We start from the raw sequence: 57362 nt of genomic DNA, 5'->3' as shown, positions 1-57362 counted from the left end.
GACATTTCTAAAGGAAAAAAAGTCATTTAAAATTACTCGCGGCTATAATGAATTGTCGTGTCCTGGCAATACAGATAAAAGTCATTGAAAAATAAAAAATAAATGCGTGGGGTTCCCCACCTAAAACCCATACCAGACCCTTGAGGTTTGGTATGGATTTTAAGGGTAACTCCGTGCCAAAATAAAAAAAAAATAGCTTGGGGTTCCCCCCAAAAATCCATACCAGACCCTTATCTGAGCACTCAACCTGGCAGGCTTCAGGAAAAGAGAGGTGGACTAGAGAGTGCCCCCCTTCTTAACCGTATCAGGCCACATGCCCTCAACATGGGGAGGATATCCCCATGTTGATGGGGACAAGGGCCTCATCCCCACAACCCTTGTCAGGTGGTTGTGGGGGTCTGCGGGCGGGGGGCTTATCGGAATTTGGAAGCCCCCTTTAACAAAGGGGACCCCAGATCCTACCCCACCTATGTGAATTGGTAGGGGGTACATTGTACCCCTACCATTTCACAAAAAAAAAGTGTCAAAATGTTAAAAACTACAGGAGACGGCTTGGAAGTCCTTTATTAAAAATAAGAATAAAAAAAAGGTTCCAGCGATGTAATCCACTCTCGATCTCCAGTAATGTAATCCATTCTCGGTATCCAGCGATGATCTCCAGCGAGGATACGACGCATGCAATCCTGCCTCCACCGGAGGGTCACAGCCTAATGATGTGCCGACAGCCTGACAGATCTTTAATAGCTGAGGGCGGGACCAAAGACGCAAGAGGTATCGCCAGGTTACCCAGTGGCGTGTACGGGTGACCCCGCCCCCCTCTGATGCAATAGGAAACCTGTGTTGCATCAGAGGGGCCAGGATCTGGGGGTCCTCTTTGTTAAAGGGAGCTTCCAGATTCCAATAAACCCCCCCGCCCGCAAACCCCACAACCATGGCCAATAATAAACAGGTACAACGTATGTATTATTATTTTACAGGATTAATATAGCGCCAGTTAACAGTTTGCACATTGCTTTACAACATGAGGGCAGACAGTTACAATACAATTCAATACAGGAGGAATCAGAGGGCCCTATTCATTCGTGCTAACAATCTAAGAGGGAGGATCAAGTGATACAAAAGGTAATACCTACTGGGAGCACTCACAGGATAATAGCGATGTGTCAGTAGTAGAATGTGTCAGGTGTGCCGACCACGTCTGTCTTGAGAAACAAAATGCAGCCTGGCCGGTCTGTACCCAAGTGGGGAGGCTTCCAAGAAGGATGGTTTGTCCCTGTACTTTCCCTACTCCTCTAGAATCTCTCCAAGACACTAAGCGCTGTCCCTGACAGACGAGTGACCTGTCCCTACTCTAGCCACACGCCAAGCCCAGGGGAGAAAAGGTGTTAATTCGACTGTGTCTGACCTTAGATGACTGCCAGGGTCACGTGGGTTGCCAGCATCCAATCGGATAGCTGCTCCCTGAGACTCAGGAAACCAAAAAGGATCTAGGTTCCACTTTACTTCCTCTCCCTTTGCAATGCCGCTGTGGTTAAGCGCTACCTGCAGTGAAGAAAGTAGACCTGTTTACGTGCTTGAACAGGAATAATACATTAAGGCCCCTTTAACACTGGGCGTAGGAGGTGTGCTGGCGGCACAGCGGCGCGATTTTTATTTGTTTACAAACTTTTATTATTGGGGATAAATGGTGGTACAAATCCATACAATTAAAGTGGAGGTTCACCCAAAAACGTAATTTTTAACATTAGATTGAGGCTCATTTTGTCAAGGGGAATCGGGTGTTTTTTTTTTAATCGAAGCAGTACTTACCGTTTTAGAGAGCGATCTTCTCCGCCGCTTCCAGGTATGGTCTGCGGGACTGGGCGTTCCTATTTGATTGACAGGCTTCCGACAGGCTTCCGATGGTCGCATACATCGCGTCACGATTTTCCGAAAGTAGCCGAACGTCGGTGTGCAGGCGCCGTATAGAGCCGCACCGACGTTCGGCTTCTTTCGGCTACTCGTGACGCGATGTATGCGATCGTCGGAAGCCTGTCGGAAGCCTGTCAATCAAATAGGAACGCCCAGTCCCGAAGACCATACCCGGAAGCGGCGGAGAAGATCTATCTCTAAAACGGTAAGTACTGCTTTGATTTAAAAAAAAAAACACCCGATTCCCCTTGACAAAATGAGCACCAATCTAATGTTAAAAATTGTTTTTCGAGTGAACTTCCGCTTTAAGACATACACAAAAAAAAGGATAAAACATGAGAAGACTGTCTGTGAACATACAATAGTACAGCGTTGAAAATTCACAATCATTAAATCATATTAACAGAAAAACTGAAGACTGGGCTGATATTGATTTAAGCAGAAATCACACAAAATCAACTAGCATATGATTCGCAAGCGGCGCGATTTTTAGCGCCGCTATACCGATATTCGGCCGCTAGCGGTGCGGTTTTAACCCCCGCTAGCGGCCGAAAAAGGGTTAATACCGCCGGCAATGTGTCTCTGCATAGGCGCATTTCCGGCGGTATTACCGCGGTTTCCCATTGATTTCAATGGGAAGGAGCGGTGTAGGAGCGGTAAACACACCGCTCTTTCGCCGCTCCAAAGATGCGGCTAACAGGACTTTTGGAGCGGTCCTGCAAGCGCACTGCTTCAGTGTGAAAGCCTTCGGGCTTTCACATTAATGACTGCAGGGCATTATTTTTTCAGGTGGTATAGCAGCGCCGGTGTGGAAGGGGCCTAAGGATTTTTGGTGTTGGATCTCCAGGCTCTCTCAGTTTTTAAGGGGTATTGGACTTCGGATTCCCTATTTTTGAGTCGCTGACTCGGAACAAGCATGCAAATAAGGAGTCCTCATGACTGGATGCTTGCAAGTTCTATTTTTGTGTATTTAACTGTTTTTCTGAAGCTCAGCTTCAATGAGCGCCCCAAAATACTAAGCAGAACCACCTATATGAGATCTGAGCTTGAGCAAACTGATTGCTACAGTTACTATTCACGCGGGATTCCCGAAGGCTGGACTTGGTCTAGGTTCCTGTATCTAATACACTACAATTAACTTACATGAACTCTGCCACATTGATTACAGAGTTCATTTACATATTCACTTTGTCTAACACGGGAATTAGATGTCATAATCAGCCTTTGTTGCTCTCACTTGGATCGTTTCACCTCTACTTATTATCTTCATGGTTATAATAATATTTTCTCACAGAACATAAATCACACCTCTCTCCTCTGACAGCTGTAACGTAATACAGAATACATGTTGCAGCACTATGATAAGAACGTGAGGAGCAATAGTACGATTTTATTACTCGGCTGACTCATGGTTTACATACAGCACGTTTTGCTTAGTGAATATTTTGCTTTCAATCATGCCATGATGTCACTGAAATTCTAAGAATAATAGATAAAAATGTAAAGGTGGTGCACTACTGTTGGTATCGCCACGCGTGTCTGTCAGCTTATGGGCTGTGTTGGGCTGGTCATACATTTTGGTTTAATAATAAGAAACTACAACATGCTGCACATGCTTAGTTAATATAATGGACACTGGTGGAGAGCAGATCTGCAACAAGAAGCAATTTATTGCAAGTAGGGAGGTGCAGTCTGCTTTGTCCACTGCAGGTGGTGCTCTTCCACAGTGACACTGCAGATTGAGAGGATTCCTTTATGAGTCCTTGGGGCAGCGATCCAATTGGATGCTGGCTGCCCATCAGGGCTCAAGTCCTGCGGGAACGGAGTTCCTGCACTTTTTTCACAGCAGGAACTCCGTTCCCTTTGCAGGACTAGAGCAACCGAGAGCAGCCGAGCCGCCCGAGCCAATCCTTCACTAAGCGGCAATGCCCAGCTCGAGTCACTGTCAGGGGCAGGCGAACCTTAGTAATCCTTTATGTTACTGGCCGCTTCCTGTATGTGGATTCATCAGGTAGTGTGCGGGTATCCTGTCACTTCCTCTATACCGCAATGTCTCCTGGGACCTTTTGGCATTGTTCCCAGGAGACATTGCGGAGGTCTGCCGCGAGTTATCGTGGGATTTAGAAAGAACTTGCTTACTGAGGTACAGTGGATCGAAAAAAAAAACATGCGGTTTAGTAATTATGCATATGATCGTATCATTTTTTTTTTTTTGGTGGGGGAGTGGATCTTGGGTGGGAGTTCCCACACTTTTTTCCCCAGGACTTGACCCCTGCTGCCCATGTGACTCTGGTGGCAAACGTAGGTGTAGCCGAGTCTATATAAGGCCTTGGCCCCTGCGTTTGGTGTGCTTTATGCAAGTGGATAGAATAGTGACAGGTACCCCATCTGTTATGGACAGAACTAAAATAAAAATAAAAAAATGGACAGTACTAGAGGTAGGGAAAGGTTCTGGATGAGTAGGGGAAGCATAGGGCTTGCAACCTCTCTGGACTTCTGTCTGCTTGGGCTCAAGACAGCCAGGCTGCATTTTGCTGCTCTCTACAGAGGTTGTAAGTTCCGCTGAATCCTTATTCTTACATGCTGATGGAACTGTGAGGCCGCGTACACACGACCGGTCCATCGAATGGTCCGACGGACCGTTTTCATCGGTTCACCGATGAAGCAGACCGATAGTCTGATGTGCGTACACACCATCAGTTCAAAAACCGATCGGGTCAGAATGCGGTGACGTAAAACACACGACATGCTGAAAAAAACGAAGTTCAATGCTTCCAAGCATGCGTCGATTTGATTCTGAGCATGCTCGGGTTTTGAACCAATGCTTTTGTGTACTAACCATCGGTTTGGACCGATGGTCAGCCGTCCATTGGTTCGATTTTAAAGCAAGATCTCTAATTTTTGTCCGAAGGACAACAGACCGATGGGCCGTACACGCGGTCGGTTTGGACCGATGAAACTGGACTTCAGGCCGATTTCATCGGTTTGGACCGACCGTGTGTACGCGGCCTTAGTGTTCCTGGCTGGGCAGCCTTCCCACCAGATGTTTGTGAACTGTCTTTGCATTATTGCAATACAAGTTATTTCATCACAATGGGACTGTGTGTGTTATTGCAGCTGCACCCCACCTGCACTTGGCTGCAGTTGGCAGTATATGTCCGCAGCAGGTGCGGAAGGGGGACTGAGCCCCAGCATGGCTCTGCTAGGATCGGCCCTAGCCCTAATACCAAAGTTTAATGACTCCAACATTCCTCTGGCAGAGTGGGAGGAAAGACTTGGAAATGCTGCACGCCTGTACCAGGTCCCAGCCTGGTACAAGCGCGCAGCAAACTACTAACTCCCGGGTAGAGGGATAACCCCCAGGACAGACCACTCAGAGTCCCAACAAGCCTGAAGGTGTGGTTGCTCTGAGCCCAGTCAATCGACACTGGATCAAAGGTCACTGTCATGGAATATGATTTCTACAAAGATATTCCACTCTCCCATGTGTCAAGAATCGGATTGTACAAAGAAACCTATTCAAGGGGTGACCATAAATCAATAACTTATTGGATGGAAAAATTAGTATACAATAGTCTTCAATATGCAGCGCCACAGACGGAATCACTGTACCAACACCAATGGATCGTTACACGTTTTGACCAACAGCTTCTTCAGGGATTCCTATTCATATAGAGCCAGAATAGGAGGCACGGAGTGCTCAATCTACAGTATGGGAGGGGAGGATAGGAAAGTGCAGCCAGCTCTTAAAGGGGTGTAATACAATGCAGCCAAAAAGGATAACACAGGGTCAAGCTTATACTTGTAAATATGTATGCCAAATGGGCTTCAAACTGTAGTTGGAAAATGGCCAAAGTATGCCGCAAGTAAAGGTAATTCCTTGTTTCAGTAAAAAAGTTAAAATTTGCGCACAGTGAGTCCCTTGTGAAAAAAGGGTTAGGCCGCGTACAGACGAGCATACATGTACGATGAAACCGGTCCGCCGGACCGTTTTCACCGTACATGTATGCCCAGGGATTTCTGTACGATGGCTGTACTCACCATCATACAGAAATCTGTGCGTAAACAATACGCGGGGCGTGTCCGCGCCGTCGCCACGATGATGACGCGGCGACGTGGGCGGCCCTGCCAGTTCAATGCTTCCACGCATGCGTCAAAGTCATTCGACGCATGCGAGGGATGGCGGGCGCTCGGACATGTACGGTAGGTCTGTACAGACGACCGAACATGTCCGAGCGGACAGGATTCCAGCGGGCTGTTTTAAAACAAGTCCAGAAATATTTGCCCGCTGGAAAAAGGCCCGGCGGGCAAATGTATGCTGGAATCCTGTCCGCTCGGGCCTACACACGACCGAACATGTCTGCTGAAACTGGTCCGCGGACCAGTTTCAGCAGACATGTTCGGTTGTCTGTATGGGGCCTTAGGGTTAGGGGTTTGGGTTAGGGTAAGGCCGAGTACTCACGGCAGGACATGTCCGATGAAAACGGTCTGCAGACCGTTTCCATCGGACATGTCTGGCCGGGGACTGCCCGGGGACTTCTGTTCGATGGCTATACACACCATCGAACAGAAGCCCGCGCGTAAACATTACGCGGGGCGTGTCCGCGGTGTCGCCGCGTCGATGACGCGGTGTCGCCGCGACAATGACGCGGCGACGTGGGCGGGCCGCCTTAAAAATGCTTCCACGCATGCGTCGAAGTCATTCGACGCATGCGAGGGATGCGGGCGGCAGGACATGTACGGTAGGTCTGTACAGACGACCGTACATGTCGGGGCGGACAGGTTTCCAGCGGACTGTTTTAAAACAAGTCCGGGAAACAGTTGTCCGCTGGAAACCTGTCCGATCCGTCCCAAAATGGTCCGCTCGGGCCAACACACGGCCAAACATGTCTGCTGAAACTGGTCTGCGGACCAGTTTCAGCAGACATGTTTGGTCGTGAGTACGGGGCCTTAGAGTTAGGGGTTTGGGTTAGGGTTAGAGTTAGGGTTTTATTATGAAATTATTGAAATTATGTGAAGAGAAAAATCTATGTGTGAACATTAGCAGCACTCACAATATTGTACACAGCAATAAACCCATTTTTTTATAAAAATGTGTTGCGCTGTTATATCTTTATGCATAAATCACTATGAAAGAATTATTAAGTGACAACATCAGTAAAACACAAATTAATAAAACAAATTATTAGTAAGTGTCCATAGAGTCCATAGAAAGTGATTTACAATCAAGTGCAGGTGTCCTCCAGTTTTTAATTGGTGTAACACCCAGTGCTCCCCATAAGAAATAAGGGCAAATATATCCTCTTACCAGATTCTAAGACCTCTCCAGGTCTGTACTCGCATCAGTTAGTTTAAAACGGAAGTAAACCCATCCATAAAAGAGTTTCATTTACGGCACGTGCCAGAAATGTAACACTCCCATTGCTTGTGCTCTCAACCAAACTGTCAAACCATCCAATGGCTGTTGTCATAACTGATCACATGTGCAGCATCATGGCAGTTGTAGATTAAACAGAGGCAAAGATGGCAGCTTCCATGGCTGAAAACAATAGGGGGGTTTACTTATGTTTTGTGGATATCAATAATGGAATTCACCATAGCTATAAATCCTTAGAAAACCTCAGACCAGGCATGCGATATATCAATAATAAAAAAAAAAAACTCATTGCGTAGCGTCCAAATAATAAAAAAAGGGGGGTTTATTTAAAACTACTTACAAGAGCAATGTTAAAATAGGCATTAGGAAATCACAACCCACACGGGTGCCACAACGTCACCTCTGCTTCCTTGCCTAGCCTTGTTTCACTTGTCCTCTAAAATGTGGGACCTCTACGATTGAATTCACGCTGATCCTGGCTGCAAATTACCTTTTTGCAAAAAGAAAAAGATGTCTGAACGGCCTATCAGGAGACACATTGGGGACAGTGGAAGACGGGGAGGATCAGAGAAGACAGAATTAAACAGCCTTTTTACACAATGGCCCAGATTCAAGTAGAATCGCGCAATATTTGCGTGGGCAAAGAGCAAATTTTTTTTCTGCGCCCACGCAAATATTGCGCTTTGCCCGCGATTCACGGAGCAGTTGCTCCGTAAATTGCGCGGGCAATATGCTAAGCAGCCGGGCGCAAGGCTGCCTAATGTAAATGATCCCGCCGGGGGCGGGAATCATTTAAATTAGGCGCGCTCCCGCGCCGAGCGAACATCGCATGCTCCGTCGGGAAACTTTCCCGACGTGCATTGCGGCAAATGACGTCGCAAGGACGTCATTTGCTTGTAAGTGAACGTGAATGGCGTCCAGCGCCATTCACGGTTCACTTACGTAAACGACGTTAAATTTGAACGTCGCGAGCGGGAGGCGCAGCTATACTTTAGCATTGGCTGCGCCTGCTATTAGCAGGAGCAACCTTATGCTAAAGGCGCCGTACGGAAACTCCGTACCTTGCGTAGGCAGGGCCCGCGCAACTTTTGTGAATCGGTGGTAGTATGCAATTTGCATACTACACGCCGATCACAAAGGCCGCGCCCCCTAGCGGCCAACGCAAGAATGCAGCCTGGGATGTGAAGGCATAAGGAGGCTTATGTTTGTCACATCCTAGGCTGCATTCGGTGTAACGAGGTTCCTGAATCAGGAGCACTCGTTACACCGGAGCAAGTAAGCACTTGCGCCGCGCAACTATGGTTGCGCGGGCGCAAGTGCTTCTTGAATCTGGGCCAATGTGGAGGATTGACCCCTTAGGTTTCACAGTGAGTATAACAAGCATGCTTTACTGCATTTGTGGTTTAGTAGCACTTTAATTCTACAAAAACTATTTAAAATGGGTACTAAACAAAATACAATATACAAAATACAAAAAAAAGTATTGTGAAATTTTGGCATTAATATTGAAATCATGCCAAAAACTGTCTTTTATTTATGGATAGAAATCACACAAAGTCATTTATTATTACATCGTTTTTTTTTATTCTTTTTAAATCATAATGATAACAGAAATCACCCAAATTGCCTTGATAAAAAGTTTACATACCCTGGAATGTTTGGCCTTGGTACAGACACAGAAGGTGGCACACACAGGTCAAAATGGCAATTAAAGCTTAATTTCCCACATTTGTGTCTTTTTAAATCACAATTAGTGTCTGTGTATAAATAGTCAATGAGTTTGTTAGCTTTCACATGGATGCACTAAGCAGGTTAGACACTGAGCCATGAGGAGGTAGAAAAGAACAGTCAAAAGACCTGCGTAACAAGGTAATGAAACTTTACAAAGATGGAAAGGGATATCAAAAGATATCCAAAGCTTTCAATATGCCAGTCTATACTGTTTAATCACTTATTAAAGCGGAGGTTCACCCAAATAACATCTATATTAGACCAACTTCTTTATACTTCTAACATGTACAGTCCATTTTTTTTTAGGCTGTACATACCTTATAATCTATATTTGCATACCGGCTTCCGGGTACTTCTTCCCGCGGGAGTAGGCGTTTCTATGCTGAGGAGGAATGTCATCAGGGAGGTCGCCCAGATGATTGACGTCCTTTCAGAAAAAGTTCCCCCCGGCGGATAAGGCCCCGCCCCCCGTATTGCTTAGGCGCGTCACGAGTGACGGTGTTTCCGAAAGAAGCCGAACATGCAGAGCTGAAAATCAGCTCTATACGGCGCCTGCGCAGTCAGCTCTACACGGCTCCTAGTCGGTGCACAGGCGCCGTATAGAGCCGACTCGCAGCTCTGCATGTTCGTGTTCTTTCAGGTAACGCTGTTACTCGTGACGCGCCTACGCAATACTGGGGGCGGGGCCTTATCCGCCGGGGGGAACTTTTTCTGAAAGGACGTCAATCATCTTGGCGACCTCCCAGATGAGATTGCTCCTCAGCATAGAAACGCCTACTCCCGCGGGGAGAAGTACCCGGAAGCTGGATTGCAAATATAGATTATAAGGTATGTACAACCTAAAACTTTTTATAAAAATGCGCACTGTACATGTTAGAAGTATAAAGAAGTTGGTCTGATATAGATGTTATTTGGGTGAACCTCCGCTTTAAGAAGGGCCATTTGTGTGATTTCTGTTATCATTATGATTTAAAAAGGATCCAAAAAAACGATGTGATAATAAATGGCATCATGTGATTGCTATTCTTAACCACTTGCCGCCCGCCAATGACAGATTGACGGCGGCAAAGTGGTTGTAGAATCCTGACTGGACGTCATATGACGTCCTCAGAATTCTGAGCCGCTGCGCGCCCCCGGGGGCGCGCATCGCAGCGATCGTTGTTGCAGGGTGTCAGTCTGACACCCCGCAACACCGATCTAGGTAAAGTGTCTCTCACGGAGACACTTTACCACGTGATCAGCCGTGTCCAATCACGGCTGATCACGATGTAAACAGCAAAAGCCGGTAATCAGCTTTTCCTCACTTGCGTCTGTCAGACGCGAGTAGAGGAGAGCCGATCGGCTGGTCCTCTGACAGAGGGGGTTTGTGCTGATCGATTATCAGCACAGCCCCTCCTGAGTATGCCCACTGGACCACCAGGGATGCCCACTGGACCACCAGGGATTCCACTAGATCACCAGGGATTTAAATCAAAGGTATGCCACCCTAGACCACCAGGGATGACACATAATGGATGCCAATCAGTGCCACAATGGATGCCAATCAGTGCCCACAATGGGCATCACTGATTGGCAGGCATTGTTTGGCACTGATTGGCATCCATTAGTACAACACATTAGTTAGTGCCCATCTAAGCCCATCCATGCCGCCTATCAGTGCCCATCCATGCCACCTATCAGTGCCCATCCATGCCACCTATCCCTGCCCATACGTGTCGCCTATCCTTGCCAATCCGTGCCGCCTATCCCTGCCCATCCGTGCCGCCTATCCCTGCCCATCCGTGCCACCTATCCCTGCCCATCCGTGCCGCCTATCCCTGCCTATCCGTGCCGCCTATCCCTGCCCATCCGTGCCGCCTATCCCTGCCCATCCGTGCCGCCTATCCCTGCCCATCCGTGCTGCCTATCTGTGCCACCTATTCGTGCCGCCCATCAGTGCCCATCCGTGCCGCCCATCAGTGCCGCATATTGGTGCCCATCATCAATGCCACCACATCAGTGCCACCTCATCGGTGTCCATCAGTGCCACCTTATCAGTGCCAGTCAGTGCAGTACCATCAGTGCCCATTAGTGAAGGAGAAAACGTACTTATTTACAATGTTTTATAACGGAAACAAAAATTTTTATTTATTTTTTTCTACATTTTCTGTCTTTTTTTTTTTTTTGCAGAAAATAAAAATCCCAGAGGTGATCTAATACCACCAAAAGAAAGCTCTATTTGTGGGTAAAAATGATAAAAATTTCGTTTGGGTACAGTGTAGCATGACCGCGCAGTTGTAATTTAAAGTGCAACAGCACTGAAAGCTAAAAATTGGTCTGAGCGGGAAGGTGTATAAGTGCCCTGTAAGGAAGTGGTTAAATAAAAGACAGTTTTTGGCATGATCAGTCATATTTTTATATTAATGCCAACATTTAAAAATTGTTGCTAACTGTGTATCAGTGTTGCCAACCTACCAGATTGAAATTTACTGACACAGCACCCAAAATTTACTGGCACAGCTTTTACTGGCATTTCCAAAAGGTACAAAATTACAGTTGTAAGTGCAAATTCAAGTATTTAGGCTACAAACAACTACAATATGCAATTAGCAATATGATTTAAGGTAGATAATAAGGCAAGAAAACATATTTCTTATTTTATTTTAGATATAGTAAGTAAATAGCTCAGGGACAGGAGACAGGAGGGCAACAAATTATAATGGGCGGACAGGTTTCCAGCAGACAAAAGTTTCTTAGCATGCTTAGAAACTTGTCCGCTGGAAACCTGTCCGTCGGACATGTCCGATGGTTAGTACGACTCATCGGACATGTCCGCTGGTTATGACGTATAACCAGCGGCCCGAAATCCCACGCATGTGTCGAATTGATTCGACGCATGCGTGAAAGCATTGAACTTGCGTGTTAGAGAACATCGGTGTCTTCTACGTCACTGCGTTCTCTGCCCACGGGGATTTTGGTCTGATGGTGTGTACACACATCAGACCAAAAGCTCCCAGCAGACATGTCTGATGAAAACGGTCCGCGGACCGTTTTCATCGGACATGTCTCCTCGTTTGTACAGGGCCTCATAGTGACACTGACAGCAGTGTGCAGCAGCGCAGATGATGATGAGACCTTCCCGACATGACACGTCCCAGTGAGTCTCTCTCCAAGCCAAGTCTCTCTCCTGTCCACTCCAGTCTAAACAGCACTGACGATCCCGGTCTCAGCCTGCCTTGCTCCCATACCGCAGACGAGGAGGCTCTGGCCACTACGGCTTGGCTCCAATGCACTATGACATCACACGACATGCTAAGGCACCGCCTCCCCCAGAGCCGCCCGATCACACTCTAGCAGGCACTCCGATGGTCTCGGTCAGCTCCGCACCAAGCCGAGCGTCGCAGCCATATTTTTCACTGGCAACCTTTTACTTTTACTGGCATTTACTGACAGGAGAAAATTGCCTGTTTTTTTACTGGCTGCCAGTTGGCAACACTGCTGTGTATGCTGGACACAGTGACACTTCTTACACCAATGTGATCTGTAAACTGTCAGTGTGTCATGGATCCAGGCCATTTGGTAAAGAGTGAGTTTTCCAACCTCACCAAATCGCACAGAAATGAGCTCTCTTCCCTTTTGTATTTATTACAGCGTTCTTGGGGGAAAAACAAACATGTGTACACATGTGTGTTCCATGCAGGTGAAAAGTCACAAAGCCTTACCTTCTCACATTCTATACCTATTTTACACCTGAAAAGCTGTAATTAGTATTACTTAATCACAACAAGAAAATGTACACAATAAACATTCCATCGAAATTATGTTTACAGGGAGTCATGCATTTTTTGTAACACGGTGAGGAAACGTACTGTGTACCAGGTGCTTTATCAGGTTATGTCGTACATTGCGTCTCGATTATGACAAAAAAAAAAAGGACTAAAAAGCAAACAGGAGGTTGGGAAGGAAGTGTTCCTTGAACTGCCTTATATATACAGGTATACTGGTACAGATAGCCAACAGTACCTAGAGGGCTCACTCCTATACAAGCCATTGCGGAACCAGCAATCACCTCTGAAACAAGGTAATATAACAGAAAATAACATGCTTATTAATAGGATTTGGTCAGTAATCATGTACTGCTAAATGGATATCAATTGCATTTTTGAATGAGGATTAACTTTCTTTGGTGGTTAACTAAATGACAGACAGAAGAGATACCATATTTTCTGAACAACTGTACTGGGAAAGAAAAAAATGGATAAGCTACCTCAATTATTTGTCATTTTCTTTTAAAAGCCTACTAGTACGAGGGGAGGCCAATCAGTTCTTAACCTCACCATGATCTAGATGTGCTAGGGATCTGAAATTCTGCAGGTTTTAAGTGGATATCTTAGTAATATGCATGTTTTTTTTAGGTTTGGATATCTGTTTCAATGGTTTTTATTTGTTTTTCAAGTAAAGAATATATGCGCCAACAAAGAGAGCAGCGAACAATCCTCGCATGCTCTGCACCTATTAAGCCGTAAAAAAACAAAAGGGGAAAATAAAATAGAACAAGAAAAAAAAGGGGGGGGGGAACAAGCAGAGTAAAAAAAAAAGGGGGGGGGATACATACATTTTTAAAAATAATCAAACATAACAAACAAAAGTAAGAGGGGAAATGATACTGGTTAATATAGGAGCAGGCATCCAAGCATAGAAGCATAGAGACAATACCACAATGCAACAAATGAATGCTATACTAAATATAGAACCATTATGGACCCAAATTGTGGGATGGATCCTGAATTGCGGCCCCTCTACATAACATATCTAATACTGAAGGCCAATCTGTGACCGATATTGAGATATTGAAGTCCCTCGGAGCCTAAACTCTCCATCAGGCAACACATTTTACAGATAGTTAAGATAGCTGAGTCACTTCGTAGGATTCAGGTTCAAACAATCTCACAACGAGGATCTGGGCAGCTCAAAATCATAACAAGAGGTTTGGATATCTTAGTAATATACATGTCTTTTTTTTTTGGTCTGGATAGCTTAGTAATATGCATGTAATTTTTTTTTTTTTAGGTCATGGCAAATTATAGTTCGAGCCAAGAGAAATGGAGTAGGTGTCATGCCGGAGAAAGTTGAATACCGAGCCGTGATTAAGTTCCTTTAAGGAAAATATTCCCAAATAATACATGATGATATGTCAGCTGTGTATGGACCATGGATGAAAGCTGGGTATATCTATATGATCTTGAGACTAAAAAAGTTAGTAAATCATGGAAACATGTTTCATCACCTGACCCACCCCCAAAAAGGTTGAGGTGCAACATTCATCCATTAATCATGGCTTGGTATTCAACTTTGTCTGGCATGGCACCTACTCCATTTCTCTTGGCTCTAACCAGGCCCGGACTGGCCATAGGGCATACTGGGCATACCGATGGCCCGCGGTGGCCCCCAGTGTAACATGCAGGGGGTCCAGAACTGTTAGGGGGTGCCTGTGTAACAAACTGTGGGGGCTGTGTAATATAAAGGGGTCCAGAGGTGCGGTGCTATGTAATGTAAAGGGGTCCAGAGGTGCAGGGTGCTGTGTAATGTAAAAGGGTCCAGAGGTGCAAGGTGATGTGTAATGTAAAGGGGTCCAGAGGTGCAGGGTGCTGTGTAATGTAAAGGGGTCCAGAGGTGCAGGGTGCTGTGTAATGTAAAGGGGTCCGGAGGTGCAGGGTGCTGTGTAATGTAAATGGGCCCAGAGGTGCAGTGCTATGTAATGTAAAGGGGTCCAGAGTGCTGTGTAATGTAAAGGGGCCCAGAGGTGCAGGGTGCTGTGTAATGTAAAGGGGTCTAGAGGTGCAGGGTGCTGTGTAATGTAAAGGGGTCCAGAGGTGCAGGGTGATGTGTAATGTAAAGGGGTCCAGAGGTGCAGGGTGATGTGTAATGTAAAGGGGTCCAGAGGTGCAGGGTGATGTGTAATGTAAAGGGGTCCAGAGGTGCAGGGTGATGTGTAATGTAAAGGGGTCCAGAGGTACTAGGTGCTGGAACCCCACATCCCATCATTAACCGCCACCGCAAAGCTCAGTCTAAAATGCCCGGGCCTATTTTTTGTCCCAGTCCGGGCCTGGCTCTAACTATAATTCACCATGACCTACTAAAATTGGCATGCATATTACTAAGATGCCAACCTACAAACCTGCAATTTCAGATCCCCAGCACATCCCCTGGTAGAGCATTGATAACACATTGGCAGGTAGATAAGGTAGGCAGAAAAGCTAGATAATTTAGCTGTACTACTGTTTAACACAGCATAATATTGATGATGAAGTTGATGATGATAATTTAACTGAGAACGTCTCTTTTTTTTTACAGAAAGAAAATGTTGCTACTTATTTTTATGTGTTTCTTGGCACTTCCGGATCACCCAGCAGTACATGTATGTATAAAAAATCTAAATAACCTTCCACTTTAAGACCAGGCCTTTTTTGGAACTTTTTGCTTACACGTTTAAATGAGTATTTTTTGCTAGAAAATTCCTCCAAACATTAGATATATTTTTTTCAACAGAGACCCTAGAGCAGTGGTTCTCAACTTCTGTCCTCAGGACCCACCAACATGCCAGATTTTATGTATTACCCTGGGAAGATGCAGACTAGAATACTGCAATCACTGAGCAGAAAATAATATCACCTGGGATGTATTTCATTTATCTTGCAAGCCTGGCCTGTAGTGGGTCCTGAGGACAGGAGTGGAGAACAACTGCCCTAGAGGATGCAATTGTTGCAATATTTTATATCACACTGTATTTGCGCAGCGGTCTTACAAACTGATTTTTTGGGGGGAAAATACACTTTTTTAATAAAAAAAAAACCCAAAAAAACAATAAAGTTAGCCCAATTTCTTTGTATAATGTGAAAGTTGATGTTATGCCTAGTAAACAGACACCTAATGCTTTAAAATTGTGCACACTCGCGGAATGGCTACAAACTACGGTGCTTAAAAATCTCCATAGGCAACGCTTACTTTTTTTTACAGGTTACATGTTTAGAGTTACATAGGTCTAGTGCTAGAATTATTGCACTTGCTGTTATGATTGTGGTGATACCTCACATGTGTGGTTTGAACACTGTTGCGTGGGTGCAACTTACGTATGTGTTAACTTCTGAACGTGAGCTCGGAGGGGCAGGGTGCTTTACATTTTTATTCCTTATTATTTTACTTTTTATTTTTACACTGTTCTTTTAAAAAAAAAAGAAAAAGAAAATGACCACTAATATTATTATTTAAAACAGTGTAAACATCCCTTGTAATAGAAATAAGCATGACAGGTCCTCTTTATTGTGAAATCTGGGGTCTAAAAGACAAAAAAATGTCTTTAACCACTTCCCGACCCCCGCATGTACATATACGTCCACAATATGGCACGTACAGGCACATGGGCGTACACGTACGTCCTCGCCTATTAGCGGGTGGGGGGTCCGATCGGGACCCCCCCCCGCTACATGCGGAGGTCGGGTCCGCTCGGGGAGCGATCCGGGACCACGGCGCGGCTATTTGTTTATAGCCGCTCCGTCGCGATCGCTCCCCGGAGCTGAAGAACGAGGAGAGCCGTGTGTAAACACGGCTTCCCCGTCCTTCACTATGGCGGCGCATCGATCGCGTCATTCCCTTTATAGGGAAGACACGATCGATGACGTCATTCCTACAGCCACACCCCCAAACAGTTGTAAACACATACTAGGTGCACCCTAACTCCTACAGCGCCACCTGTGGTTAACTCCCAAACTGCAACTGTCATTTTCACAATAAAGAATGCAATTTAAATGCATTTTTTGCTGTGAAAATGACAATGGTCCCAAAAATGTGTCAAAATTGTCCGAAGTGTCCGCCATAATGTCGCAGTCACGAAAAAAATTGCTGATCGCCGCCATTAGTAGTAAAAAAAAAATAAAAAATAAAAATGCAATAAAACTATCCCCTATTTTGTAAACACTATAAATTTTGCGCAAACCAATCGATAAACGCTTATTGCGATTTTTTTTACTAAAAATAGGTAGAAGAATACGTATCGGCCTAAACTGAGGAAAAAAAATGTTTTTATATATGTTTTTGGGGGATATTTATTACAGCAAAAAGTAAAAAATATTGCTTTTTTTTCAAAATTGTCGCTCTATTTTTGTTTATAGCGCAAAAACTAAAAACCGCAGATGTGATCAAATACCACCAAAAGAAAGCTCTATTTATGGGGAAAAAAGGACGCCAATTTTGTTTGGGAGCCACGTCGCACGACCGCGCAATTGTCTGTTAAAGCGACGCAGTCCCGAACTGTAAAAACACCTTGGGTCTTTAGGCTGCATATTGGTCCGGGGCTTAAGTGGTTAAGAGAAAAATCTTCCCTTTAAGGAAGGAAGGAAGGTAGAAGTGATGTCGGACATTGCTCCAAGGACAATTGCTCTCCTCTCTTCTAATTTCCTCTCCTCAGACCTCTTCTTTTTTTCACTTCTCTTCTCTCGTCTTCTCCTTCCCTCTTGATTGGTTAATCGATTGACTCATTCAAAGTTTATCTAATGCCAAATGTTTTTGGGGTTGATTTACTGAAGACAGTAAATCCAGAGCATAGTAACTGTGGTAAAGCTTCAGTTTACAACGAATACCCAATCACATGCAAGGAAAAAATAAATAAAAAAAAATGTTGCTTGAACATGATTGGATGATGGAAGACAGAAGAGTATCCCTTCATATATTAAAGCGGGAGTTCACCCGAAATTTTTTTTTTTAACATTAGATTGATGCTCATTTTGTCAAGGGGAATCGGGTAGTTTATTTAAAATCGAAGCCGTACTTACCGTTTTAGAGAGCGATCTTCTCCGCCGATTCCCGGTATGGTCTTCGGGACTGGGCGTTCCTATTTGATTGACAGGCTTCCGGCGGTCGCATACATTGCGCCACGAGTAGCTGAAAGAAGACGAATGTCGGTGCGGCTCTATACGGCGCCTGCGCACCGACGTTCGGCTACTTTCGGCTACTCGTGAAGCGATGTATGCGACCGTCGGAAGCATGTCGGAAGCCTGTCAATCAAATAGGAACGCCCAGTCCCGTAGCCCATACCCGGAAGCTTCCCGGTATGGTCTTCGGGACTGGGCATTCCTATTTGATTGACAGGCTTCCGGTGGTCGCATACATCGCGTCACGAGTAGCTGAAAGAAGACGAATGACGGTGCGGCTCTATACGGCGCCTGCGCACCGACGTTCGGCTACTTTCGGCTACTCGTGATGCGATGTATGCGACCGTCGGAAGCCTGTCGGAAGCCTGTCAATCAAATAGGAACCCCAGTCCCGCAGCCCATACCCGGAAGCGGCGGAGAAGATCGCTCTCTAAAACGGTAAGTACTGCTTCGATTTAAAAAAAAACTACCCGATTCCCCTAGACAAAATGAGCATGAATCTAATGCTAAAAATTAAGTTTTCGGGTGAACCTCCACTTTAAGCTCTTGCAATGTGTCTATTTGCCTTTAGCAAAACAACGCCATTATTTTAGTGCTTAGAGTGTAGAAGTGTTAGAACCCATTTCAGGCTACTGAGCTGTCTTTTTTCCTTCTGTGGAAAGCCATCTTCTTTATTTGTCCTGGTGACCACTGTCAGCAAGACAGACAGTTCTGGAAAAGCCTTATTTTATGCCACGTACTCACAATCGGAAATTCCGACAACAAATGTTCGATGTGAACTTTTTGTCGGATATTCCGACCGTGTGTAGGCTCCATCGGACATTTGCTCTCGGAGTTTCCGACAACAAAAATTTGAGAGCTGGTTCTTTTCCGACAACAAAAGTTCTTGTCGGAAATTCCGATCGTCTGTATGCAATTTCGATGCTCAAAAATCCTACGCATGCTCGAAAACATTGAACTTAATTTTTCTCGGCTCGTTGTAGTGTTGTACATGACCGCGTTCTTGACATTTGGAATTTCCGACAACATTTGTGTGACTTTGTGTATGCAACACAAGTTTGAGCCAACATTCCGTCGGAATAAAAATCCATGGTTTTCTTGTCGGAATTTACGATCGTGTGTACGCGGCATTAGAGAGATTTCAGCTCACTTCCTATAGTGTCTCCAGGACAGGAAGTGAAATGAACATAATAGGAGACAGCAGAAAAAATTAAATAAAACCAGAAAGTGGTTCTTGCTCTACCGAATCTACCCAAAACTTAAAATTAAAGGTTGCGGCTAGAGATACACTTTTGCTTGTATTAAGTATATTGAAAAACCACCAAACAACTCAATTTCCACTAAAAGTCCAGAGTTTCTGATACTAACAAAGCTCTTAAGAAAAGGAGTTGTAAAGGAAAAAATGTTTTTGCCTAAAATTAATGTCTGCAAGGTAGACAGACAGAATAGTGTAATGATTCTGTTAAAAAACAAGTAAATACCCACTAAATTCCTTCATCTATATCACCTCCGGCGTTCTAGTTTGTGTTCTCTCATTCACTTCCTGGTTTTCGGCACTCGTTCATGTAAGAACTAAATTTCCCAGTATGAATTGCGGCACGCCCAGTAATTCACACCTCCTTGAAGTCTCTAATGCCACGTACACACGATCAAGTCTATCCGATGAAAACAGTCTGATGGATTTTTCCATCGGTTAACCGATGAAGCTGGACTGATGATCAGTCATGTCCACACACCATCAGTTAAAAAAATGATCGTGTCAGAACGCGGTGACGTAAAACACAACGATGTGCTGAAAAAAACGAAGTTCAATGCTTCCAAGCATGCGTCGACTTGATTCTGAGCATGCATGGATTTTTAACCGATGGACGTGCCTACAAACGATCGTTTTTTTTCTATCGGTTAGGTATCCATCGGTTAAATTTAAAACAAGATTGAATTTTTTTTAACCGACGGATAAATAACCGATGGGGCCTACAAACGATCGGTTTGGTCTGATGAAAACGGTCTATCAGACCGTTCTCATCGGTTTGACCGATTGTGTGTACGCGGCATAACACGCAGAGAGCGTCCTGCCGCACAGATGTAGTTCCCAGGAGGGGGCGAGCACGTCACTGACCACCGCAGTAAAGCCTCCCTTCACGGTGGTGAGTAACAATCAGACAAGCAGGAAGTGAACAGAACAGAGAAGAAATAGAGCAACTTCTGAGCAAAAACGAACAATGAGGAAGTGAAAAGAGGAATATCTGCAGGTAAAGAATGCTAATTATGAAAAACAATTTTTTCCTTTACAACCACTTTAAATTAATAATCAATCTACCTCTGAAGATGCTGTCAGTAACCAAGCAGCCTGTCCATTAGCCTGGGGGTTTGAAATCCCCACTCTTCGCCCGCTTTTCTGTGTGAAAACAAAGAGAAGAAGAATATGTTCTACATAAAGGCCAAGTTCTTGGTGGAAACCAAAGTCAGGACCTCAGCAAAGGAAGACACAATTGAAACCATTCAGCCCCCAGAGATAAGGGTGACTGCTCATTTATGACTGCTAAAGAGCAAAAAAGAGCCACAAGTAAGCAAAAAGGCCCTCCAAAATAAAACTGGTCCTAAGATATACCGGTAATTTGAATATGGAATAAATGTTTCGCTTCAGAGGATCTTCTGCTGTGTTATGGCTATTTTTACTCTGTATTGGAATAGCTTGTGAAGGAGTCTTTGCTGTGCTGTGAGGTTCCTGTTCTTGATAGAACATGGTCACGTTTTGTTGCCTGATTTATTACTATTTTTTATTTCTAGGGTAACCCAAACAAAGTGAATCCTGGTCAAAAAATCAAGAAGGTTGCAGGTTTTTTTAATGAAAATCCCCCCTTTAAGGTAAGTTAATTTGTCTAAAAGTGATTGTAAACCCTCACCTTGTAAAACTGAAAGACAAAACATTTGTGTGTATAAAAAAAAAACATAAAAAAAATCCCCAGAAAAAAAAAAAACTGAATATCAAAAGATATTAATTAATATACATGTGTGATTTGTTTTGTTACGAATCAAAATTCGAACAAAATTTGCATGATTTGGAGTTTCTGATGTATCCGAAACTCTGAATCACAATAGTAACAAATTTCAACAAATCCACAATACATTTTAACAAAAACAAATAATTAATTTCATTCGGATGATATAATGCGTTAGTTTGGGGCTTCTGTTAATGTTTAAAGGATCTAAAATTACATAACAAATGATCTGAATCGATTTGGATCCATTTGTTTTTATTCTAGTGAGTGTAGCTTCTAATAAGATTATTTTTTGTATTGGGGTTGAACTTGAACTCATTTCATTTCTATGTGCGTGGCCCAACAAGCAAAGGCAGTTGGAAATAAGGAAAGTAATTCAACGTAATAACATAACAAACGAATGCCCATTAATTCAGATTAATTTGTTTTATTCAGATGAGAGCTGTGTGGTAGGCTGTGACTCTTGGATAATCTTTTTGCACTGACATTTTTCATTATTATACATATAAAATAGAAACATATTTCAATAAATACAGTAAAGTATGAAAGTGAAATAAGATGATTCCTACATATTGTATTTGGGTTGGTTGGAGGTAGATCCATCAGAATCTCTGAATCATAACATCATGAATGAATCCAGAATTTATTTTGTTCCATTCCTTACTTTCGGATGCACGCAAATCCAGTATGTCTGCTTTTTCATCCATCCGTTTACGGATGAAAAAGGGACATACATTAAAGTGGATGTAAACCCACTCTCGTCCTTTCTAAACTACTTCCATAGTGCTGATCTATAAGGATATAGATGCCTCCTGCATGTATCCTTACCTGTCAAATGTCTCTCCTCTGTCTGTTATAAGAACTGAAAAACTGCAGATTCTGTGGGTGGGTCTGTTGTCTGGAGCTCTGTGGGTGGAGTCGTGATGTCAGAAGACTCCCCGCCCACCTCTACACTCCCCTTACACTAAATTCTGCTATGATCACTAACATCCAGTCAAAATCCAGAAAAGTAACCACATGACTTCAGAAAAGGAGTGGGGGTGGGAAGTAAAAAATAATGAAGCCAGTGCATGAGATATGTAAATACTGTAACCTGCCACAGCAAGGGGGCGGAACAAACTTTTTCTCTGTAAGTCCGTTTTATTTCACTGAACAACAAAAGAAGATTTCTCAGAGCTGGATTAACGCTGTGTGGCAAGACTGAGCACAGATGATAGGAAATCTTATACTGTATATTGTGACAGCAAAAAAAAAAAATTCCGGGTTTACATCCACTTTAATCCCTATGAGATAGCGGGTGTCGGCGGATGAACATCTGCCGACACCCGATCTCATGGGTGTCCGCAATGCTCTGATTCTGCGGATGGAGGAAAATCCTAGACAGGCAGTCCATGTTCATCCGATCCCCCCATCCTGTCCATGGTGCCCACAATGTTGGCAGCCGAAGCCGATCAATCCCTTGTCTCTCTGCTGCCCTCGCCGCCATCCTCCGTGAGGGAATCAGGAAGTGAAGCATTGTGGCTTCACTTCCCGGATCCCTACTGTGTATGTGCAAGTCGCGCTGCGCATCCTAACTGGTCCCTGCTGTCTTCTGGGACCTGTGTGTTTCCTATAAGACAGCGAAAGGGGGGGCGTGACCCCTGCGGGAGTCTATGCCCGGAAGTGGGTGCAAATACCTGCACCCCCTCCCCCTGAAAGGTGTCAAATGTGACACTGGAGGGGGAGGGGTAGGGTTGTCCGAAAAGCAGAGGTTCCATTTTTGTGTGGACCTCCGCTTTAAGCCCTGATTCACACCGGTACGGCTTTAAATCGTGCTTCTTCAGTGCGATTTCAAATCCACACATTAGTGTGATTTGCATTGCCGATTTCATTGCAGCTTGCAACTTCATTTAACAGAAGCCTATGCAAGCAGCAATAAAATCGGTAAAAAGTAGTGCAGGAACCAATTTATTAGGGATGCACTGATACCATTTTATTTACGAGTACAAGTATGAGTACCGATATCTTTTTTGTTAGTACTTGCCGATACCAATTGTTGATACCTGATGCAACTTTTTTGTTTACGCTGTCAGCTATGGTACAAAGCATTGAAAAGTTATTTACAAATTAAAAACATTTCTTTCTTTTATATTTTGCATTTATTTCAACAAGAAACATGTAAATATATGTTAAAGGTGTAAACATATTAATGAACAAAGCAAACAAAAAACAAGTTTTAATTATTAATAGTTCATAAAATAGAAGTGAACAAACCAAAATCAACAGAAAAAAAAATAACTAAATGGAGAAGGAGAATAATGTGTTAATAAGGCTGATTAGAGTAAATTAGGGGTTAATAAGGGGTTAAACAGAGGAACAATTTAATAAAAAAATTTGAAAAGTTTTTTTTTTTTACTTGACAGGTTGCTTTAAACTGACTTCATCTGCAGATCAAAGTCAGACCTTTGAGTTGTAAATAAATAAACAGAAGGATAGATAAAATGAAACAATATTTCTTCCTATCTTTCTGTTTCAGCAGCTGAGCAATGTTGTTGATAAACATTGCAAGGTTTTTGTTTTTTTTCTTCTTGACAGCTCCAATTGCTGGGACTTCGTTTACACTTCAGCTACCAGCAGGGGAACCCCACTGACAGCTAAATGAGTCTTTGGTTGTTAAGGACGCAACGGCCCAATTCCTTAACAACTGATAATTGCCAGCCTTTTTTTTTTTTACATTTCAGTCGTCAGTGGGGGAATCTTGCTAAAAGCTGAAAGTACCGAGCCCTGAAAGTATTGGTTTCAGGTATCGAGCATTTGTACCAGTACAATAGTCATGCAAATACTTAGTATTGGCACCAATACCTATACCAGTATCGCTATCGGTGTAATCCTACTTTTTATTAGACATGTGCACACTGAAATATTTTGTTTCGTAATTTAGTTTTCGTCCAAAAAATGTATTTATTTAGTTACTCCCGAAATTCGTTTTTATTTATTTCGTTTTTCGTTAAAAAAATGCATTCGTCCGAAAATCCAAATTAAGGTTGAATCTGTCATTGAAGGCTTATGGTGTCGAATGTTCTAAGAAAAAAAAAAAAAAGATTCGATAGAATCTTTTTTAAAAAAAAATGTTCGACTCTTCATGTCTCTCTATGTCGAATCTTCATGTCTCTCTATGTCGAATCTTTTCTCTCTATGGGCCATATTCTCAACGAATTTACGCCGGCGTATCAGAGATACGCCGACGTAAGTCCGATTCTAAGGCCGTCCTATGTTTAAGTGTATTCTCAAACTCAGATACACTTAAACATGCCTAAAATACGACGGCCTGCGCCGTTGTATCTTAGGCTGCAATATCTACGCTGACCGCTAGGTGGCGTTTCCTTGCGGTCAGCGTAGAATATGCAAATGACTAGTCACGCCGATTCTCTAACGTACGCTTGCCCGTCGTAGTGATTTTACGTAGTTTCCGTAAGCGATACGCGGCGTAAAGATAAAGATGCCCCCTAGGTGGCGTACTCAATGTTAAGTATGGCAGTTGTTCCCGCGTCGAAATTTGAAAATTTAACGTCGTTTGCGTAAGTCGTCCGTGAATGGCGATGGACGCCATTTACGTTACCGTCAAAACAAATGACGTCCGTGAGACGTCATTTAGCGCAATGCACGTCGGGTAATTTACCCGACGGAGCATGCGCATAACGATCGGCGCGGGAGCGCGCCTAATTTAAATGATCCACGCCCCCTACCAGGATCATTTGAATTAGGAGTGCTTGCGCGGGTGGACTTTACGCTACGCCGCCGCAAGTTTACAGGTAAGTGGTTTGGGAATCAGGCACTTGCCAGTTAAACTTGCGGCGGAGTAACGTAAAGGACATACGTTACGCCGCCGGAGATATCTAAGAATATGGCCCTATGTCTCTATGTCGAATCTTTTCTCTCTATGTCGAATCTTCATGTCTCTGGGGGCCATATTCTCAAATAATTTACGCCGGCGTATCAGCAGATACGCCGACGTAAGTCCGATCCTATGTTTAAGTGTATTCTCAAACTGAGATACACTTAAACATGCCTAAGATACGACGGCCTGCGCCGTTGTATCTTAGGCTGCAATATTTACGCTGACCGCTAGGTGGCGGTCAGCGTAGAATATGCAAATGACTAGTCACGCCGATTCTCTAACGTACGCTTGCCCGCCGTAGTGTTTTAACGTCGTTTCCGTAAGCGATACGCGGCGTAAAGATAAACATGCCCCCTAGGTGGCGTATTCAATGTTAAGTATGGCCGTCGATCCCGTGTCGAAATTTTAAAATTTAACGTCGTTTGCGTAAGTCGTCCGTGAATGGCGCTGGACGCCATTTACGTTACAGTCAAAACAAATGACGTCCGTGAGACGTCATTTAGCGCAATGCACGTCGGGTAATTTACCCGACGGAGCATGCGCATTACGATCGGCGCGGGAGCGCGCCTAATTTAAATGATCCACGCCCCCTACCAGGATCATTTGAATTAGGAGGGCTTGCGCGGGTGGACTTTACGCAACGCCGCCACAAGTTTACAGGTAAGTGGTTTGGGAATCAGGCACTTGCCACTTAAACTTGCGGCGGCGTAACGTAAAGGACATACGTTACGCCGCCTCAGATCTTTAAGAATATGCCCCTCTATGTCGAATCTTTTCTCTCTATGTCTCTATGTCGAATCTTTTCTCTCTATGTCTCTATGTCGAATCTTTTCTCTCTATGTCTCTATGTCGAATCTTTTCTCTCTATGTCTCTATGTCGAATCTTTTCTCTCTATGTCGAATCTTCATGTCTCTTTATGTCAAATCTTTTCTCTCTATGTCGACTCTTCTTCATGTCTCTATAATGTCGAATCTTTTCTCTTTATGTAGAATAATATTGGACTAATAGAGTTAAGGTTAGGCACATTCGACCGCAACAAAAACAAAAATAAAGCATGTGTTTATGTCGGATCTTTTGTTTTTCGTTTTCTGTGCTTTCATTATCGTTTGTTAAAACAATAACGAAAATACCTGAAATTCGGACGAAAATGCATTCGAACGAAAACGAATACACATGTCTACTTTTTATTATTATTATTATACAGGATTTATTTAGCGCCAATAGTTTAGGGGACAGTACAATTACAATACATTTTAATGCAAAAGGAATAGGAGGGCCCTGCTCATGGAGCTTACAATTTAAACGGGGGGGAGGTGGTATGAAAGGTAATAGCTGTGGGGGATGATCTGATGGAGGTGGCTCAGGTACAGTTCTGAGGTGGGGTAGGCTTCCCTGACTTAGTGAGTTTTCAAGGATTGCCTAAACGCAGACAGGGTAGGAGCTGACCGGACATACTGGGGCAAGGAATTCCAGATGATGGGAGAGGTTCTGGAGAGGTCCTGGAGGTGAGCATGGAAGAAGATAACAAGGGAGCTAGAGAGTAAGAGGTCCTGGCAGGAGCGGAGGGGACAATTTGGGCAATATCTGCAGATGAGGTTGGTGATGTAGCTGAGGGCAATGTTGTGGATAGCCTTGTTTGTTGTGGTTAGTTTTTTGAATATTATACAATGGGGTGGGGAAGCCAATGGAAAGATTGACAGACATGAAACGAGTCCCCGCAAAATGAGCGGTTCCATTGGGGGCAATGGGGATGTAACTTGTCATACAATTTGGAACTACCTTTTTTCGCTGGTTATCTACACCCATTATTGACTAAAAAGTCAATGGGTGTTGACTACCAGTGAAAATTTGCAGAGATACTAAACAGCACAACAGCTTGATATTGTATCAAGGTTTAACAAATCAGGCTTACTGTATGTAATCTCTGTGTCATCCATGCATTTATTGTAACCTTGGTTGTTCACAGTTTTCAGACCCCTCTGTGGCATTTTTGCCACCCGTCGAGGAAGAATATACCAATGCAAAATACAACAAAACTTTAAAGAAAAGGTCAGCTGGAAGAGCAGTGAATCTGCCTGCAGACATTGTGAAGCAAATGGTAAGTCAATTGTTTAATTGTAAAGGTAAATGTTTCCTATGGGGGGTCGGGGTCTAATGAATAGAATGACATGTGGACATTATGATAGGGATCTAGAGGCGTCTGGAAACATCTTTAGTTATCATGTGGAGTCAGAAAAAAAAAAATGTTTTAGTATACAGATAGTATGGATGAGCCAAAATGCCCTGGGTTCGGTTCAGCAAACTTCAGATACTGAACCCCGACCCCATTGAAATCAGTGAAGTGATACTAAAGGTATTTTTTTTAAATAACATGTCACACTTAACCACTTAAGGACCAGCCCCTGTATATATACGTCGGCAGAATGGCACGGACAGGCATATCAACGTACCTGTATGTCCCCTTTAAATGCCACCATTCCCGTGAGTCAGACCGCAGGTCCCACGGACGCGATCGCCGCGGGGATCCCCGCGATCGTCTCACGGAGGTATAGAGCGGGGAGATGCTTGTGTAAACAAGCATCTCCTTGCTCTGCCTAGTGACAATGACACTGATCTCGGCTCCGTGTACTCGGAGCGGAGATCAGTGTCATGTGACACAGAGCCCATCTCCCCTACAGTAAGAAACACTATGCAAGGAACACTTTACCCCTTCAGCACCACCTAGTGGTTAACCCCTTCACTGCCAGTATAATTTTCATAGTAAACAGTGCATTTTTATAGCACTGATCACTGTGAAAATGACAATAGTCCCAAAAATGTGTCAAACGTTTTCGAAGTGTCCGCCATAATGTCGCAGTCACGTTAAAAATCGCTGTTCGCCGCCATTACTAGTACTAGCTGCTGCAGGAGGAAAATACAGATCGGTTCCACTAAATTCCACCCCCGCCGCCTCTTCTGTCCAGGTTCTGAGAACTGGCAAAGGAGGATTGTGGTTTACCTGTCACCTGCCCACCATTGACAGGTTGAAAACCTCAGGATTAGGGTGTGCCCAGGAACACTTGGCACACCCCTTGCGTATGCCTATGGTAGAGAGCATACACCAGCAGACTAATAGAAGCCCCTCCCAAAGATCTTGTCCTGCAGATGAAACAGGGGAAGATCATGTGACCAGACAACAGCGTTGCAGGAATAAGATACAGTAAAACCTTGGATTGCAAGCATAATTCGTTCACAAAGCACTTGTATATCAAAGCAAATTTCCCCATAAGAACTAATGGAAACTCAAATGATTCGTTCCACAACCATTAATTCATAAGTCCTATCGTTTATAGTCCATATAAAAAGATTACAGGTTGTGTAACCATAAAATGTCCATCCACAAATGGCAGCCTCCCCAAGGGAATTTGAAGCAAAATCCAGCAGGAGCTACAGAGTATACAAGAGAAGAGAGGAGCCTCTAAGGCCGGGTACTCACGACCAAACATGTATGGTGAAAGCGGTCCGTCGGACCGTTTTCACCATACATGTCTGCCAGAGGGCTTCTGTACGATGGTTGTACACACCATCGTACAGAAGTCCGCGCGTAAACAATACGCGGGGCGTGTCCGCGGTGTCGCCGCGTCGATGACGCGGTGTCGCCGCGACAATGACGCGGCGACGTGGGCGGCCCGCCTTTAAAATGCTTCCACGCATGCGTCGAAGTCATTCGACGCATGCGAGGGACGGCGGGCGCCTGGACATGTACGGTAGGTCTGTACTGACGACCGTACATGTCCGAGCGGGCAGGATTCCAGCGGACTGTTTTAAAACAAGTCCAGGAATATTTGTCCGCTGGGAAAAGGCCCGGCGGGCAAATGTTTGCTGGAATTCGGCCCGCTCGCGCCCACACACGACCAAACATGTCTGCTGAAACTGGCCTGCGGACCAGTTTCAGCAGACATGTTTGCTCGTGAGTATGGGGCCTAAGTGTAGCAATAAGGTCACATTTAATGAAGGTACAACATTTATCAACTCACATTGTTGATCATTAAAAGAGGCACATCTAAGTATGCAGGGATCTGAGTGAGTGAGTGAGTGACTTGTATAGCGTAGAAAAATGCGAACTTAATCGCCTCAAGGCGCTTAGCATCCAGAGTCGTACCGGTCCTTCAGAAGAGGTGGGTCTTTAGTTTTTTCCTAAAGGCCCGATGGTTTTCCTCCAATCGGATGGTAGTGGGTAGAGCATTCCAGAGCATTCCTTGGACCGGAAATCTACATTCTCCCTTTGATTTGTAGCGGGATTTAGGAATTAGGAGAAGGTTTCGGTTGGTTGACCGGAGCATGCGCTTAGTGACGTAGGGTTTTATTTTCTCGCTTAAGTATTGGGGAGCGTTCCCCTGTATACATTTGTGGGTGAGGCAGAGTGTCTTGAATGTCACCCGGTCCTGTACGGGCAGCCAGTGAAGGGACCTCAAGACCGGGGAGACTGATTCCCACAGCTTTTTACCTGTTACCAGTCTGACTTGTAGACATGAAATCTGGTATTTTGGTAGTCCTAAATAGAGGGAGTTTGCGTAGTCGAGTCGTGAGTTGATGATAGTTCCAACCACTACTGCTGTGTCCTCTTCCGGGATGAAGGGGATGAGTCTACGTAGCATCTGGGGGTAAAGCGATCCACATAGACTATCCCCCGCACCGCCAGCTCTGACCGCTGTCAGTCTGCAATCGTGACTGGGAAGACTAACCTACAGTACAGCGATCTGAAAGAGAGGCTTGTGGAGCGCAAAGTGGAAGGGATGGCATCAATGGCAGTTCCGAGGATGGTCTATGTGAGTTTTTAAATGTTGTACCTTCATTAAATGTAACTGTATTGCTACACTTAGGCCACGTACATACGGTCCGTCAAAACCCGATGGAAACGGACTGAAGGTCCGTTTCATTGGTCCAAACCGACCGTGTGTGGGCCCCATTGGTCCGTTATCCTTCGGTCAAAAAATTTAGAACTTGCTTTAAAATTCAACCGATGGACCCCTAACCGATTGGTCTAAACCGATGGTTAGTACGCACGACCATCGGTTCCAAGTCCACGCATGCTTAGACTAAATGAGGGGACAGGAGCGCTCGGTCTTGTAAAACTCGTGTTCGTAATGGAGATAGCACATTCGTCACGCTGTAACGGACTCAAAAGCACGAATGGGCTCTAACCAAACTTTCACTAACACGCGGGAACACAGAATCAGCAAAAGCAGAGGCAAGGGTGGCGCCAAAGGCTTTGGCCTTCCCCTTTATAGTGACGTCGTACGTGGTTTACGTGTCCGCGTTCTGAACTGAACGCTTCTTTAACCTATAGTGTGTAGGCACATCAGACCATCAGTCAGCTTCATCGGTGAACCGATGAAATGGTCCTTCAGTCCGTTCTCATCGGATGGACTGATCGTGTGTACAGGGCTTTAGAGGTGCCTCTCTTCTCTGAATATATATATATATATATATATATATATATATATATATATATATATATATATATATAATGCGCTAAATCAACTGATCATGTAAAATATCAACACACCAAAGAAATACTGGAAAAAAGGAGATCAATATATTATGAAACAATGAGTTCCACAGTTCATATAATGATATATAGTTCCATTGATGCTGCAATCATAGATCAGCTCAGCAACACACTCCCAAACCACACATACACTGTGTATGGGGTTACTTGATGATTTGTAGCATTGTAATCACAGAAATCAAGCAGTCATGTCAGAATGTGCTTTCCACCAGATATTCGATGCTCACCAGATATGGAGGGAAAAAGAGAGAGACCAACATAGTATAATACTGCAAGAATAAGGCAATAGCGTTCACAGTACAAGGAATATCACTCACAAATCCCCAGTTAGTATAAGGCTGCAACGTTGTGTGCGTGTGCTGCTCAGTTTGTCAGGCTCCTCATCCGGCACATCCGTGCGTCCCGTCACTCAAGCTCCTTCACCACGCGTATTGTCACTCGACACGTGACTTACTCATGGGTCCATGACCATATTTCACATGATCAGTTGATATAGCGCATTATATATATATATATATATATATATATATATATATATATATATTTGCTCTTTTTGGTTTGGTTCACCGTTTATAACTGCAGCTTTATAATTTATTTATTGATTGTGTACTATAATTATTGATTATTAGTAACGCTGTAGCACCCATTTACATATTTTTGTACTTGTATATCAAGACATTGCTTGTATATTATTACAAAATGTTACCTGTCTTGCAAAACGCTCTCAAACCAGGTTACTCTCAGACCAAGGTTTTACTGTACATAAATGGTAGAAAAAAACAATAAAAAACAAAATACATTGCCATGGTATTTATGTATTATGTGAATGAATTATGGCAATTAACATTCTCTGTTTAGTATCATTTTAACTCAGCATTCTGTTCTACTGAATCGGACATACTTGTTTGATTTATTTTACCCTTATCTCTACAGATGGATAAGCCAATATCAGACTTTTTTTGTTCCATTGAGGCCAATCGAAAACTCATTCTTGATACCCATAATAAATATAGATGTAATCCCAATCCAACTGCATCCAACATGCTTAAAATGGTAAGTAAGACTTAAGTAACCACATTTAATATATAATAAAGTGTACACAGGAAATGAGGAATGTTGAGTTCAACCAAACCAAGGAGTCACCAAAATATCCAGCAGAACTCCAGGATAAACAAACATTGTCTGAATACAAGAGGCATGTGTATTCTTACTTGAATCTCGGTATGCTTTGTGTATGTCTTCCAGAGCTGTGCAGCAATCCAGTGTGAAACGTTGTATTTGTGCAGGAGCTTCCTGTAATAAAGACCACTCACTGCTGCTTTCTCTTCTTGTGAAGTGTGGCTGGTCTTGTTTCCGCCCATTCCTGCCTCTAGTGGGTGGAGCTGCTGGGCCCCTCCCAGAACTCTGCTCAGGCTATTTGCAGCACAGGGAAGATGTAACCACTACTACATAATAATAATAACTGGGTTTGCATAGGCGTTTGGTGCACATACCGAAGTATAATTTTATCCATTGTGGTTATTGAGAAATATATTTTAATGAAAGTTTGTGCCCAGAGTTTTCCTTTAAATTTGTTGTAAACCCTTACATGCAGTATATCTAGTGAAATGACTGGTCTCAGGTGCTACCCCAAGATCAAAAAAATCCTCATAGATTGGTTGTACCTGTTTATCTGTAGTGCTCGCTCCTCTACAAAACAAAACCAAACAAAATTCCCAGCTCAACTTACCAGCCAGTCTGCAACCAACCAAATTGTCCTGGCTAACAGTTTGCGTTAACAACAGAGGTTTAGTTAGCACACATTTGCAAATACATGCGTAAGCTACAGAGCCACTCCAAGGCACTCCAATATTTTTGCAGTCCTAACCCTTCTAAATTTATGAGAGCACCCATAGAAGAAGCACATGTATTATACTAGAAAGGCAGAGGGCAGATGAGCCTGAAGGTAGCCCCCCCTCCTTAAAGTCACAGGGGCACACTGGACACCCAGCACATAGCACAATGGCAGCAAAGGTGTCAATTCTCTCTGCTACAGCCTTCTAAAACACACAGATCAAAGGCTATTTCTCCTTTTAAGCAGGCAGGGGGCTGGGATCTGACATCACACACTGCACAGTATAGAGCAGGGAGCCAAGGTGTAATCTGAGGCCCGAGCAGTATTGGCCCATTCATTAGGGGTGTATTATGATCTACATACATCTACAGACCATGGATTCCAACGGGGGGGGGGGGTGATTTTTTGAAGCACACAATTAGAAAGTAAGGGTGGGCTGCGGGCACAGAGCACTACACCCGAAGCCCACCCAGTTGTGTGAGGTAGCAAATTAATATTCGCTATTTTCACACTAAATCTCCTCCCTGCCAATCATGAAGCGGGTCGTGAGACCTGTTTCCCAATTGGCCAAAACGCCAGGTTATCCTATTGGACACCTAGCGCTTAGGAGGAAGAGTGGAGAAGCACGGCAGAAGCTGCTGGAGGAGCGGCTAATGGAGCCGCTGTCTACACCTCACCACCTAGATGGGGCCCCCCCGCCATGCTGGAGGGAACACCGGAGCCGCTGCATGCACCTCATAATCTAGATGAGGCCTGTCCGCCGTGCTTAAGGGGACACCGTAGCCGCTGCCGGCACCTCGCCACCTAGATGGGGCCCATCCGCCGTGCTGGAGGGGACACTGGAGCTGCTGCCTGCACCTCACCACCTAGATGGGGCCTGCTCGCTGTGCTGGAGGGGACACCAGAGCCGCTGCATGCACCTCATAACCTAGATGAGGCCTGTCCGCCGTGCTTAAGGGAACACCGTAGCCGCTGCCGGCACCTCGCCACCTAGATGGGGCCCATCCGCCATGCTGGAGGGGACAATTAGGGAATCTGTTTGTTTTTTTAACTCAGTGGCTGAATGAAAAAGAAAAAGAAAAACTGTGTATACTTTGCTTTGGATTGAGGCAAGTACACATTATAGAAGGACATGCTTTGTTCATTTTTCATTCCAGAGGTAGAGCTAGATTCAAGGAAGTGATGAGAAACGTCTCTATTGACACACACAAATACAAAGGGAGTAAAACGCCTACCGCGTTTCCCCGAAAATAAGTCTTATATTAATTTTGGCAACAAAAGACACAGTAGGGCTTATTTTCGGGGTAAGTCTTACCATGTAATGTGCGGTCTTCTCTCCCTGCCTGACAGGAATCCCTAGTGTGAACTGAGTTAAAATGCTTGTGAAATCCTATAATCCACTCTATTACAGTAGTATATAATGTATGGAAGATTTATGGAGTCTAAGGCCTCGTACACACGACCGGATCTATCCGCTGGAATTGATCCGCTGATCAGTTCCAGTGGACAAATGCGGTTGTCTGTATGGCCTAGCGGATATTTATCCACGGAGATTCCTCGGGCCGGACCATTTCAAGCGGATAGAAATTTCTTAGCATGCTAAGAAATTTATCCGCTTGAATCGGGACCAGCGGATTGATCCGGTGGTCTGTACAGACTCACCGGATCAATCCGTCCGCTCCACTCCCTCGCATGCGTCGTAATGATTCGACGCATGCGTGGAAGTACTTACCTTCCAGCGTCGCGCACGTCGCCGCGTCATCATCGCGGCGACGTCGCGACACGTCACCGCAGATGAATTCCGCGCGGATTTTGATCCGATGGTGAGTACAAGCCATCGGATCCAAATCCGGAGGAGGAATCTCCGCTGGAAACGGTCCGGCGGACCGTTTCCAGCGGAGATCCCCTCGTGTGTACGGGGCCTTAGGATATTTCTTGGTGTCACTGTAATGCCCATTTGCATTATCATTCCTTTGGCATCTGCTAAATGGGAAAGGTGAGTGTCCATCTGCTGACAGGTTGGCTTTCTTTGAAATGCGCTTCCCCTTTAAATGAGATCACATGTTTTTCCCATTCAGACTTAAAAGGCTGCTTTATCTGCTGTTAATGTAAAGAAGCCCTTACCAAAGAACTACTGGTGATGGTAACTTAAGTATTGATTATTAAACATATTGCAAATTAACATCTGCCTTTTTTAGACATGGAATGATGATGCTGCAAAAAGTGCACTCGCTTGGGCCCAGAAATGTATACAAGGACACAGCCCTACCCCTAGGAAAATACCAAGTAAGCAAATTTATATTTCATATAGAATGCCTTGTAACATTATGCTCATATGAACATTTCCATGTATACACACATAGTCCAGGTCACCCTTGAAGTCATAAAAGTAGCTTGACATTTAAAATGCCCCTCTAGATTTACATAGCTCCCAAATGTCCCTGATTTCGAGGGACTGTCCCTGTTATAATTATTATTGTAATGAATTACTAACCAAATGAAAAGTGTTTTTAAAGTTGTTCAAGTCAAAAGAAATATATAATAATAATAATAATAATAATAAAAAAAAAAGGAATACAGAAGAAGAATGTGGGTAAGATAAGGACATTTAAGGATAACATTTCACGAGTCGTTAGCATGCAAAGATGAGAACCTTAACCAAGGTTGCCATGTATTTTCAAAAGTAGTTAGGTGTTTATTCAAAATGCAAGTCAATTTATCGTTGACTCTGTTTGCAGCAGACTGAGAGGATGAGCTCACAGTGCTTCTCCTCACTTCTTATCAGGCCCCGTACACACGTCCGAGGAACTCGACGGGCAAAACACATCGTTTTGCTTGTCGAGTTCATTGTGAAGCCGCCGAGGATCTCGGCGAGCCAAGTTTCCTCATTGACTAACGAGGAAATAGAGAACATGTTCTCTATTTGGCCCGACAAGTTCCTCGTCGGCTTCCTCGGCCAAAAGTGTACACACCACCGGGTTTCTCGGCAGAATACGGCTCCGATCCAGTTTCTGGCTGAATTCTGCCGAGAAACTCGGTCGTGTGAACGGGGCCTCAGAGGCACTGAGCTCAATGGACAGCTTGGAGCCTTGGACCAATGGTACCATTGGCCCAAGCTGTCCAATAAAAATGCTGCAGTAGAGGCACGCCTCTCACTGCAGTGTCTAAAAGACAAATGCTCCCTTCCAGCCCAGCCCTCTTAAAGCGGGGGTTCACCCCAAAAGAAATTTCTAACATTACATTGAGCCGAGTTGTGATAATGACATTATGCTGACCTTTTTAATTCTATTGCCGTACATACCGTTTTACATACCCGGAAGCCGCGGTGAAAATATAGATAAAACGGTATGTACGGCAATAAAATTAAAAAGGTCAGCATAATGTCATTATCACAACTCGGCTCAATGTAATGTTAGACATTTTTTTGGGGGTGAACCCCCGCTTTAACTAGAAGGGAAAAAACATGTGTTTATTGATATAAGATTTACCCACAATCCCATGTTTTTCTCACACAGTTAAGAGGGAAAAACTAATTCTGCTGATAAGGTGCTGTTATATTCAAGCTAAATCCTATGGGCTAGATTCAGGTACGGCGGCGCTTCTTTAGGTCGGCGTAGCGCATCCCCTTTGCACTACGCCAACGTAAGATAGTGAGGCAAGTACTGTATTCACAAAGCACTTGCCTCCTAAGTTACGCCGGTGTAGCGCAAATGGCCCGGCGTAACCCCGCCTAATTCAAAATAGGCAGGTAGGGGGCGTGTTGTATGGTAATGAATTCACGATTCATTACCATGCATGTAAATGAAGCGCCGCATGCTCAGTATGACGTCGCAAATACTCAATGCTTTCGACGTGAACGTAACTTACGCCCAGCCCCATTCACGGACAAGTAAACAACGTAAAACGTGGAATATTCTACGTTGATCCGACGTCCATACTTAACATTGGCTGCGCCATCTTTTTGTTGGTTTATCTTTACGCCTGAAAACGCCTTACGTAAACGGCGTATCTTACATGCGACGGTCGTGCGTACGTTTGTGAATAGGTGTATCTTGATCATTTGCATATTCTCGGCGTAAATCGACATACACGCCCCTAGCGGCCAGCGTAAATATGCAGCTAAGATACGACGACGTAAGAGACTTACGCCGGTCGTATCTTAGCAACAGACAAGCGTATCTCAGTTTGAGCATACGCTTAAATATACGACGGCGCGGATTCGGACTTACGGCGGCGTATCTACTGGTAAGTCTTTCTGAATCTAGCCCTATATATTTATATGCTATAAGTTATCACATAATAATTTATTATTTATCTATTTACTGTGAAATTACCGGTTTGAAGTTATAACTTCAAACTTCAGTAATTTGTCCGTTAAAGTGACACTAAAGCTTTGATTTTTTTAAAATAACAAACATATCATACTTTGTTTTGCACAGAGTGGCCCCAATCGTCCTCTTCTGGGGTCCCACGGCGGCTCTCGCGGATCCTCCATGCAAGACCTAACCCGCTCTGGGAAGCTCTCTTCCGAGGGGGCTACCTTGCGGGCGCGCTCTGGTGCCATACAATCAGCGTCCATAGCCGCCAATTGTATGACTCGGACCCTCCCCCGTCGGCCATGTCATTGGATTTGATTGACAGCAGCAGAGCCAATGGCTGCGCTGCTATTAATCTATCCAATGAAGAGCTGATCAGGCCTGGGGATAACTGCAAGGTGTTTTTTTACCTTAATGCATAGGATGCATTAAGGTAAAAAAGCACGAAGGTTTACAACCCCTTTAAGCCACCTGCTTATGTACAGATTTTGAAAATATAGTAAATTACCTTAAAAACAATTTATAATAATTATTTGTATATTACTTACTTATGGTAATTAATCCCTTGCCACCCGGGACAATTCTGACACTTCTTTCCTATATGTAAAAATAGATACCTAACATGTCACGCTTTAAAATTGCGCACACTCGTGGAATGGCACAAAACTTCAGTACTTATAAATCTCCATAGGTGACGCTTTAATTTTTTTTACAGGTTACATGTTTAGAGCTAGAGGAGGTCTAGTGCTAGAATTATTGCTCTCGCTCTAACGATTGCGGCTTATTTAACCTGTGTGTATCTGGCTCTGATACCAGCCAGTGCCTCACCAGCCACTGACCTCACCACACGTCCCTGCAATGAAGCAGGAACACACAAAGGAAGTATACATCATAAAGTTGGCAGAACACAGAAAGGAACCACAAGATGGCAGTATAATAACCAACTATACAGTTGTCAAAAAAACACTAGCTTAGGAAAATTAACGATATAAATTCTCACAACATGTGTAACAGCATACTAAGATTACTGGACAAATCCACTAGTCTGTACTAAATGTTCAGTTTTCCATGTATGGCCCGGATTCACAAATCACTTACGCGGACGTATCTCGAGATACGCCGCGTAAGTGTAAATATGCGCCGTCGTATCTGTGCGCCGTGCCCACAAACTGAGATACGCCTAAATATAGGCTTCATCCGACCGACGTAACTTGCCTATGCCAGCGTATGGTAGGCGCATATTTACGCTGGGCGCATTTGCTGCTCCCATGGATTTTCTATGCACATATGCAAATGAGGGAGATACGCCGATTCACGAACGTACTTGCGCCTGGCGCATAATATACGCGGTTTGCATAAGTCGTACGTCCGGTGTAAAGTTATTCCCCATATATGAGGCGCATCCCATGTAAAGGTATGGACCAGGGAACTCAAGCCGTCGTATTTTACGTCATTTACATTGTACGTGAATATGGCTGGGCGTAGGTTATGTTCACGCCGTAGGCAGTGATCCGTCATATCTTAGGTTATCGTTCCGGCGTGATTGTGAGCATGCGCACTGGCATGCGTCCACGGGACGGCGCATGCGCCATTCATTATTCGTATCTATCTGGCGCTCGGCCCATCATTTGCATGGTGTCACGCCTCATTAGCATGGCTCACGCTCACTTGCACTTACGACGATTTACGCCTAAAAAACCCAGCGCAGATTTGGCAGCACTGGCTTTGTGAATCCAGTGCTTGTCTCTCTGCGCTGCGTCGGCGTAGTGTAAAAAAGATACGCTACGGCGGCATAAATATGCGCCGATGTATGTGAATCCGGGCCTATATGTTTATTACCAATTGCCCATTACTACAATCAAATGTTTTTCGTTTTTGTTTTTGTTAACTCTTTAGTAACTAAGGGTTGTCAATCTAAGCCCTGAATTGCTTTGGATTTGTGGCCAAGCTCATAAAAGCCAAAAGACTGGCTTATTTGACCCAATTTGGACATTTTCACTTAGGGGTGTACTCACTTTTGTTGCCAGTGGTTTAGACATTAATGGCTGTGTGTTGTTATTTTGAGGGGACAGCAAATTTACACTGTTATACAAGCTGTACACTCACTGCATGTATGTCTCCATACCCAAACCTATTGAGCATCTGTGGGGCATACTCAAATGGAAGGTGGAGGAGCACAAGGTCTCCAACATCCACCAGCTCTGTGATGTCATCATGGAGGAGTGGAAGAGGACTCCAGTGGAAACCTGTGAAGCTCTGGTGAACTCCATGCCCAAGAGGGTTAAGGCAGTGCTGGAAAATAATGGTGGCCACACAAAATATTGACACTTTGGGCCCAATTTGGACATTTTCACTTAGGGGTGTAGGGTGTCCACGTGTCCCGGATTGCCCGGGACAGTCCCACATTTTGCAGGTCTGTCCCGGGCACATTCATTCCAGGACAATACAGTGTCCCGGAATGAAACTGACACAGACACCCCCCAGGCCAATCTGATGCCCCCACCGCTTTACTCACTGACAGTACTTAACCCTGGCCAGGAGTGCCTGGAGGAGCACAGTCCCGCCCCCTGCGTGTGATTGGAGAAATCATAAATCCTGCCTCTTGTGTCCAATCACTGTGCTATGTTTCGTTACAGCACAAGCTGATTTTTGGGAAGGAAGGGTGTCCCTGAATGGTAGTTTGGAAATGTGGTCACCCAAGGGTGTACTCACTTTTGTTGCCAGCGGTTTAGACATTAATGGTGGTGTTTATTTTGAGGGAACAGAAAATTGACACTGTTATACAAGCTGTACACTCACTGCATTGTAGCAAAAGTGTCATTTCTTCAGTGTTGTCACATGGAAAGATAGAATAAAATATTTTCAAAAATGTGAGGGGTGTACTCACTTTTGTAAGATACTATAAGTGATATTTTTCAAAAGAGGATGTGAGCAAAAGCAACCTCTCCATACTTATTGAGTAGAAACCATAGGTGTGCGCAGCCTTTGGCATTAGGGTGTGCACCCCAAAGCTCAAATACACTCTACGATATACATTCGGAACAGAAGGGGCCGGTAAATGGCATATTTACTGGCCCCTTCCCCCACTCATCCTATAACATCCACAGCAACAACCGGTGGGAGAGGGGGAAGCCGGCAGTGCTGTGGGGGGGAAGGAGGGGGAGCCAGGTCAGTAGGGGAATCTGTTCAGCACAGGGTAATTAGGGTGTGCCTGGGCACACCTGGCACACCCTGTCCGCACGCCTATGGTAGAAACTTTCTTCAAGACCTTCTCACCAGAATTGTTGCTGTTAGAAGTCAAGGGAGCCCGAGAACCCCACCCAACCCAAGAAGAAGATATTTCGAGTTGTTTAATTAACTTCTTTTTTATTGTCCGTTACCAGAAATGAGATGCGGTGAAAATATATTTCTGGCAGCATACAAAATGCCCTGGGACATTGTGGTTGACTGCTGGTTCAGTGAAGTCCAGGACTTTAGTTTTGGAGTTGGATCAGTAAATGGACAAGAGGTCGGACACTACACTCAGGTAGGGTTAAAATAATGTAATGTAGTGATCTCCTACATGTAAAAATCATAATTTTTTTGCTAGAAAATTACACAGAACCCCCAAACATTATATATGTTTTTTTTAGCACAAATCCTAGAGAATACAATGGCTTTCGCTGCAACTTTTTATCTCGCACTTTTTCTAACGCATCTTTTTTTAAAAAAAAAAAAAAAACAGTTTTATGCTTAAAAAATAAAAAAAACAGTAAAGTTAGCCCAATTTCATGTGAAAGATGAAGTTGTGCCGAGTAAATAGATACCTAACATGTCACGCTTCAAAATGGCGCCAAACTTCAGTATTTAAAAATCCACATAGGCGATGCTTTACATTTTTATACTGGTTACATGTTTTGAGTTAGACCCCTTTCACACTGGGGCGTTTTTCTGGCATTTTTCAGGCGCTTTGGCGTTAAAAAAAAAAAAGCCTGTAAAGCGCCTGAAAGAAGCCTCATCTGCAATCCCAATGTGAAAGCCTGAGTGCTGTCAGAGCCCTTTCGCACTGCCAGCGCTTGAAAAACACCGGTAAAGCGCCGCTAAAACCCCTTTAACACTGGGGCTTTTTTCAGGCGCTTTGGCGTTAAAAAAAGCTCCCTCTGTGGGAATGCCACGTACACGACCGCTATTCATGTCATGGAAAAAAAATCTCCTCTCAAGCCTGCCTTGCATACACACGATCATGATAAAAAAATGCTCGAGCAAAGCGCTGTGACGTACAACACATACGACAGCACTATAAAGGGGAAGTTCCATTCGAATGGTGCCACCCTTTGGGCTGATTATGCAAATTTCCCTGTAACGGCTACCCAAGTAGTGAGAGGGTATCAGCCGTTGGAGACGTCCTTTTCCCTGGCAAGTTGCGATATGCAAGTACAGCTGGTATAACCTCATCCACGAGATCCAGAGAGAGAGAGAGAGTCAGGTTCAGCTGTAAAAATAGCAGAATAATAGTCCCATAGAATGCCCTTTCAAGAACGAGACGGGGCTACGTTTTGAAGGGTCAAGTAGACTGTTTTAATGGTACATTCACCTAGTTTATATCTAGTTACAAGCTGTTACAGGAACAATGAAACTCTCGCCCCCCTCCTCACACAGTGGGGGGCTTCAATACAGATACTTTAAAATAATGACATCCCCTTGAGCTAATCACTTAGGGCCATATTCTCGTAGATTTCCCGCGGGCGGCGCGTAAGCCATTTACACTCCGCCGCCCCAACCTACAGGAGCAAGTGCTGTATTCTCCAAACACTTGCTCCATAGTTTGGGGCGGCGGAGTGTAAATGGCCCGGCGTAGCCACGCGTATCTCCAAGGGGGCGGCTTCTATTTAAATTAAGCGCGCCCCCGATTCTAACGAACTGCGCATGCGCCGGGCTTAAAATAGCCCAGTGCGCATGCTCCAGTTCTCGGCGTAAAACGTCAATGACGCCGATGTGTGCGTCATTGACGTAAAGTCGTATTCAAGAACGACTTAGGGAAACGACGTATCCGACCGAAAAACACGACGCGGACCCGACGCCATACTTAACATGGCCTACGTGGGACTTGCGTAAACGTACCCCTCATATAGCAGGGGTAAGTTTACGCTTACGCAAACGACGTTAGCGACGGTTACGCGACGCAAATTCGTTCGGGAATCGGCGTATCAGGCTCATTTGCATAAACAAATGAGACCTGAACGTAAACGCCATCTAGCGGCGGGCGGAGTAATTACATTTAAGATCCGACAGTGTAAGTGACTTACACATGGCGGATCTTAAGTGTATCTATGCGAAAATGATTCTAAGAATCAGTCGTATAGATACACAGGCCAAAAAAGAGAGATACGATGGAGTATCCTGAAATACTCCATCGTATCCTTACTCAGAATATGTCTCAGTATCTAGACATTTCGGCCCCGAACCACATTTACCATAACCTGACCAGACACATTCCTTTATCAATAGAATTCAATTAACCTTTAGAACAATACACACTCACAGATAATCCCATCAGCATACACCTGACAGGGGACTGCTAACTTGTAGTACAATACACAAAAGAGAGTCAATTAGCTGAAGAAGGGGGACATTAGAATTTAGCAGTGAAAGAGTCACTCTACAATTAACCCTTTGAGCTCAGAATATAATGTGGTAAATCCAATTGTAACAAGTCATTCGGTCCTTTGTATGCCTCACTGCATGATGATTATAGATGTCCAGGCAGAATACATAGTTCCGTTACATTCCCCTCTCATAACTTGCTTCTGAGCATGTGCGTTTTTTTCCCCCCGTCGTTAAAGCCTACACACGACCGTTTTTCACAACGAGAAAAACGAAGAAGTGAAAACCGATGAGAAAAAATTGAGCAGGTTTTTTCTCGTTATGAAAACTGCTCTGGAGCCTACACACGACCGTTTTTCACGTCCAATTTAAAAAATTGCATTTTTCTCATCATGAAAAACGGTCGTGTGGCATAATGTAACAGTGAGGAGCCAATCAGCAAACACCCAGCTGGGAAGAGAGGCGGAAGAAGTCCATATTTGGAAATTACCGGGTATTTTTCCGCTCTCTTGGCTGCTGAACGGGGTGGCAAGGAGGCAAACAAAGGTGAGTATGTGCTGCTAGAAGGGGGGAGAGGTTAGATCAATGTTGCCTTGTTTCCACAGAGCGGAGCGGTTTGGGACGGTACAGTTTGGAACAGTTAGAATGATCCGGTCTATTCTGGTGAGCGTTTCCACTGCAAGTCGGACCGTCAGGGGCCATACAGGGTTTAGAAAAAATGCCTAGCGTGTTCACCAATCAGTAGAATGTATTGTAGCTCCGCCCTAACCGAACCGTTCCATTTTCTTTGGCCCCACATCTGAAGCAGGACCCAGAATGGTGCGGTACGGTACGATTTTATGACACACTTTCGTAATGGTAACACCCAAAATAGCGTACCGTACCAAACCGATCCACTCAGTGGAAACAAGGCTTTTGTTTCTCTGTCCTACTCCTGCATGGGAAAAGCACAAGTTCATACTAAACTAAGGTCTCTATTTAGAAACTCAGGGCCAGATTCTCAAAGGGCTTACGACGGCGCAACGCCATTTGGGCCGTCGTAAGTCCTAATCTGGCCCGGCGTATCTATGCGACTGATTCTTAGAATCAGTTACGCATAGATATCCATTAGATCTGACAGGCGTAAGGCTCTTACGCTGTCAGATCTTAGATGTAATTTTTTTTCCCGTCGCTAGGTGTCGCCGACGTCGCTTTCCCCGTCGTCTATGCAAATTAGCTATTTACGCGAGATTCCCGAACGTACGCGCGGTCGACGCAGTGAATTTACGACGTTTCCGTAGCTTTTGCGACGCGTAAAGTTGCCCCTGCTATATGAGGGGCAACCAATGTTAAATATGGCCGTCGTTTAAAAATTTAAAAAAGTACGTTGTTTGCGTAAGTCGTCCGTGAATGGCGCTGGACGTCATTTACGTTAACGTCGAAACCAATGACGTCCTTGCGACGTCATTTAGCGCAATGCACGTCGGGAAATTTTAGGGACGGCGCATGCGCAGTACGATCGGCGCGGGAACGGGCCTAATTTAAATGATCCATGCCCCCTACCTGGATCATTTGAATTAGGCGGGCTTGCGCCGGAGAATTTACGCTACGCCGCCGCAACTTTACAGGCAAGTGCTTTGTGAATCAAGCACTTGCCCGTAAAACTTGCGGCCGCGTAACGTAAACAAGATACGTTACGCCGCCGGAGTTTTACTCCATTCTACGAGAATCTGGCCCTTAGGGTCCAAATCCTAACCAAGATTTATCATTTATTACATAAGGCTTTATTTCATCGTAATTTTATTTTGTTCTATTGTACTTAGTGAGTTTATTGGCATTCTAGTATTTATAAGTGTAAAGTTTAGGACTCAATATAGATGAAGAAATTATTACTTTTTATAGGATGCGCCGCTGAAAACTTAGAAGTGTTAAATGTCTGAGAGCATTCATTTCTATAAAAAAAATCTGTATTTTTTCCTAGTTGATGTGGGGCACTTCCGGTTTCGTTGGATGTGGTGTTGCTGAATGTCCAAATCTGGTCAACAAGTATAACTTTGTGTGCCATTACGGCCCAGCGTAAGTATTATTAACCATTTCAGCCCCGGAGGATTTGGCTGCCAAATGACCGGGCCTTTTTTTGCGATTCTGCACTGCATCGATTTAAATGACAATTGCGCGGTCGTGGGACGTGGCTCCCAAACAAAATTTATGTCCTTTTTTTCCCACAAATAGAGCTTTCTTTTGGTGGTATTTGATCACCTCTGCGGTTTTAATTTTTTGCTCTATAAACAAAAATAGAGCGACAATTTTGAAAAAAAAAAGCTATATTTTTACCTTTTTGCTATAATAAATATTCCCAAAAAAGATATAAAAAAACAAAATGTTTTCCTCAGTTGAGGCTGATACGTATTCTTCTACATATTTTTGGTAAAAAAAATCACAATAAGTGTTTGTTGATTGGTTTGCGCAAAAGTTATAGGGCCACATTCAGAAAGACTTACGGCGGGCGTATCAGTAGATACACCGTCCTAAGTCCTAATCTGAGCCCGCGCAAATTTAAGCGTATGCTCATAATGAGATACGCTTAAATGTTGCTAAGATACGACCGGCGTAAGGCACTTACACCGTCATATCTTAGATGCATATTTACGCTGGCCGCTAGGTGGTGTTCCCGTTGTTAAATATGCAAATGAGCAAATACGCCGATTCACGAACGTACGCCATGCCGGCGTATCTGTTTACGTTGTTTGCGTAAGACTTACGCCCGGCGTAACGTTACCCCTGCTGTAGTGAGGCGCTGCCAATGTTAAGTATGGACGTTGGGACAGATGTAATTTACGTCGTTTGCGTAAGTCGATTCACAATTGAGCTGGGCGTAAGTTACGCTCACGTCGCTTTCATTGACAATTAGCGACGTGATTTGGAGCATGCGCACTGGGATTCAGTCGCGGCCGGCGCATGCGCAGTTCGTTCGGCGCGGGGACGTGCTTAATTTAAATGATACACGCCCCCTACCCGCCGAATTTGAATTCCGCCGGGTGATTTACACTACGCCGCCTCAACTTTACGGGCACTTGCCTGAAAAACTTGCGGCGGCGTAACGTAAATGATATACGTTACGCCAATATAAAGATCCGCTCTCCTACCTGAATCTGGCCCATAGTGTTTACAAAATAGGGGGTAGTTTTATCGTTTTTTTATTATAATTTTTTTACTAGTTATGGCAGTGATCTGCGATTTTTATCGTGACTGCAACATTATGGCAGACACATCAGACTCTTTTGACGCTATTTTGGGACCATTCACATTTATACAGCGATCAGTGCTATAAAAATGCATTGATTACTTTGTAAGTGTGACTGGCAGTGAAGGGGTTAACCACAAGGGGGCTAGGAAGGGGTTAAGTGTGTCCTAGGGAGTGATTCTAACTGTGTGGGGGCAGGGCTTACTGTGACATGACACTGATCACTGCTCCCAATGAGAGGGAGCAGACGATCAGTGTCCTGTCACTAGGCAGAACAGGGAGATGCCTTGTTTATAAAGGCAACCCCCTTGTTCTGCCGTTCCGTGCCCCATTCGCGAGACTCCGGCGGACATCGAGTCTGCGGGTTCCGTGGGCACGGTCATGGAGACCACGGCGAGCCCGTTAGGCGGCAGATTCAAGGCAACGTATATATACATTGCTTTCCTGCCTGTGCCATTCTGCCAACGTATAAGTGCGTGTGGCAGTCGGCAAGCGGTTAAAAAAACAGCACTCATGAAATGGTGTTTATTGGTGGTGTTTTTTTGTTTTGTTTTTTTCTGTGGTGTAGTGAAACTCACAAAAATGTAACAAAAAAAAAGTGTGCACATGCTCCTCCTCCGAAGAGAAAGGAAAAAAAACATAGCATTTCTTAACAAGATCATACCAACAGTCAGACATGGTGGAGGTAGCGTGATGGTCTGGGGCTGCTTTGCAGCTTCAGGACCTGGACGACTTACCATAATTGAAGGAACCATGAATTCTGAGCTCTACCAGAAAATTCTAAAGGAGAATGTCCAGCCATCAGTTTGTGACCTAAATCTCAAGTGCACTTGGGTTATGCAGCAGGACAATGATCGGAAACACAACAGCAAGTCCACCTCCAAATGGTTCAAACAAAGCAACATTTTGATTTTGGAGTGGCCAAGTCAAAGCCCAGACTTAAATCCAATTGAGATGCTGTATCTTGAACTTACACAGGCCGTTCATGCTGGAAAACCCTCCACTGTGGCTGAAGTAAAACAATTTTGCAAAAAAGAGTGGGCCAAAATTGCTCCACAGCAATGTGAAAGACTCGTGGCCAGTTATTGCAAACGCTTGATTGCAGTTGTTGCCGCCAAGGGTGGCACAACCAGTTGTTAGGTTTAGGGGGCAATTAATTTTTCACGTAAAGCAAGACAGGTTTGGGCAGCCGTGTTGCCTTAATAAATGAAACCATCATTTAAAAACTGAATTTTTGTACTTACTTGGGTTATCTTTGTGTATTAATAAAATTAGTTTGATGATCTGAGTCATTTAAATGTGACAAATATGCAAAAAAAAATGAAAAATCAATACTTTTCACAGCATTGTATATTCTATCGTTTGTCCCTAGTAGAAAGCATAATGACGTTATTTACAGCTATTTCTTCCTGCCCAGGCAGATTTCAGTGCTGTCACACTTTGAATGATAATTACTCAGTCATGCAACACTGTTACCAAATTAATTTAATACAGCTGAACCTCTGATTACGAGCATAATCCGTTCCAGGAGAATGCTCGTAATCCAAAGTGCTCGCATATCAAAGCGAGTTTTCCTATTGAAGTCAATGGAAATGAAAATAATTAGTTCTGCATTGACTTCAATAGAATGCAATATCGAATGCAGCCAGAGGTGGGGGGGGCGCCAGAGAGTGACGAAAACGGCCAAAAATGCCCGAGGACACCTCGGCTTGTTTCCTGCGTCCCCGTACCTCAGGCCAAATGAGGTACTGCAGGCCAATGTTCAGCCTTTCTCGGCTCATGCGCCCCCGTACCTCAGGCCAAATGAGGTACTGCAGGCCTATTTAGCTTGAATTCTGCTCATCTTGCGAGTCAACACTCACAAACCGAGTCAGAATAAAAAAAAAAAGTTGCTCGCAAATCAAAATGCTCTCAAACCAAGTTACTCTTGAACCGAGGGTCCAATGTATCTTTATTTTTTGAGACAGATAGAGCTTTTTGCTGTTTTTAAATTTGGTGAAGGAGGTAGACAGAAAAAAGCTCTAAAAAAAACAAAAAAGGTGAAATATTAGAAAATACTAGACATGTGCACAGAATTTTTTTTCGTTTTTTTTTGTTACGTTTCGTATCGTTCCATAGGTTCGTTTGTGTTCGTTTTTTGTAAGACGCCCGTTTTCCTGTTCGTTCCCGTTCGTTTTTCGTACGACGCGTTTTTTTCGTATTCCGATCGTTTCGTATTTTGGTTACCGCTTTATTTTCGTACATGCGGGATGGTTCGTTATTCTGTTTAATTCATGTTCGTTACTTGTTAGACAATAATTTTCGTGAATTTTCGTCGTTTTGTACTTTCGTAAATATATCGCGGGATTCGTGGCACTTTCAACACGCGGCTCATCCATATTAACTTTTGTTAAGCCCCATACACTTGGTCAGACTTTTTTAACAACAAACATAAAAACGATCGATTTACCGAACGTTCGTTTGTTTTTAAACTCCATCAGAAAACCATTTTTGGGTTCCAGGTTCAAAAGTCTGGCCAACTGATCTCTCCCTTCAGACGAAAATCCACAGAAAAGTTTATTTGGCTTTACTATACTACTGTACTCAGCACAAAAGAGAAGCTCCTTCACTAACTAACTACACTCACTGCCCATTCAAAAAAACGAAAATTACATCTTATAACAAAAGATTTGCATTCTGTATTTTGAAACCAACTTATGAACAGAAAGAAGGAATTCAGAATACAGAATGCAAATCTTTTGTTATAGATGTCATATGAACATACAAACAGAAAAAGGATTCAAACAAAATACAGAATGAAAATCTTTTGTTAGATGTCATATGAACAATGAACATACGACTGAAAATCAAAATACGAACAGAACAAGGATTCAAACAAAATATCATTTTCGTTCTTTTGCTGTTTTCGTTTTGTCGTATTTTCGTTGGATTGTTCGTTCGTATTTGCGGTTGTTCGTTATGCAGCTCATTCGTAATCCCGTCGTTTTCGTATTTTGGTGCTTTAATTTTTTCGTATGTACACATTATTCTGCGGGTACGAAAATGAACATTTTCGTACGAAAATAACATTCGTACGAACGGGAATGCACATATCTAGAAAATACTACACCGATAACAGATCCTTATTTCTCTCTCATTGCACCAGTCTAACACCCCTTCTATTGTTGAGAAAGGACATTTTTTGTTATTTTTATTTTATTTACTTAATTTTTTCTTTTTTTTGTTTACTCCTGTCCTCCATTTTTTTTTTTACAGAGGGAACCGAAAACCTACAGAATACCCATACAAAAGTGGAAAACCTTGTGCAGATTGTCCTAATTCTTGTGAAAACAATCTTTGCAGTAAGTTTTCATGCCATTTTATCCATTTGTGGGTGTTTATTAACCACTTGCCTACTAGGCACTTTTACCCCCTTCCTACCCAGGCCTGTCACACTTTGAATGACAATTGCATGGTCATACGACACTGTACCCAAACAAAGTTTTTATAATTTTTTCACACAAATAAATCTTTTTCTTTTGGTGGTATTTAATCACCACTGGGTTTTTTTTATTTTTATTTTTAGCAAAATAAACAAATAAGGACCTAACATTTTGAAAAAAAAGAAACTTTTTCATAGTTTGTTATAAAATGTTTCTTGGTTACTGATGTGTTCTGATGAGGCTGCACTGATGGGAAATGATAGGCTGCACTGATATGCACTGATTAGGTGGCACTGATGGGCATTGATGGGCACTGATAGGCTGCACTAAGGGGCACTGATGAGGCATCACTGGTGAGCACTGATGAGGCTGCACTGATAGGATAGGTGGCCCTGATGGGCACAGATAGGCAGCACTGATAGGCACTGGTAGATGGCAATGATAGGTGACACTGATGAGGAGGCACTGATCGGCACTGATTGGCAGCACTGGTGGGCACAGATTGGCAGCACTGGTGGGGACTGCACTGATAGTTAGGATGTTGATAATCATTGCCCTGATTATTAGTGTACATGTCCCTTTTATAGAGGTCGGTTATCTTTTCTCCCTTCTTCATGCTGGGTGCATGAGGAACGGAGTGCCGGTGATTGGACACAGCTGATCATGAGGTAGAGAGCTGCTGATTGGCTCTTTACCTCAATCTGCGATCGGCAATGTCAGGAGGACACTATGATCACAAAGCGCACTGTCCACACCCTGAGGCGGGCACGATCACGGGAGGAAATCATATGATGGCCTCCCAGAACTAGCCAGCCGTGCTGAAGCCATCATTAGGCTGTAATGCGGTAGGCAAGTGGCTAAAGTGTAACTAAAAGAAAAACTTTTTAAAATTATTTTCGATAGAGTCGGGAATAGTCAAAACCACTATGGCATTTTTTTGTACCTGTATCCCTAGGGGGAGATTTTCCTGTCCTGTAGACACTACAGGAAGTGAAATAAAATTTCTCCCAAGTGAAGAAAAGGTCTAGACAATTGTCACTGAAACAAGTCTTACCATTGGAAGATTTCCCTTTATTCCTATTCTGGTGAAAGCTCAAAACGTTGCATTTTGTCACCTGGGCAAAAGAAAATAGTTTTAGCTTCATATACACTTTTCATGTACTCAACAGTGATCCTATCTCTAAATTCTCCATTAAAGTGGTTGTAAACCGTCGGATATAACTTTATTTTAAAAATTAGCACATGATAAAATAGAAATAATGCGCAACCTGAAAATTGCATTAAAAAGCGAATATATATATATATATATATATATATATATATATATATATATACAGGGAGTGCAGAATTATTAGGCAAGTTGTATTTTTGAGGATTAATTTTATTATTGAACAACAACCATGTTCTCAATGAACCCAAAAAACTCATTAATATCAAAGCTGAATATTTTTGGAAGTAGTTTTTAGTTTGTTTTTAGTTTTAGCTATTTTAGGGGGATATCTGTGTGTGCAGGTGACTATTACTGTGCATAATTATTAGGCAACTTAACAAAAAACAAATATATACCCATTTCAATTATTTATTTTTACCAGTGAACCCAATATAACATCTCAACATTCACAAATATACATTTCTAACATTCAAAAACAAAACAAAAACAAATCAGTGACCAATATAGCCACCTTTCTTTGCAAGGACACTCAAAAGCCTGCCATCCATGGATTCTGTCAGTGTTTTGATCTGTTCACCATCAACATTGCGTGCAGCAGCAACCACAGCCTCCCAGACACTGTTCAGAGAGGTGTACTGTTTTCCCTCCTTGTAAATCTCACATTTGATGATGGACCACAGGTTCTCAATGGGGTTCAGATCAGGTGAACAAGGAGGCCATGTCATTAGTTTTTCTTCTTTTATACCCTTTCTTGCCAGCCACGCTGTGGAGTACTTGGACGCGTGTGATGGAGCATTGTCCTGCATGAAAATCATGTTTTTCTTGAAGGATGCAGACTTCTTCCTGTACCACTGCTTGAAGAAGGTGTCTTCCAGAAACTGGCAGTAGGACTGGGAGTTGAGCTTGACTCCATCCTCAACCCGAAAAGGCCCCACAAGCTCATCTTTGATGATACCAGCCCAAACCAGTACTCCACCTCCACCTTGCTGGTGTCTGAGTCGGACTGGAGCTCTCTGCCCTTTACCAATCCAGCCACGGGCCCATCCATCTGGCCCATCAAGACTCACTCTCATTTCATCAGTCCATAAAAGCTTAGAAAAATCATTCTTGAGATATTTCTTGGCCCAGTCTTGACGTTTCAGCTTGTGTGTCTTGTTCAGTGGTGGTCGTCTTTCAGCCTTTCTTACCTTGGCCATGTCTCTGAGTATTGCACACCTTGTGCTTTTGGGCACCCCAGTGATGTTGCAGCTCTGAAATATAGCCAAACTGGTGGCAAGTGGCATCTTGGCAGCTGCACGCTTGACTTCTCTCAGTTCATGGGCAGTTATTTTGCGCCTTGGTTTTTCCACACGCTTCTTGCAACCCTGTTGACTATTTTGAATGAAACGCTTGATTGTTCGATGATCACGCTTCAGAAGCTTTGCAATTTTAAGAGTGCTGCATCCCTCTGCAAGATATCTCACTATTTTTGACTTTTCTGAGCCTGTCAAGTCCTTCTTTTGACCCATTTTGCCAAAGGAAAGTAAGTTGCCTAATAATTATGCACACCTGATATAGGGTGTTGATGTCATTAGACCACACCCCTTCTCATTACAGAGATGCACATCACCTAATATGCTTAATTGGTAGTAGGCTTTCGAGCCTATACAGCTTGGAGTAAGACAACATGCATAAAGAGGATGATGTGGTCAAAATACTAATTTGCCTAATAATTCTGCACTCCCTGTATATACATATATATATATATATATATATATATATATATATATATATATACATATATATATATATATATATATATAGTGAATTAGTGACTAATAAAACCAATAATGTGTGAAATACAACACACACTCAGCAATATAAAAACGTATATTGTCACTATTAGTGTTGAGCAGAATATGCCATATTCGATTTCGCGATATATCTCGAATATATATTCGAATATTCGAGATATATTCGCTAAATTCGAATATTCGTGATATTTTATCGAAAGTAAATGATTGCGATTTTTCGCTATTGCGAATGCGAAAATAATTGCGATTTTTTGATAACTGCGGTAGGAGCACTCTGATTGGCTCAGAATATTCGTGATATTTTATCGAAATATCGCAACATGCGAATGCGATATTTATTGCGCAATTTCGAGAAATGCTGGAGGAGCGCTCTGATTGGCTCAGAATATTCGTGATATTTTATCGAAATATCGCAACATGCGAATGCGATATTTATTGCGCAATTTCGAGAAATGCTGTAGGAGCACTCTGATTGGCTCAGAATATTCGTGATATTTTACAATACAAAATAATTGCGAATATTCGGCAAATGCGGAAGGAGCACTCTGATTGGCTCAGAATATTCTTGATATTTTACAATACAAAATAATTGCGAATATTCGGCAAATGCAGAAGGAGCACTCTGATTGGCTCAGAATATTCTTGATATTTTACAATACAAAATAATTGCGAATATTCGGCAAATGCAGAAGGAGCACTCTGATTGGCTCAGAATATTCTTGATATTTTACAATACAAAATAATTGCGAATATTCGGCAAATGCGGAAGGAGCACTCTGATTGGCTCAGAATATTCTTGATATTTTACAATAGAAAATAAAAAGTGTTTTGCATTGGTGGTGATTCTTTACTCTATCCATCTGTCACAGCCGTTTGTCAATCAAACACCTTAAAGATTGAACACGTTCATGCTGCATGCTTTGGACTTTTTTTCACTTCACATATCAAAGACATTTTTATGAAAGATTATTTTTCTATTATTGGGACTATATTTCTTTATATATTTGTTTCACTGTGTATTTCACAAGTTATTTGCGCTTGCTTATTTTATAATTTGCCCACATGTCTTGTCACTAGACATATTTTTTATTCTTGTAGAGCGACTCCATTTTCTGTCTTGTATTAATTTATGTTGTATAACATTTTTGAGTTGCTGCTGTATTCTCCCCTTTTTTAAGGTATGCGCAATTTTTTCCTTCTTACAAAAAATAATAATATCAAACATACAAATATTCATAACATACACATACACATACACAAAGCCCCCCCCTTTTGCATCAGAGACAATCAGAGTTCTCCTACCACAGTTATCGAAAATTCGCAATCATTTTCGCATTCGCAATAGCGAAAAATCGCAATTTTTTTTTTTTCAATTTGGCAACATAATAGGATCGCCTCAGCTTAGCTACTCGGCCCAGGGTCTCTAATCATACCAGCAATGCTTTTAGACGTCGATAGGATGTGATCTGTTTTAAAAATCAAATTGAAAAAATGCGAATATTCGGAATTGCGAATATTCACCGCGAAATTCGAAATATAGCGCGATTTCTCGAATATGCTATATTCGAGTCGAATATTCGCAATGCGAATATTCGTGAGCAACACTAGTCACTATAGAGTCCAAAACAGTAGCTGCAAAGATTCAGTTGAACACAGGAGCAGAGGTACAAATCTTCGTCTTAAGCTTCCATCAGATAAGAATATATAAATTGGCCGCTTACCGAATCAGGTGGATCTCTATCACGGAGATCAGATAGGCTCAACATATAGGGGTTAATCCACAGCAGGAATCCTGCACCCTTAGCGGTCCTTTACCTCTCCAAGGGATACAAACGATCTCAGGATCAGCTCGATCTTTCTCCAAGTAATAGACACAGGGGCAGATCCACAAAGAGAGTACGCCGGCGTATCTACTGATACGCCGGCGTACTTTCAAATTTCCCGCTTCGTATTTTGGTTTGAATCCTCAAACCAAGGTACGACGGCATCCGGGTTAGATCCGACAGGCGTACGGCTTCGTACGCCTTCAGATCTTAGATGCAATACTTCGGCGTCCGCTGGGTGGAGTTCTCGTCGTTTTCCGCGTCGAGTATGCTAATTAGCTATTTCCGACGATCCACGAACGTATGCGCGGCCGTCGCATTCTCTTACGTCTTCTTTAGTCGCCTTTTTCCAGCGTATAGTTAAAGCTGCTGTTTTGTGGCGTATAGTTACACCTGCCATGTTAAGTATGGCCGTCGTTCCCGCGTTTAATTTGAATTTTTTTTTGTTTGCGTAAGTCGTCCGCGAATCGCGGGATGGACGTAATTTACGTCCAAGTCAAAACAATGACGTCCTTGCGACGTCATTTTGCGCAATGCACGGCGGGAAATTTAGGGACGGTGCATGCGCAGTTTGTTCGGCGCGGGGACGCGCTTCATTTAAATGAAACACGCCCCCTACCCGCCCCAACTTGAATTCCGCGCCCTTACGCCGCGAGAGATAGACTACGCCGCCGTAACTTACAGCACAAATTCGTTGAGGATTCAAACCAAAAAAAGTAAGTTACGGCGGCGTAGCGTATCTCAGATACGCTGAGCCGGGGCAGATCTTTGTGGATCTGCCCCACTATTTCCTCCAGGGATTGTAATAGGTAAGGCCGTTCACAGGGCATGATTAGGCCTATTGAAAATGAGAAAAAAGGGAGGACCATGAAGTCCTCCCCCCCCCTTTTTTCCCCCCCTTTTTCTCATTTTCAATATGCCTAATCCTGCCCTGTGAACGGGCTTACCTATTACAATCCCTTGAGGAAATAGTGTGTATACCTTGGAGAAAGATCCAGCTAATCCTGAACTATATTCTATACATTATTATATTCTATTTTGTATGTATTGCACACTGCGATCACTGTGCACATGACACTAATATTGTTTTTAGTACATGTTTGCATTCCTGATTAGAATTAGCCTGCCTATGTTACGCCCCTTGTTACCATAAAAATATAATTGTAATATTTACTGACAAATAATCACACACATAGGTTTGACTTGATGGATTTGTGTCTTTTTTCAACCACACTTACTATGTGATACCTACGTAATAATGTGTATAAAACACCTTCAATTACGTCATAATAAAGCAGAACGGTTATTTGGAAAGATGTGGAGTATATCTTTGTGTCGGTTCCATACTGCAGTAGTTATTATTAATTTGGAACCCCTAATCAATATGAGGATAGGATTTGCCCATCTATAAAATATCCAGTACAATGCTATGTGCCTGGCTGCTCATGCTGTGAGTAGAGGAAATAGGCTCAAAAGACCTCCTGCGGGGGGATAGCGCTACATATAAAAATGTAAAGGGAAACATCTTATGCCTCGTACACACCACCGGTTTTCCTGGCAGGAAAACTACCATGGGAGCTTTTGGCTGGGAATCCCGGCCGTGTGTGCTCCATCGCAGCTTTCCCGACAGGAAAACCGCCGGGATTCCCGGCAGGGAAAAAAGAGAACATGGGGCCAGATCCTCAAAAGAGATACGCAGGCGGATCTGCTGTTCCGCCTGCGTATCCCTGTTTCTATCTTTGGAACTGATCCACAGAATCAGTTTCCAAGAGATAGACAGAAGATCCGACATGTGTAAGGGACTTACACTGCCGGATCTTAGGATGCAGTACCGCATCCGCCGCTGGGGGCATTTCGCGTCGAAATGCCGCTTCGGGTATGCAAATTAGCACTTACGGAGATCCACAAAGCTTTTCAGCTTCGTTTTTTCTCCGTAAGTTTTAGTTTGCAATCGTAACATTAGGGCTGCTTTTACAAAGTGTAAAGTTAGTACACCATGTAAAAGCAGACCCTTCTTTCCAGCGACGCTGTCTTTTTTTTTTTTTTTTTTTTTCGCCGCAACTCGTTTTTTTTTCCGACGGAACTTTTTTGACCCGGCGCGATTCACGAAGCTCGGCGTAACGTAATTTTGCGCTATGCACGTCGGGAAAATGACGTCACGAGCATGCGCAGTACGTCCGGCGCGGGAGCGCGCCTAATTTAAATGGGACTCGCCCCCATTTGAGTAGGAACGCCTTGCGCCGGCGGAATTTAAGTTACACACCTGAAAATTTCTAGGTAAGTGCTTTGTGGATCGGGCACTTAGGTAGAAATTTTCCGGCAGTGTAACTTAAATGGGAAAAGATAAGTTATGGCGGCTGGCTGTGGATCTGGCCAATGGTTCTTAAGCCGGCAGTTTCCCTATAGGGAAAACCTGCGGTGGAGCATACACACAACCGGGTTTCCTGACCAAAGCTCTCATGGCAGTTTTCCTGTGGGGAAACCCAGCCGTGTGTAGGGGGGAAAAGTTACCGAGCAGGTTCTCAGTTTTCCCCTCGGTTTTCCCGGCTGACTTTTTACCGCTGGGAAAACCGATCATGTGTACAAGGCATTACCTGTAAAATTTTGAAAAATACTTGTGAATGTTAACTATTTTTTATGAAATAAAACCTCTACTTTTAAGATATATTTATAATATGTATTTTTGATTTTTCACTAGCCAACCCTTGCCCATATATGGATGACTATACAAACTGCAAAGATTTCATGAAAGGTAACACCTGCGGAAGTGACCAAAGCCTTATAAATGACTGCGGTGCCATGTGTCAGTGCACTAAGGGAGAAATAAAATAAGTGCCACTTTCTGTCTTGTACAGCAGCGCTTGTGACATCACTGACGATCGATTGAGTGAAATAAGCATTTTCTGATTCTCGCTACATAATTGGAAGTTATTCATTTTTTATTGGTATTACCGATACATAATTTATCAATAGCAAACTATAGTAATGCTTAATGTTTGTAATCGGCTATTTAATAAAAGTTTGTTGAAGTTACAAGTGTTGGCTAAGCTCAATTATTTTCTATTTTAAAGTGCACTACAAATTAAGAAAATAAGGTTTGGGAATACTTTTAAAAGTTTAATAAATTAAAAGATTTCTAATTGATTGGGGCCCCTTTTTTTGAGTAGGGTAACCGCTTCAGCTGCAGAAGGTTTACCCACCCTTCATGACCAGGCCATTTTTATGCAATACAGAACTGCATTACATTAACTGACAATTGCGTGGACATGCGACACTGTACGCAAAATAAAATTGATGTCCTTTTTTTCCCACAAATAGAGCTTTTTTTTTGGTGGTATTTGATCACCTGCGGTTTTTATTTTTTTGCGCTATAAACAAAAAAGGAACAGACAATTTTGAAAAAAAAGCCTGTGTTTTTTATTTTCTGCTATAAAACACATCCAATAAAAAAAGGAAAAAATCGAATTTCTTCATCAATTTAAGCCAATATGTATTCTGCCACATATTTTTGGGAAAATAAAAAATTCCAATAGGTGTATATTGATTGGTGTACGCTAAAGTTATAGCGTCTACAAACAATGGTTTATATTTATGACATTTTTGATTATTTATTTATGTTACTAGTAATGACGGCGATCAGTGACTTATAGCGGGACTGCGATATTGCGGCGGATAAATTGGACACCTAACTAACACTTTTGAAACTTTTTGGGGACCAGTGACACTAATACAGTGATCTGTGATAAAAAATGCACTGTCACTGTACTAATGACACTGGCAGGGAAGGGGTTAACATCAGGGGCGATCAACGGGTTAAATGTGTTCCTAGGGAGTGCTTAGT

General features: G+C 43.4%; 1 protein-coding gene across 1 annotated transcript; it reads left to right on the top strand.

Moving 5' to 3' along the window:
• Window positions 1-12971: 12971 nt before the first annotated feature.
• LOC120936172 (serotriflin-like) lies at window positions 12972-56557 on the top strand. The gene is made up of 10 exons (XM_040348326.1): window positions 12972-13079; window positions 15353-15416; window positions 20716-20793; window positions 26772-26903; window positions 31290-31409; window positions 34389-34476; window positions 39890-40032; window positions 44050-44144; window positions 48568-48653; window positions 56220-56557. Exons 2-10 carry the CDS (start codon window positions 15360-15362, stop codon window positions 56351-56353), a joined length of 933 nt encoding a protein of 310 aa, XP_040204260.1. The 5' UTR covers window positions 12972-13079; window positions 15353-15359; the 3' UTR covers window positions 56354-56557.
• The last annotated feature ends 805 nt before the right edge of the window (window positions 56558-57362 follow it).

The sequence above is a fragment of the Rana temporaria genome, chromosome 4, assembly GCF_905171775.1.
Source record: "Rana temporaria chromosome 4, aRanTem1.1, whole genome shotgun sequence".
Lineage (NCBI taxonomy): Eukaryota > Metazoa > Chordata > Amphibia > Anura > Ranidae > Rana > Rana temporaria.
Note: the sequence above shows the minus strand (reverse complement) of the source record. Positions and strands in the feature narration are given on the sequence as shown.

Bases quoted from the DNA above. Each gene is read 5' to 3' on its own strand.
- LOC120936172 (XM_040348326.1), top strand. From the start codon at position 15,360: ATGTTGCTACTTATTTTTATGTGTTTCTTGGCACTTCCGGATCACCCA. The intron at 15,417-20,715 runs GTATGTATAAAA...TTTTATTTCTAG, and splicing joins CGGATCACCCAGCAGTACAT to GGTAACCCAAACAAAGTGAA. The intron at 20,794-26,771 runs GTAAGTTAATTT...GGTTGTTCACAG, and splicing joins ATGAAAATCCCCCCTTTAAG to TTTTCAGACCCCTCTGTGGC.